The sequence below is a fragment of the Homo sapiens genome, chromosome 10, assembly GCF_000001405.40.
Source record: "Homo sapiens chromosome 10, GRCh38.p14 Primary Assembly".
NCBI classification, from domain to species: Eukaryota; Metazoa; Chordata; class Mammalia; order Primates; family Hominidae; genus Homo; species Homo sapiens.
In genome coordinates this window covers 55,636,732-55,708,820 of record NC_000010.11, presented here as the reverse complement: position 1 = coordinate 55,708,820, position 72,089 = coordinate 55,636,732, and the positions used below count along the sequence as shown (strand labels likewise).

General features: G+C 34.3%; 1 pseudogene; it reads left to right on the top strand.

Annotated features, from left to right (window-relative positions):
* On the top strand, positions 40,401-41,683 carry GAPDHP21 (glyceraldehyde 3 phosphate dehydrogenase pseudogene 21; annotated as a pseudogene).

The following is a 72,089-nucleotide window of genomic DNA, read 5'->3' as shown; positions in this document are numbered from 1 at the left end:
TTTTTTTTCCACCAATGTAAATATAACCATACAAGATGTTCACCTGCCAGAGTCTCAATTATAGCTATCCATAGTCCTGGATTCCATCCAGTTCAGCATCTCGTAGGTTTCCATTTTTCAACAATGCATCATGGTTAGGTAAATGTTATTATTACAAAATGTATGAAAGTAACTGAGATTTGTTCCACAAGCCTTCACTTTTTACCTAAACTTCTGCTATTTTCTAAGCAAGCATGCTCAGTGAAGATGGTTGTCATTTACTACCGTTGTAGACACAGCATTGATAACTCCTTCCTTGCAAAGTACATCTTGCAAAATGAGTTCAGAAGCACAACTGGAGAGGCATCCAGTGCTTCTCTGACTGTGCTGGGCATTTGCTGAAAAATTGGCAGTACTCTCATAGGTAATCCTGCAGTGTTCAAAATGTCCTAATATTTTAGGTCTCTTGTAGGTCAGGTCAAGGATAAATGTGGGGAATTGTACATTAGGTGTACATGAAATGTGCTCAGAAATAGGCTGCACAGCTCAGAAAAGTGAACAGAAATAGGCTGTCATAGAGCTTATAGAAAACAGTTGAACATTCTTGCTGCGGTGTTTTGGCTTTAGTTTTTAGAAACAAATTTTTATTCTATAGTACATCCTTTTGAAATAATAAGTTTAAAATGAAACTTTAGGTACTGCAATTTAAATACTAAAAAATGTGGTGATTAAAGTATAATTTGAATAAAATTTTCATTGACATTTAAATCCTCATTGGGGCTTTTGTGATTATAGTGCACAGAAACCAAGAAAATCCAGAGGATAAATCCACTGAAGAAGCACCAATATCCACATCAAAGGTCAAATATTTAGAACACTGTGCTTGTAAGCAGTGGAAACACATTGAGCTACAAAACATTAGTTTACCTATTACTGTAAGAAGTCTAACTTTCCATTGACATAAAAATAAAAATTGACCATTCTTGTGCTGAAATGTAAGTGAAATGATATCTTTAATGTTTTAGCACCATTAGCAGAAGAACAATGCCAATGTTGAAATTATATTTATCATCAGTAGCAATAGATGTTTCTAGTAAAAAATCAGGTTATCTATCATTCCTCGCGCTGGACAAACAGACTCAGATAAATCCAACTGTAGAGTCAACAGGAAACAAGATTTCTCCATGGAATATTCTGCAGCTGTAAAGTGTCCCAACAACTCTTTTCTTTGAGTGATTACCATTTTATTACTCAAGAATGATTTCATATTCTAAAATAGGCCATAAAATTTTTTTTGAAATTATATTAGTAAATAAAACATCTTACTCTCTTCTAGAAGATTTAAGTCACCTTGACATAGCAAAGCAGTCTAATTTCCAACACAGATACAGAACATCAAACAAGTGGCTTCCTGATGTAATATTCCACATTTAGCTTAACTTTGTAATTCCCGAGGAAGAAAGACCCTGTGTCAGCTTGGTTATTTGGAACTGATATTGACTCCTTTATATACAGCCCTGCTTTGCTTTGTGTCTGTTAAAAATTTTCTTGGCATAAATTTTACCTAAACTCAATCCTTGTCCATGACTCTATTAAAATGTCATATACCTTTTTTGGTTCTAATGTTTGTTGACTAATTTTTGTCTTCTGCCAGGTCAAACCCATTATTGAGCCTAGTAAATTGTTTATTCAATTCAGTTGTACTTTTCAACTCCAGAATTTCTATTTGGTTCTTATTATGATTTCTATATATTTATTTATATTGTTTATTTATTGAGACATTGCCATCATGACTTCCTTTATGTTCTTAAGGATGTGATTTAGTTCTTTGAAAATATTTATGATTACTACTTTGAAAGTTTTTTGTCTGCTAAATCCAACATCTGGTCCCTCTCACAGTTTCTATTGCCTGCTTTGTTTATTTCCTTTCTTTCATATGGTTTCTACTTTCTTGTCTCTTGCATAAATCATCATTTTTTGTTGTTGAAATTTAGATATTTTCCGTAATATATTGTAGCAACACTCTATACTCTTTTCACCCTTCCCCACAGCTTGTTACTGTTGTTCACTTGTGTATTTGTTTAGTGACTGACAGAACTATTTTAATGATGGTACAACCTTGGGTGTGTACACTGTCACCTTGAGATAACAGTGGTTTGACAGGGTTCTCTTTGTCTCTTTCCTAATTACATAGAGCTATTAAGCTCCATTAATTACATGCTGATTGCTCTATTGTTTTCAACAATGATCTGGCACATAAATAACTTCACAGATTGATCCATTTTTATTCTGGCTCCTGTAACTAGAGAGTGTTTGCAATTTTCCTTTATAATTAAGTGATTTCTCTGGAAGTATATTTTGTTTCTTCCTTTTGGTTTTTAGGGTATTTGTTACAGATTTTGCTTCATGATTACCATGATGCTCACAGAAAACATAGTAATATGAAGTTTTTTAAGTGCTTAACAACCTAACTTTCATAGAAAAAAAAAAAAAACTCTGTTTTCACTTGGCCCTCAATTTTGACGTCACAATTTACTCCTTTTAATATTGCATAGCGTTTAACAAATTATTGTACTTATTATTATCTTTAATAGATTTGTCTTTTAACCTTCATCCTAAAATTGTAAGTGATTTACACACCACCATTACAGTATTAGAGAATTCTGAATTTGAATGTGTCCTTACCTTTTCCAGTGACTTTTATATTTTTACATGTTTTTGTGTTGTAAAAACAACATGAAACTCATTAGCCTTCTTTTAGGCTAACTCATTAGGCTAAACTCATTAGCCTTCTTTTCTTTTAGCTTGAAGTACTACCTTTAGCATATTTTATAAGACAGTTCTGATGGTGATGAAAATCTCCATCTTTTGTTTCTCCTGGAAAGTCTTTATTTTTCCTTCACTTCTGCAGGACAGCTTTGCTCAGTACCATATTCTTCACTGGCATAGATTTTATTTTTTTTCCTTCAGCACCATGAATAAATCATCCTACTATCTTATCTCCTGGCATGTAAAGTTTCTACTGAGAAGTCTGCTACAGGCACATTTGAACTCCATTTATTTGCGTATTTTATCTTGTCGCTTTGAAGATTCACTCTTTTTCTTTCAGCTTTGACAATTCGATTATAATATGTCTTGGAGTAGTCTTATTTGGATTGTATCTCATTGGAAACCTTTGACCTTCCTGTACCTGGATATTTATATCTTGTTCCTAGTTTGATTTTTTTGTGCTATTATTCTTTGAAATAAGTTTTCTATCCCTTTATCTTTCTCCATTCACTCTTGCACACCAATCACTCATACATTTTCTCCTTTAATACTATCTCATAAATCCCATAAGCTTTCTTCATTTTTTCATTTTATTATCCCCTGGCTGTATGTTTTCAAATAACCTGTCTTTGAGCTTATAGAATTTTTTCCTCTTGATCAATTCTGCTGTTAATACTATTACATTTTTCACTTTGTTCATTTATTTTTTCAACTCCAGGATTTCTATTCGATTTCTTTTAATTATTATTTTAGTCTCTCTTAAATTTCTTATTCTCATCACTTGTTTTACCTATGTTTTCTAATTGTTTATATGTTCTCACAGATTTTTTAGCTTTCTTAAGACAGATACTTTGAATACTTTGTCACACAGTTTATAAATTTCCATATCTTTAAGGTTGGTGACTGGTACCTTATTTTGTCCATTTGATGATGTCATGTCTTCTTGATTGTTCTAAATCCTTGTCACGTGTTTATCCTTGCACATTGAAGAAGTAGGTACTTGCTCCATTCTTTGCACTCTAGGTTTGTTGAGGAACATCCTTCAATAGTAAGCCCATTCTGAGATTCTGAGTAGGTCATCTAGTGTTGTCCCTAAGCCCTGACCACTGCATTTCTTGTAGTGCTAGCTAGTGGAAGCCCTAAACCCAAGACCATCATAACTGGAACAATGCTGGACTGAACAATATTTTGGCTGCTAAGACAGGCACAGCACTGGCGTATACTCAAAACTCATGGCTGCTGAGGCCAGCCTGTTGCTGTGAGTTATTTGAAGCCCAAGGCCACTATAGTCAGCCAGTAGTGATGCAAGCTATAACTAACGTTTTTCTCACAGGAGTTATATATTCTTGTCTGGTGTCAGAATGGGTTTAGATGCTCAGTCTGTGGTTAATACCTTGGAGTCAAGAGTCATGGGGTAATGCCTAGTGCTAGGTTTTACTATCAAGGGCCCAATATGGGATTTTTCAGATAAAATTCTATGCCTACTTTGCTCTTTCTCTCTCAAGTGGATGGTATCTCTTTCTGCACTGTGCTGTCTGGGGTTGGGAGAGGGTCTGTGTGGTAATGTAAAACTGTCCTTCCTGCCCTCTTCAATGTGTCTTTTATCATTGTGCTATAATCAGGTGCTGTGATCTCTCACCTGGTTCTCTTAGCTATTGTGAAGATATTTGGGGACACGGAGAGTTTCTCAAATTACATTTCTGTGGAGGGACAATCACTGGAGGGGGCCTGTTCTGTCATCCTGCTTTGGCCTCTTTTCTCCCACAGACTGGTTCAAATTCAGGAGAGCTTTAGAGTTCTCTGTTTATATGGCCTGCATCTCCACTTAGACAAAGTCTCTGAGCTATGGACCTGGAACTGATGCCAGGAATAGTGACCTGTTTCTTTGAGTCCACTGCTACTTTGGAAGAGCTCTGGTTAGGAATGGCAACCTCTGGGCATTTTTATTTGCCTTTATCTTTATGTAAAGAAGAATGGAAGCTCTACTCTATGAATGAGCTAGGTGGGAGCAGTTGGGCACAAATATTATCAGCACGCTTCTGTGGCAAAGACCTCATTTATGAGTGAGATCTAGTGGAAGAAGGGAGCCTCCAACCTCTTGGCCAAACTCTCCTGGAATTGCCTCTGTATCAGGTAGCTGGGGTAGGAAGGGAATGAGAATACTGATGTCCCACCCTTACCAGGAATATACCATAGCCTTCAGATGTAAGGTGAGAGAAGAAATCCCATATTCTGGATGTACTTATTAAGAGTTAAAATCCATTATACTGGGGTTGAGGGGCTATAGGAGAAAAGGAGTAGGTTCCAGTTCAAATGCCACAGATTCTCAGTGCACCTAGTGAATATTAGTAGATTTTCTTGAATAATTTTTTTTTATTTGTAATTTGCCCTTAAGACCATTTCAAGAGACTTCAAATATTCTTTTATTTTTATTTTTCACAATTTATGTCTGTTTCACTAGGGAGCATGTCTGTCTGCAGAACTCCTCCCATTGCCATTCTTGAAGTGACAATCAGAACTCTTATTTTTAATCAGATAGGTTATATTCTATTCTTTAATAGAAAACAGAAGACCAGTGATTTCATCCCATAATAATTTTGCTAAAATTCACTAAATGAGAAATGAAATTACTAATTTTATTAGTTTTTTTTCTTTTGTTAAAAAAATTCTCAATTCAGTCTAAGGAATAGTGTCTATTTAAATATTTCAGATAAAATATTTATGCATTCTATTTGTAAAATTGATAATGCCTATTTGTTAGCAGATTTGATCTAATCTTCCTAGTTACCTTGGCTCCTAAAGAAGGAGTATTTGCTCAAAAAATATATTATGATCAATTGAGAAGTGTTGATTAGAAAGACAACAATTTCAAATATGTTGACCACAAAATGCAAATTTAAAGAAGTGTTTTAATTGTGTGAAAAAATTAAAACTGATAACAATATACTAGAAAAATTACTTATTCAGATAAACATCAACAGTTCACTTTTGAGAGACAATATGGGACTATATACAAAGAATGACTATTGGCTTTTTGATGTTTAGATATTCAAAATGACAATATTATATTTTTTGTAAAGTATAGATATATTATTTAAATATTTATATTTATAAAAATAATTTTTGAATATTATTTAATTATTCTAACAATATAATAAATCTGTATTAAAATTATATAAGTATTTTAAAGCAATAGTTATTTTAATTATTTTTAGGGCACTACTACTTTATATTTGAGTTGACTTTGCTTGGGTAAAAAGTTACTTTATCTCCCTAATGAAAGGCATCCATGTTAAGACATAAATCAAAAATTTAGACTTAAAAAAAATTAAGCAATAGCAACTACTACAAATGTGATTTATCTTAACCAGTGGTATCCAGAAATTCAAACAAATTACAGGAAAAATTTACGAAATTTTTCATTGTACTATTACTTTTTGTGAATTATAAAAAGTAGACTGTGGATTAGAATTGGTTGGTTAAACCCATAGCAGTGTAGAGCAAAGATGAAATCTGAATTATAGATAAACATTTTGCCTTTATAATTTAGGTAGTCAAAAGGAGGCCAAATTTAACCAAAATGTAGTAATTAAAAGATCACTGAATATGCCTTAAAATGTCTTTTAAATTAAATTTTCCTAAAGGTTTAAAATATATGTATATATAAAAGAGACTATTTTAATGAATCTTAATACCCACATCATCAAGATTGAATGATGTTTAACATGCACCATGTTTAATTTGTTTATTTTTGATTTACCAAAGTATTTGAATCAAGAACTGTCATCATGGATCGTCAGTATGCAGCTTTTTAAAGAAAGAATTTTTTTTCAATAATGGAAATTTGAAAGTTTCTTAATTTTATCTAATGCTCAACTCACTTTCACATTGACAGGTAAAACAAAATAGTATTTTTATCATTTGTTTAATTGAAACAATAAGACAAGTTCCGGGGTACATGTGCAGAATGTGCAGGTTTGTTACATAGGTATACACCTGCCATGGTGGTTTGCTGCATCCATCAACCCGTGATCTACATTAGGTATTTCTCCTAATGCTATTCCTCTCCTAGCCCCCCAACCCTGATAGATAAGATTTTTTAAGAATAGATTTACCGGTTATAAATCTTTTCTAATCCAACTTCATTGCCTTATCAGAGGAATAAGATCAGGTTTCCTTCATAATGTTCAGAACTCTACAAATACTATTGCTTCCTTATGGATATGTTAATCTTTTTTTTTTTAAATATTTATTCTGTTTCCTGTGAACTGAAAACTAGAGGCAAAGGCCTCAGTATTTTTTTTCAGCCTTATTGCAAGACCATAGTATGATGCTTCTATTTCATTTTACATTATATCATGAAGCACTAAAAGTCCACTCTTAGTGATGGGTCACCAGGTTCAAGTTGTGACAGCTTGAACCCACAAGTGCACATTTTTTGTTTTCCCTTTATAATGAACAAATAATTACCATGGTAATGCATTAATGTCTTGTGAATATCCAGTCACCAAACAAGTTTTCAAGTAATGGTTTTAATATCTGTTTGATAATTGTTGACTGCATCAATTATATCTTGAGGGGTATTTAAAAAGCAATTTTATGATATATTTTCCTACTTTTACAAAACTCAGAATTTTTACAGAAAACTGAATCAGAAAAATTCCTGTTCTTTAATTTATCAATTTTCAAAGTAGGTATTTGGTACACTAGCTATTTTAAATAGTGTCAAATTATTATTTTTTAAACTTATTTTGAACTATTGGACTTTTAGATAATTTATGTGTCTCAATCAACTGCAGTAGTCATTAGGAGATTAAACAATTTTTGTTTTTATTTTTGTTACTCTAATGATCATGTATTTGCCCTATAAGATTCTCGTCAGACCTGCCACCCTATCATTTTGGTTATGACTCATCAGTCTTTGATATGGTGCTTTTTGGTCAAAAATTTACGTTCTAGTTCCAATTTTGTGTGTTTCTTTCCTGCCTCAGACTTAAATTTAACATTTTTTCCCAAAGAATATTAATTTCTTATATTTGAGAATGGAATTGAGAGACAAAAATATATCTGGTAATAATGCACATCATTACTGGAAGTTGCTTCCTGGTAATCATTTTAGTATCCAAAATTATGAAATACATATCTAAAAACTAAAGTAACTATAAAGATTTCCTACCACTATTCCTAATTTCCATTTAACATAACAGAGTTGTACTCATTTCTTTATAAAAATTTTACTTCTATATTTTTTCTTTCAACAAAGAATTTATTCTAAATATCATTTCACAGTATTTATTTTAACACTTTTCTTACAAAATAAATACAATTGATAGTTATTTTTTAATCTGAAACTTTAAAATGTCTGTACACCAGAAAAAAGTGAAAATTCTACAGGGTGAAGAACTCAAGGTAGGGACTATTTCTAGGGTTCAAAATTGAAGTTTAGTGGGTAAAAATCATGGCACCAACAATCCCAACACAGAAATAAGTTTAATTAAAATCACAATTTTGTTTTTCTTATGAGCAGTTGTTATCAATTTTATGAGTAATATAGACGGTGAGTAACTTGTATAGAATAAACATTTTGTTGCCCTGCACACAATTTCTTTATTAGTAGTTCTGCAATGCTTTCCAGGAAATCAAAATTATAAGATGCTTCCCTGGTAATTTTAAGGTACACCATATACCAGTCCATGACTTGACTGATGGTTCTCTGAAAGCCTTTCGACGCTTCTTCCTACAAAAAATGTAGTTATTCAATGGAACTAGTGACAGGTGATTCTTATATTAGCCCCAAATCACAGGAGTTTGGAGAGTTGCAGGTATACTTGAGTCAAGACTAGAAGTATTAGGGCTGGGTGCAGTGGCTCACCCCTGTAATTCCAGCACTTTGGGAGGCCGAGGCGGGCAGATCACGTGAGGTTAGGAGTTCGAGACCAGCCTGGCCAACATTGAGAAACCCCGTCTCTACTAAAAGTACAAAAATTAGCCAGGTATGGTGGTGGGTGCCTGTAATCCCAGCCACTCGAGAGGCTTAGGCAGGAGAATTGCTTTCGCTTGAACGCAGGAGGCAGAGGTGTCAGTGAGCCAAGACTGCACCATTGCACTCCAGCCTGGGCAACAGAGCAAGACTCCATCTCAAAAAAAAAAAAAAAAAAAAAATTTAGAATAGCAGCAGTAAAAAGAAAGTCAGAAACAGAGAAAGGTTCTTATACTGAACTCTTCAATGAAACATAGCATTCTAGTTCTACAGAACATTACACATTTTCACTAGGCTGCATTTTTTTTCACTTTCGTTAAGTAATTCAGCCTTTGTTGTAGCACACTAACCTGCTCTTGAGAACACTGCCAACATTAAAGTATAACTTACGTTCCTTGAAAAATAGTTTGTACACCTCTGTGTTAGTTTTTTGAATTCTTATAGAGGAATACTTAAATCTGGGTAATTTATAAAGAAAATCGGTTTATTTTGGCTCACAGTTCCGCAGGTGGTATGAGAAGCATGCTGCTAGCATCTGCTTCTGGTGAGGGCCTCAGGAGGTTTATAATCATGGCAGAAGGTAAAGGGGGGCCAGTGTGTCACATGGCAAGAGGGGGAGCAAGAAAAAGCTGAGGAGGTTCCAGGCTCTTTTAAACAACCAGCTGTTTTGTGAACTAAGTGTGACAATTCACTCATTACTGCAAGGATAGCACAAAGCCATTCATGAGAGGTCTTCCTCCATGACCCAAACACCTTCCACTAGGCCCTTCTCCAACATTGGAGGTCACATTTCAACATCCAAAACAGATGACTCTCCAAATGAGTAAAGTAAAACTCTATCACCTTGTGGCAGTGGAAATCAAAATTCATTTGCAGAAGATTTGCGGTTGTTTAATTACAAGGATAACGAAATGATAGAGAGTGACAGCTAGTATCCTAGAGTTTGGGAATCCAGTTGCAAATTCAAATCCGTCCAGAATCATTGCTGTTTGGGCCTACCTGCTAGCGTATGTACACTCCCCTAAAATATCATTAGAGACAATTCTAAGTTTTAAGCCTGGCTGGGACTTCTAAGACAATCATAAAGATTCTAAGAATCTCCAAATTGGTTGGTTCCCACTTTATACACCTGCTCCAAAGAGACTGGGCCTTAAGAATAATATAATTTGAAGGTTTAATTTCATTTCTGTCTTCATTGCCCCCTCCAACACACCCTGCCCCACCTAATAGAATAAACCTTTATTTGACAACACCAGCTGGGCAGAGGCTGTGAGCTAATCACAACTTCTGTATGGGCATAAAAGATATGAAAGTTATATTATTGTAATGTCTGACCTGTTGAAAATAACAGGATTAGGAAACTGGAAAGATCTTAGTTTTAATACCAGTCATATTTTAAAACTAATTCCTCAAAATTAAACAATTTTGCTGAGCTATAAAAAACTTTGGAACTCATTCACTCCAACCTCTTACTTACAGATTAAATGTGTATATTGTGTCAATTCCTAAAGCGACTGAGTTGCCCCAAGCTAATTAATAACAGGTAGACCTGGAACCCAAATATTTTTACTTGTAATTTAGTGCAAACACCAGGGAACTGCAGTTTACTACAGCTGCTTTCTAATGCCAGTCAATAGGTCAGCTCATTTTGTAAGAATAAATTACTGTCTCCCTAACATTGACTATGTTCTTTCTTACTGGTTTAGGTAGGCTTTTCTCATTCTAGGTTTTGCATTGCTACTTTGGCTTATTAAAAGTTAAAAACAAAAAACAACAATAAATACTATGATAAATCACATAACAGAATTTCATATATTTCAGATATAATGAATACTATTTTTCTCCCTTCCTCTGCAAAGACCTTATCTTCTCTAAGCAGCAAGGGTGAAAAGGAGAGAAATGATGAGGAAGTAACTGTGATCAAATGTTACTTTCTTAGTTTAGTGCAGACTCCTTTTATTAATTTTAATTTCATTCTTGTTTTATGATACTGCAAAGTGATTAATTTCTTTTCATCTTATGTTATTTTCACTTTTTACTTAAAATTTTAAACTCAATTTCTTACATAAAATTTCCAGGTGGATCAAGACACCAAACAGAGGTAATGGCACTTTACTGACAATCAAGCAATCTAGTGGGGCACCGAACACATTAAAGGGAGTGAAGACTAGAACAATCAAAAGAATTGGTACCAAGAAGCCAGATTCACAGGGTATTGTGCATCATGCTAGCAACACACTTAAGGTCTAAGGTTAAAAATAAGATTATCTGGTAGCAAGTAAGGAAGGCAAGAGGGATGTCTGCAGGAGACAGGGCATGTATAAATGCTTATATTTAAAGCCCCTAGTTTTGAAGACAATATAATACAAAGATGGTTTCCTGAAATGAGGCAATTCACTGGAAATGCAACACAAAATGGCTTTAGGTCTCCTATACTTTCTTAGTGTTGAAAAATTTTTTTAATGTTATTTTGTCTAATTTTCCTTTCACCTCATCTTAATTAAAACTAATCTTTAAATAATCTCCAGAATAATAAATATATAAACTCTTATCATCCTCTTCAGTCAAGCAGAAAATTTTATTTTTGCTTGACTCTTATTTTCTGTTTGCTGAGTGACTTACTTTATATTTAAAATCATGCAAAAGTATGCAGACTTGCCATCAACAAGCCCACTGTCTCTAAATGTCAAACTGACCTCAGTTATTGAAATCTGAAAGCTGGTTTTATATTGCCCTTTTTGAGCAATTTATGATTGCCATATATTATACTACCAAAAATGTAGAGGCTTCAAACCAGTCTGTCCATTACTGTCCAAATCACTGCACAGTAAAAGGAAGCAGTGACTACAGCCATCATCCATGCAGTGTCGACAAATTTCTTACAGATAAAATTTCTGAAATGTGGACAGCCTTAAATTACTCAGTTGACAGAATTTTGTCAAGAATTGTTTCGTAGTTTTTGGCAACCTTGTAGCCTAAACAGATGCCTATCAACATGCCTGTATCCATTTTATGCCTGATCTGTGAGAGGAGAGAGAAGGAAAAATATACTCTCCTATGCACATTTATCATGGCTTGAAAAGAGAGCCTCAGTCTATTTCACACTTATTGCCACAAGTAATTTAAGTTTGAAATCTTGAATCTTTCTTTCAGTTTTGGCCAGTAACTTACAAGCCAAGTAATGCCCTGTCCTTACCAATACTCAAACATCAGTATTGGAAAGATGGATTCGTTTCTTAAAGCATCAAAATTAAATTAATTAATTAAATGATAATTCCTCACAGTGTATATAGTTCATAGTTTTTAAAATGCTTTCACATATTCTATTCCTTTAAATTTTATGATAACCCTCTATGGTAGAACGCATGAGCACAATTGTTTGCAGCATGTGAATATGAGTGTAACCTGTTTTTACATCAGAATGTCAGTATGTCTGGATGTGTCTGGTACACTGATGAAACAGACACTAGAAGTCTATTTATATTAAGGGACAAAGAAGCTCCTGGGGAAAAAATATTTAGAAGGAAAATAAGCAAAAGCTGCCAAGGTTATTTTAAGGACAATGGATCAGGATTAAAGGAGTAGAATATTTAAATGCATAGTATTGCACTTATATCTGAAATTGATTACAGTACGAATTTATAAAAATATGTCCAGGTCAGAGGGAAAAAAAGTTACAATTAAACTTAGTCTTTATTGTAAGTCTCTGTGAGATGCAGAGATCACAGAATATTAGAAGCATTGTCAGTTTCACTGACAAAGTCAGCTATCTGAATTGAAATTATTATGAGAAAATTAATCCTCTCCACTTACAGCATTACCTAAATATATTTCTGAAATTATTCCAAATCTTACAGTGTATTAATAACTTAACAGAAGCTCCATTTTAATTGTTTCTTCACATTTTATTCTACCATTCCTTTATCTCAGTGTACTCTTAGGTTGATTCCTGTCATTTAAAAGCTATCATAGCACCATTGTCAGTAAGAGGAGTATATTTAACAACAGCGTCTACTTTGCTGAACAGCCATTTTATTCACAGGCCTAACTGAAAGATAATCATCATTAGTGTGTTAATTTTAATTCAGAAGCCCCAAAACTCCTGTCGACGACTTATACTGTATTAGCAATCACAAATTGTTTACAAGTTGTGGCAAAAAGACTAGGCTTATTATGAACTAGCTCTTAAAGAAATCTTTAAAAATCACTAGAGAGGCCGGGCGCGGTGGCTCACGCCTGTAATCCCAGCACTTTGGGAGGCCGAGGCGGGTGGATCATGAGGTCAGGAGATCGAGACCATCCTGGCTAACAAGGTGAAACCCCGTCTCTACTAAAAATACAAAAAATTAGCCGGGCGCGGTGGCGGGCGCCTGTAGTCCCAGCTACTCGGGAGGCTGAGGCAGGAGAATGGCGTGAACCCGGGAAGCGGAGCTTGCAGTGAGCCGAGATTGCACCACTGCAGTCCGCAGTCCGGCCTGGGCGACAGAGCGAGACTCCGTCTCAAAAAAAAAAAAAAAAAAAAAAAAAAAAAAAAAAAAAAAAAAAAAAAATCACTAGAGAACCACCGAGCATGGTGGCTCACACCTGTAATCCCAGCACTTTGGGAAGCCGAGGTGGGCAGATCACTTGAGGTCAGGAGTTCGAGAACAGCCTGGCCAACATGGTGAAACCCCATCTCTACTAAAACTACAAAATTTAGCTGGGTGTTCTGATGGGCGCCTATAATCCCTGCTACTCAGAAGGCTGAGGCAGGAGAATCCCTTGAACCTGGAAGGCAGAGGTTGTAGTGAGTGGAGATAGCACCACTGTACTCCAGCCTGGGCAACGGAGCAAGACTCCGCCTCAAAAAAAAAAAGTCACTAGAAAACATCCTTCAGTAAAAGTAGACACAAAAACTCTTAATAGAAGGAATAGGATAATAGGATAAATAACGACACACACGTGACCAGGAAAAGAAAATTATTATTTAGCAATAACAATTTGTTTTAAAAGGTTTGCTTTTAAATCATCCTTTCTTTTTCTAAATCTTACATATTTGTGTGTTTTTTTTCCTTTACTCACTGCAATAACTTATTTAACATGATGTGAACATAGTCACACCACTAAATGGCAGAACCTGGACTCATCATAGGTAGCATGGTTTCAAACACTGTGCTCCTAACCGCTAGAGTAATCTCAGACACAATTTTAACATTCATTGATATATTTTTTAGACAGCATGCCTCTTCTAAATTTAGTTAATTTTGGTTGCTTTACAACCGTTGATTATTAAAACATGTGTACACATTTTTGAAAACATAATACTCTAATATCAAATACAAAAAGCCTTATAGTAAAAAGTACCAATCCTTTGCCCACTCTACCTGATTCCCAGTTCCACTCCCCAGAATACTGCATTTAGTTCTTTAAGTGTATATTCTTGTTTATGCTTCTGTAATTTTTTGGGTTTTTTTTTTGGTTGTTATTTGAATGTTACATACTATGCAGTGGACAAATTATTTCGATGTAGATTTAGTTAAGTGACATATATTTTCCTTGACTTCCCTTCCTTTCCTCCTAAAATATTATTTTTAGTTCCTCCCATTGATAAGTAATATTCCTGAAACATTTATTTTATTCTAATAATTATAAAATAAGTGTCTTTATCATTTTCATTAATAATTATTTTAGCTCTCATGCAATACTTCTTCCCCAAATCTAACATAGTTATATTTTCTAATTTTGTATATAATTGAGCTGTCAAAATTGAAAATCAATAACTTTTTATATTATTGTGATCAGAGTTTTATTGTAATGTGAAATGATACCTGATAATATATACTACTCTTGTTTAATTTTGTTGATCCTTAAATTTGAACATACATTTCTCTTTTTGTGCTATTTTCCTTTGACATATCCTTAAATTTAACAAATCTGTGTCACACGATATTCTCTGCACAGATCCTTCTCTCCACCACCTCTCACGTTCATTTCTGGTCTAGATTTGTTACTTTCTGAGGCTTTCCACAGGTTTATCCATTCATGATTCATCATTTTTTCCACAACTCTCTTCAGTTGTATTCATTGTACCTTATGTCTTCTTTCTAAATGTAATCCTTTGTGTTTCTTGAATTCATCACCAAGTAATTTGCTTAGAGTTTGTGGATAAAACATTTCTTCTATAAATACCTTAAAAAATCTTTATTTTGCCTTCACATTTGATTGATAGTTTGGCTGTTTACAAAAATATAGTTTCAAAATAATTTTCCTTTAGAAATGTAAAAGCAGAGCAACATTTCTGCGAGGAGCTTGGCAAAATCTTTCTCCAAACTGCAATGATAAAACTTTATAAACATGACAAAAATGATAAATTTCTGGAAATTGACTCAATGCATATGTTTATTTTTAAAAAAATGCATTAGTGGATCATTGGAAGGGATAGTCAATAAACCCACTTCTACTTCTTCATTTTCTCATCTATGCATTCTACCGTTTTGAGTCACGACAGGTCATGATAGTCATTTATATCGGTTTTATAATCTTTACAAGGCATTGCCTCCAAGTCATTATGTCAACTGCATCTTAGAAGGACATAACTATCAACCTGGAATGAACATTCTGTTGAATCCCCAGATACACGTATTAGCTGAAGCCTTGTATGAAGGAAAGACAAAACCATACCCTGAATTTGTGCAGATTTTGGGGCAACATGAATTGCTGCTCCTTTCAGTGTGAAACAGGTTCAATGTAATCAATTTGCCTCTAAGTAACTGATTGATTTTCTAAAGTAATGGACATCAGCAGCAGTTTTTTCCATCCCTTGGTTAAGGGAAACCCATAATGTTGGGCCCATACATAGCCTTGATGTGTACTGCCACAATTACTACTTATGCATTCAGTACTGCAGTAAGGTATGACAGTTTAAACTTACGAGACAACTCATTCTGATCATTTAGTACCTCTTCCTGGTGATTGCTTTCTGGAAAGTGTCAATAAGCAAAGATCTTTACGTTTTCTTCCCCACTTAATATGTCTATCCATGCCATGTGCTATTTTCCCATTCCTCCTCCTCCTAATTTTTCTCTCTCTCCCATTTCAGAACTCTAGCCAAACAAACAAGTCAGTCACCATTACCCTGTGTTCATATATTGTTCTAATCACTGACAATTTCCCTTTCCAAACAAGGTGGATATTCAACAAGGGCATTGCCTGCAACTCTGCCTTTTGGTAACATTTCCCTTCCACCCTTCTTCAGAGCCACCTAATAGTACAATTATCATGTAGCAGCAGGATCCTTTGGCACTAGTGGATGCTGCAGTGTGCCACTCAGGCTTCTCTTCATGTGTGAAGTACTCCTTTCTCTGCCACAAGTGTTCACTACTGTTCATTGCCCAGAACAGCCTGGTACATTCACCCTCAACGGACAAGCCATGCCTGATCAAATAACCAAACAGCCCCTACCCACATTTGACCTGTGAATCAGCCCAGCATGGAGGCTGTGTCTAAGAAACTACAAGCTGCTGCAGCTTAGGCAATTGAGGCACTCACAAGCATGATGACTATAGCTGAATAAACTGCATGGATACTACAACACTGTGCCCACCTGGAACCTAGGCAATCCACCCTGCCTAAATGACACCCTAAGACACATCTGCAAGTGAAAATTTTTCCCTGTGAAAGATACTCTAAAATATAAGAAAAGGTGACTGTTCCACTAGATGTACAGACATCAACAGAGACACAAGAAAAATTAAAAACAGGGATGCAGAATAGCACCAAATAAATATAATAAATTTGCAGTAACTAACCCCAGAGAACAGAAAAATTTTTAACTGCCTGAAAAGGAATTCATTATAACATTTTTTTTAATTCAGCAAGATAAAGGAAGCACAGATATAAAATTTGAAAAAAATGAGAAATACAATTCTGTATGACAAATTCCAAAGAGTGAAATATCATTAAAAAAATTTGGAGTTAAAAGCCCCAGTGAGTGAAATGAAAAGTGCAACTGAGACTTTCAACAGCAGACTATATCAAGGAGAAGAAAGAAGTTTCAGAACTTGATGACAAATATTTTGGAATAATTCTGTCAAGAAAAAAGAAGAAGAAAAAATAATCAAAGAAAACCTACAAGATATATGGGACACCATTCTGTGAGCATGTTTTTTGCATTATGGAAGTTATAAAGAGAGAACAGGTGGAAGAAGGCACAGAAATCTTATTTAAAAAAATAATAGATGAAAACTTCCCAAGCCTTGAGAAACATATGGACATCAAAATCCATGAAACTCAAAAGAATCCCAAACAAAAGAGGTTCTTTCTAAAGCACATTATAATCATACTACCAAACTGAAAGACAAAGAGAATCCTAAGAGCAGCAAGATAAAAGCATCAAGTCTAATATGAGGAAATCCCATTAGATTATCAGCAGATTTCTTAACAGAAAACTTGCAGGCCAAAAGAATGGGATTATACATTCAAAGTGCTGAAAGAAAAAAAAATCCTGCCATTCAGCACAGTTATTTTTCAGAAATGAAGAAATAAAGTCTTTTCTAAACAAATGAAGGCTGAGGAAATTTTTCACTAAACCAGACTTTGCAACAAAATGCTTAAAAGACTGCTCCAACTAGAAGCAAAATGGAGTTATTACTATGAAATCACATGAAAGTATAACCCTTACTTTTAGAGAGAAACTCATAATCAAATTCATAATACACTATTACTATCCTTGTAGTATAGTATATAATCTTTCAAATCTCTAGTAGAAAAGCTAAATTTCAAAATAGTAAGCTATAATCCTAGTTACAATAAGTTGTCAAGAAGATATGAAAAATGTAAATTATGGCAATAAAATTATAAATTTTATGGTGGGGTAGATGTCTGAATTATATGCATGCAATCAAAATTAATTTTTATCAGTTTAAAATATACTTACATAACTACAAGAATTTTTCATGAAAGTGCCAGATTAGTCACAAAGGAAAAAATTACAATATATACACAAATGAGAAAGAGAAAAGAATCAAATCTTACTACTACAGGAAACCACTTAATCACAAAGTTATACAACAGAAGAAGAAGAAAAAAACATTTTTTTCTACAAAATATTTAGAAAACAACAGAATGGCAGGAGTAAGCTCTTAGCTATCAGTAATAACCTTGAATGTAAATGGCTTAAATTCTTCAATTAAAAGACACGCAGTGGCTGAGTTGATTAAAATAACAAGACTCAACTATATGTTGCCTACAAGAGACTCACTTCAACAATAAGAGTACATATAAACTGAAAGTAAAGGGAAGGAAAATGATATATCATGCAAATTAAAACCAAAAGAAAGGAGGATAGCTATACTTATCAGAGAAAATACAATTCAATCAAAAACTGTAAAAACAGATAAAGGTAACCATTGTATAATGATAAAGGGGCCAATTTAGTAAGAGGTTATAAAAACTGTAAACATATTGGCACCCAGCACAAGAGCACCAAAATATATGAAGCAAATATAACTAAAATATTTGCTAACTAAAGAGAGAGATAGACTTCAATTCAGTAATAGTAGGGAAGTTCAACAACCACATTCAGTAATGGACAGATCATCCAGACATAGAATCAACAACAAAAAAAATGGATTTAAACTGTATCCTAACTCAAATGAACCTTATAGACACAGAAGTTCTATGATGAAAGTTTATAGCAATAAATGTCTACATCAAAAAAATTAGAAAGATCTTCAATAAACAACCTAACATTGCACATCCAAGAACTAGAAAGGCCAGAGCAAAGTTAATCCAAAATAACTATAGTAAAAGAAATAATAAAGATCACAGCAGAAATACACAAAATAGAAGTTAATAAAGGAAAGCAAATAAAACAGTTTTTTCCAAAAAAAGATAAAATTGACTCTTTTAACTAAACTAAAAATATGGATAATTTTCAAATAAATGCAATCAGAGATGAAAAAGAAGGTATTAAAACTGATAGCACAGGAACACAAAGAAACTATTATAAAAATCTATATGCCAACAAATTGAGAAACCTAGAAGAAATGTATACATTCCTGAACATATACAACCTACCAAAATAGAGTCAGCAAGAAATAGAAAATCTAAACAGAATAATAACAACTAATAAGAATAAATCAGTAATAAAAAGTTTATCAGCAAAGAAAAACCCAAGACTTGATAATTTCACTGCTGAATTTTAACAAACATTTAAAAAACCAATACCATTTTTATATAACCACTTCTAGATTTCTCAATTTTTTTGGCATATAGTTGTTTCAAAGTCTTTCAAATTCATTTCATGAGGCCAGCATCACCCTACTATCAGAACCAGACAAGGATACAGTAAAGAAAGAAAAGTACAGGCCAATTCCCTTGATCAACGTAATGGTAAAAATTCTTAACAGAATACTAGCAAATGAAAATCAAAAGAACATTAAAGTCATTATTCACCATAATGAATTGGGGTTTATTCCAGGGATGCAAGGATGATTCACATGTGCAAATCAATAAATATGATACATCACATCAACAGAGTCAAGAACCAGCAATACATAATCGTTTCAATAAATGCACAAAAATCATTTGATAAAATTCAACACCCTCTCATGATTGAAAACTCTCAACCAATTAAGTATAGTAAAGATCTATCTCTATGTAATACAGGCCCTACGTGGCAAACCTACAGCTAATATCCTGAAAGGGTAAAAGTTGAAAGCTTTTCTTTGAAGTTCAGGAACAAGAAACGACTTTCAGTCAACATAGTTCTAGAAGTCCTAGCCAGGGTAATTAAGCAAGGAAAAAGAAATAAAGTGCATCCAAATTGGAAAGGAGAAAATTAAATTATCCCTGTTGGTAGAATACATGATTTTATATATACAAAACACTAAATATTCCACAAAAAAAATTAAAACTAATAAATGTATTCAGTAAATTTCAGTGTACAAAATTAACACACAAAATTCAGTAGCATTTCTCTATGCTAATAGTAAAGTACCTAAAAAAAAATCAAGAAAGCAGGGGAGGAGCCAAGATGGCCAAATAGGAACAGCTCTGGTCTACAGCTCCCAGCGTGAGCGACGCAGAAGATGGGTGATTTCTGCATTTCCATCTGAGGTACCGGGTTCATCTCACTAGGGAGTGCCAGACACTGGGCGCAGGTCAGTGGGTGCGCGCACTGTGTGCGAGCCGAAGCAGGGTGAGGCATTGCCTCACTTGGGAAGCACAAGGGGTCAGGGAGTTCCCTTTCCGAGTCAAAGAAAGGGGTGACGGACACACCTGGAAAATCGGGTCACTCCCACCCAAATATTGCGCTTTTCAGACCTGCTTAAAAAACGGCGCACCACGAGATTATATCCCGCACCTGGCTCGGAGGGTCCTACGCCCACGGAGTCTCGCTGATTGCTAGCACAGCAGTCTGAGATCAAACTGCAAGGCGGCAGCGAGGCTGGGGAGGGGCGCCCGCCATTGCCCAGGCTTGCTTAGGTAAACAAAGCAGCCTGGAAGCTCGAACTGGGTGGAGCCCACCACAGCTCAAGGAGGCCTGCCTGCCTCTGTAGGCTCCACCTCTGGGGGCAGGGCACAGACAAACAAAAAGACAGCAGTAACCTCTGCAGACTTAAATGTCCCTGTCTGACAGCTTTGAAGAGAGCAGTGGTTCTCCCAGCACGCAGCTGGAGATCTGAGAACAGGCAGACTGCCTCCTCAAGTGGGTCCCTGACCCCTGACCCCCGAGCAGCCTAACTGGGAGGCACCCCCAAGAAGGGGCACACTGACACGTCACACTGCAGGGTATTCCAACAGACCTGCAGCTGAGGGTCCTGTCTGTTAGAAGGAAAACTAACAAACAGAAAGGACACCCACACCAAAAACCCATCTGTACATCACCATCATCAAAGACCAAAAGTAGATAAAACCACAAAGATGGGGAAAAAACAGAACAGAAAAACTGGAAACTCTAAAACGCAGAGCACCTCTCCTCCCCCAAAGGAACACAGTTCCTCACCAGCAATGGAACAAAGCTGGATGGAGAATGACTTTAACGAGCTGAGAGAAGAAGGCTTCAGACAATCAAATTACTCTGAGCTACGGGAGGACATTCAAACCAAAGGCAAAGAAGTTGAAAACTTTGAAAAAAATTTAGAAGAATGTATAACTAGAATAACCAATACAGAGAAGTGCTTAAAGGAGCTGATGGAGCTGAAAACCAAGGCTCGAGAACTACGTGAAGAATGCAGAAGCCTCAGGAGCCGATGCGATCAACTGGAAGAAAGGGTATCAGCAATGGAAGATGAAATGAATGAAATGAAGTGAGAAGGGAAGTTTAGAGAAAAAAGAATAAAAAGAAATGAGCAAAGCCTCCAAGAAATATGGGACTATGTGAAAAGACCAAATCTACGTCTGATTGGTGTACCTGAAAGTGATGGGGAGAATGGAACCAAGTTGGAAAACACTCTGCAGGATATTATCCAGGAGAACTTCCCCAATCTAGCAAGGCAGGCCAACGTTCAGATTCAGGAAATACAGAGAACGCCACAAAGATACTCCTGGAGAAGAGCAACTCCAAGACACATAATTGTCAGATTCACCAAAGTTGAAATGAAGGAAAAAATGTTAAGGGAAGCCAGAGAGAAAGGTCGGGTTACCCTCAAAGGGAAGCCCATCAGACTAAGAGCAGATCTCTCGGCAGAAACCCTACAAGCCAGAAGAGAGTGGGGGCCAATATTCAACATTCTTAAAGAAAAGAATTTTCAACCCAGAATTTCATATCCAGCCAAACTAAGCTTCATAAGTGAAGGAGAAATAAAATACTTTACAGACAAGCAAATGCTGAGAGATTTTGTCACCACCAGGCCTGCCCTAAAAGAGCTCCTGAAGGAAGCACTAAACATGGAAAGGAACAAGTGGTACCAGCCGCTGCAAAATCATGCCAAAATGTAAAGACCATCGAGACTAGGAAGAAACTGCATCAACTAACGAGCAAAATCACCAGCTAACATCATAATGACAGGATCAAATTCACACATAACAATATTAACTTTAAATGTAAATGGACTAAATGCTCCAATTAAAAGACACAGACTGGCAAATTGGATAAAGAGTCAAGACCCATCAGTGTGCTGTATTCAGGAAACCCATCTCACGTGCAGAGACACACATAGGCTCAAAATAAAAGGATGGAGGAAGATCTACCAAGCAAATGGAAAACAAAAAAAGGCAGGGCTTGCAATCCTAGTCTCTGATAAAACAGACTTTAAACCAACAAAGATCAAAAGAGACAAGGCCATTACATAATGGTCAAGGGATCAATTCAACAAGAAGAGCTAAGCTAAATATGTATGCACCCAATACAGGAGCACCCAGATTCATAAAGCAAGTCCTCAGTGACCTACAAAGAGACTTAGACTCCCACACATTAATAATGGGAGACTTTAACACCCCACTGTCAACATTAGACAGATCAACGAGACAGAAAGTCAACAAGGATACCCAGGAATTGAACTCAGCTCTGCACCAAGCAGACCTAATAGACATCTACAGAACTCTCCACCCCAAATCAACAGAATATACATTTTTTTCAGCACCACACCACACCTATTCCAAAATTAACCACATACTGGGAAGTAAAGCTCTCCTCAGCAAATGTAAAAGAACAGAAATTATAACAAACTATCTCTCAGACCACAGTGCAATCAAACTAGAACTCAGGATTAAGAATCTCACTCAAAACCGCTCAACTACATGGAAACTGAACAACCTGCTCCTGAATGACTACTGGGTACATATCGAAATGAAGGCAGAAATAAAGATGTTCTTTGAAACCAACGAGAACAAAGACACCACACACCAGAATCTCTGGACACATTCAAAGCAGTGTGTAGAGGGAAATTTATAGCACTACATGCCCACAAGAGAAAGCAGGAAAGATCCAAAATTGACACCCTAACATCACAATTAAAAGAACTAGAAAAGCAAGAGCAAACACATTCAAAAGCTAGCAGAAGGCAAGAAATAACTAAAATCAGAGCAGAACTGAAGGAAATAGAGACACAAAAAACCCTTCAAAAAATTAATGAATCCAGGAGCTGGTTTTTTGAAAGGATCAACAAAATTGATAGACCGCTAGCAAGACTAATAAAGAAGAAAAGAGAGAAGAATCAAATAGACACAATAAAAAATGATAAAGGGGATATCACCACCGATCCCACAGAAATACAAACTATCATCAGAGAATACTGCAAACACCTCTACACAAATAAACTAGAAAATCTAGAAGAAATGGATAAATTCCTCGACACATACACTCTCCCAAGACTAAACCAGGAAGAAGTTGAATCTCTGAATAGACCAATAACAGGATCTGAAATTGTGGCAATAATCAATAGTTTACCAACCAAAAAGAGTCCAGGACCAGATGGATTCACAGCCGAATTCTATCAGAGGTACAAGGAGGAACTGGTATCATTCTTTCTGAAACTATTCCAATCAATAGAAAAAGAGGGAATCCTCCCTAACTCATTTTATGAGGCCAGCATCATCCTGATACCAAAGCGGGGCAGAGACACAACCAAAAAAGAGAATTTTAGACCAATATCCTTGATGAACATTGATGCAAAAATCCTCAATAAAATACTGGCAAAACGAATCCAGCAGCACATCAAAAAGCTTATCCACCATGATCAAGTGGGCTTCATCCCTGGGATGCAAGGCTGGTTCAATATATGCAAATCAATAAATGTAATCCAGCATATAAATAGAGCCAAAGACAAAAACCACATGATTATCTCAATAGATGCAGAAAAAGCCTTTGACAAAATTCAACAACCCTTCATGGTAAAAACTCTCAATAAATTAGGTATTGATGGGACGTATTTCAAAATAATAAGAGCTATCTATGACAAACCCACAGCCAATATCATACTGAATGGGCAAAAACTGGAAGCATTCCCTTTAAAAACTGGCACAAGACAGGGATGCCCTCTCTCACCACTCCTATTCAACATAGTGTTGGAAGTTCTGTCCAGGGCAATTAGGCAGGAGAAGGAAATAAAGGGTATTCAATTAGGAAAAGAGGAAGTCAAATTGTCCCTGTTTGCAGACGACATGATTGTATATCTAGAAAACCCCATTGTCTCAGCCCAAAATCTCCTTAAGCTGATAAGCAACTTCAGCAAAGTCTCAGGATACAAAATCAATGTACAAAAATCACAAGCATTCTTATACACCAATAACAGACAAACAGAGAGCCAAATCATGAGGGAACTCCCATTCACAATTGCTTCAAGGAGAATAAAATACCTAGGAATCCAACTTACAAGGGATGTGAAGGACCTCTTCAAGGAGAACTACAAACCACTGCTCAAGGAAATAAAAGAGGATACAAACAAATGGAAGAACATTCCATGCTCATGGGTAGGAAGAATCAATATCGTGAAAATGGCCATACTGCCCAAGGTAATTTACAGATTCAATGCCATCCCCATCAAGCTACCAATTACTTTCTTCACAGAATTGGAAAAAACTACTTTAAAGTTCATATGGAACCAAAAAAGAGCCCGCATCGCAAGGCAATCCTAAGCCAAAAGAACAAAGCTGGAGGCCTCACACTACCTGACTTCAAACTGTACTACAAGGCTACAGTAACCAAAACAGCATGGTACTGGTACCAAAACAGAGATTTAGATCAATGGAACAGAACAGAGCCCTCAGAAATAATGCTGCATATCTACAAGTATCTGATCTTTGACAAACCTGAGAAAAACAAGCAATGGGGAAAGGATTCCCTGTTTAATAAATGGTGCTGGGAAAACTGGCTAGCCATAGGTAGAAAGCTGAAACTGGATCCCTTCCTTACACCTTATACAAAAATCAATTCAAGATGGATTAAAGACTTAAACATTAGACCTAAAACCATAAAAACCCTAGAAGAAAACCTAGGCATTACCATTCAGGACATAGGCATGGGCAAGGACTTCATGTCTAAAACACCAAAAGCAATGGCAACAAAAGACAAAATTGACAAGTGGGATCTAATTAAACTAAAGAGCTTCTGCACAGCAAAAGAAACTACCATCAGAGTGAACAGGCAACCTACAGAATGGGAGAAAATTTTTGCAATCTACTCTTCTGACAAAGGGCTAATATCCAGAATCTACAATGAACTCAAACAAATTTACAAGAAAAAAACAAACAACCCCATCAAAAAGTGGGCAAAGGACATGAACAGACACTTCTCAAAAGAAGACATTTATGCAGCCAAAAAACACATGAAAAAATGCTCACCATCACTGGCCATCAGAGAAATGCAAATCAAAACCACAATGAGATACCATCTCACACCAGTTAGAATGGCAATCATTAAAAAGTCAGGAAACAACAGGTGCTGGAGAGGATGTGTAGAAACAGGAACACTTTTACACTGTTGGTGGGACTGTAAACTAGTTCAACCATTGTGGAAGTCAGTGTGGTGATTCCTCAGGGATCTAGAACTAGAAATACCATTTGACCCAGCCATCCCATTACTGGGTATATACCCAAAGGACTATAAATCATGCTGCTATAAAGACACATGCACACGTATGTTTACTGTGGCATTATTCACAATAGCAAAGACTTGGAACCAACCCAAATGTCCAACAATGATAGACTGGATTAAGAAAATGTGGCACATGTACACCATGGAATACTATGCAGCCATAAAAATTGATGAGTTCATGTCCTTTGTAGGGACATGGATGAAATTGGAAATCATCATTCTCAGTGAACTACTGCAAGAACAAAAAACCGAACACCGCATATTCTCACTCATAGGTGGGAATTGAACAATGAGAACACATGGACACAGGAAGGGGAACATCACACTCTGGGGACTGTGGTGGGGTGGGGAGAGGGGGGAGGGATAGCATTGGGAGATATACCTAATGCTAGATGACGAGTTAGTGGGTGCAGCGCACCAGCATGGCACATGTATACATATGTAACTAACCTGCACAATGTGCACATGTACCCTAAAACTTAAAGTATAATAAAAAAAAATTTAAAAAAAAAATCAAGAAAGCAATTTCATTTACAATTACTACAAAAAATTACCTGTGAATAAATTTAACCAAGGTAGTAAATGATATATACAATGAAAGCTGAGTATTGATGAAAGAAAATGAAGACTATATAAATAAGTGAGAAGATATGATTTCTTCATGATTTGGAAGAAGGAATATTGTTAAAATCTCCACACTAGTCAAAGCCAACTACAGATTCAGTTAAATCCCTATCAATATACCAATGACATTTTTTGCAGAAATAGAAAAAAAATTCTAAAGTTTCTGTGGAACCACAGAAGACCCCAGATAACCAAAGCTATATTGAGCAAAAAGAACAAAACTTGTGGTGTCACACTATCTGACTTCAAAACATATTACAAAGCCATAGTAACCAAAACAGCATGGCATCAGCAAAATAGTCACATAGACCAATGGAACAGAATGGGGAACCCAGAAATCAATCCATACTCATACAACCAATTGATTTTTGAAAAAGGCAACAAAAATACACATTGGAGTAAAAACAGTCTCTTCAATAAATGGTGCTATGAAAACTGGATATTCTCATGCAGAAGAATGAAACAAGCCCCTATCTCTCAAGATATACTTAAGTCAACTCAAAATGAATTAAATACTTAAATATAAGATGCAAAAACTATAAAACTATTGGAAGAAAACATGTGAAAAGTGCTTCACATAATTTGTCTGGCCAAGAATATTTGTATAATAACTCAAAAGCACAGGCAAAGAAAGCAAAACTAAAGAAATAAGATTATATAAAACTAAACAGCTTGTACACAACAAAGAAAACATCAACAGAGTTAATGACAACCTATAAAATGGGAGAAAATATTTGCAAATTATGCATCTTACAGGAGGTTAATATCTAGAATATATAGGAATTCAAACAAATCAATTGCAAACAAACACTCTGATTTTAAAATAGGCAAAATAAATAGACATTTCTCAAAAGCAGACATGCAAATGAGCAGCAAGTTTATGAAAAAATGCTTAGCATCACTGTATTAGTTGATTCTCATGCTGCTATACCTAAGACTGGGTAATTTACAAGGGAAAGAGGGTTATAATTGACTTGCAGTTCCACCTGCCGGGCGAGGCCTCAGGAAACTTACAATAATGGTGGAAGGGGAATCAAATCGGTCCTTCTTCACAAGGCAGCAGAAGAGTGCGGTGCTGAGCAAAGGTGGAATCCCCTTGTAAAACCATCAGATCTTGTTGGAATTCACTCACTATCACGAAAACAGCATGGGGAGAGTGGGGTAACCATCCCCATAATTCAATCATCTCCACTTTGTCCTGCCCTTGACATGTGGGGATTATCACAATTCAAGATGAGATTTAGGTGGGGACAAAGACCCAAACCATATCAGTCGCTAATCATCAGGGAGATAAATTTCAAAACCACAACCAAATATCCCTTCACATCTATCCGAATGTATATTATTCAGATTAAAAAAGACAAAAAAATAACAAGTGCTGGTATGAACGTGGAGATATAATAACTCATATACTATTGGTAGGAATGTAAATTATTACTTCCATTATGAGAAACAGTATGGTGATTTTCAAAAAATTAAAAGTAGAACTACCATATGGATCCTGAAATCCTATTACTGTGTGTTTATCCAAAAGAGATGAAATCATTATGTCAAAGAGATATCTGGACTTCCATGTTTATTGCAGCACATTCACAATAGCCAAGCTATGGAGCAACCTAATTGTCCATCAATGAATGAATGCATAGAAATATATATATATATACACACACATACATATGTATATGTATATACACACACAATGAAACACTGTTCAGCCACAAAAAGGAATAAAATCTTGTCATTTGCAGCAACCTGGATAAACTCAGAGGACATTAACCTAAGTGAAATAAGGCAGCACAGAGAGACAAACACCACATAATCTCACACAGCTGCAAAACTTAAAAATCTGGTTCCAATGAAATAGAAAGTAGCATAAGTGGTCACCAGAATTGGTCAAGGGTGAAAAATTACGATAGATAGGAATAATAAGACCTGGTATTGTATTACATAGTAGGGTGATTATAGTTCAAATATTATATTGTACATTTCAAAATATGTAGAAGAGAAGATTTTGAATGGTCTTACCACAAAGAAATGATAAATGTTTGAGGTAATTGATAACCTAATTAACCTGACTCTATCATTATACAATGTATACATGTTAGAAATATCACGACATACTCTATAAGCTTTTACCATTATTATGTGTTAATTAACAATAAAATAAACCTTTAAAAGTTGAAATTATCCGTGGGCTCACCATGTAACTTTCTGTTTCGTCAATGGCTCCCATCATTCAATGTCTCTTGTATAATATCAGAAAGTGGTTTATCCAGTTTCTCACTTGTTTATAGCAGATCTAGCCTATTACCAGTTTCTCTGCTACACACAGCAGCAGAAAACTGATTTTATTTTAATGAAAATAGTACTCATTCAGTAAGCACTGTAAAAATTTTCAGAGAAATATTTTTTGTTTACTCACAGTAAATACAGAAATTTTAGATTTAATTGATTTGCATATTCTATGTTAGATTTCACATGATCAGAAATATGTTAGACAACAATAGAATGTAACAATACTACAAATGTTATTCAAAATTCTTTCAATTAATGCAAATTATTAGGAAAAATATGCTATTTGTAAAATTACCTGACTACTTGAAAGAAAATAAGCAAAATAAGCTATAGATAGCTATGCTTAAATTTTAATTCTTGAAATTGCTACTGAATTATTGTAGCTATATATATATATATATTTGCTATCTGAGAAATAAAAATTAGTATCTTGCTTTTATACAGCCTAAAAACATTTCCCTATATATTGAGTTGGGCATGTACAATCTTTCTATGAAGGAGCAATGTAGGGATTTTTAACCCCTTTTGCAGTGAAATAAATAAAAAACCAGTAAATTAGTGAAGACTAAATTGGTATCTCAGTTTAAACTTGGTAAAATAAAATTTTAATTAGTTCTTTTTACACAATAATTTTATCTTTCATACACAGCTTTTATGTGATATTGCATTATGGTCATAAATTATATGATACTTTCATCTTTATTTCTCACCTTTAACATCTAAAGCCTCGATTTTAATAAAAGTAATTGTTTACATAGCCTTCTTTATGACTATCAACCTTGGATTTATCCTGTTTATACATCCTCCCTGTTTTCCAAGAAAAAAATTCCAAATGTTGTTTTTTGGTCTGTGTATGTTATTATATCTATTATCTGAGTTTTGAAAATTATTCTGCTACAGCAATCCTTTGTTTTAGGGTTCTAGCAGCAGCTTCAATATTTATATTAAATGCTTATTATTTTGACAGCTCAAATGTCATTAAAATGACAGATTACTAGTTTGAGTTCAGAAACCATTGACATAAAAGGAGTAATGCGTATTTTGCAAAATTTACTGTGCAAAATAGAAGGACATATATTTTAAGTTGTCAATGTTAATTGTATCTTTTTCTGGATGAGCAATAAATAAGTGCTGTTCTGATAACAATGGTGACATGACATAGGATAAAGAGCAGGCATCAAAAAAGCGAGCATTTCGTTTAGGTCACTACGTCCAAATAGTAAACATTTTCTCTGAATCATACTAAGGTTTCCTTGAAAGTACTGTCCAATACTCATTAAATTTCTCTACATTTCTTTGATGTAACATGTACTGAATGTGTTTTCACCTTTATTTCTACAATTCAATTATATCAAGTGAATTTTAGAATGTAGACAAAAGTGATTGTGTTTTGTCATTTTAATATGTTGTCTGAAGTAGCTGAATACCTGTGAGATGTTAACATTTAGTGTATATTGGGTTCTGTAGCCAGAGAAGACTTAAATCTGATTACAGCAGGATTGATGGGTCAGGTAAGAGGCTAAAAGGTAAAAAGTAAAGTACTGAACTAATTGCAGAGAGAAGCAGACTTCTAAATTTCGTGTGATATTTTAAAAGAATAAAATGTTGATTTAAAAAAGTTAATGACAAGGCCAGGCGCCGTGGCTCATGCCTGTAATCCTAGCACTTTGGGAGGCCGAGGTAGGCAGATCACGAGGTCAGGAGATTGAGACCATCCTGGCGAACACGGTGAAACCCTGTCTCTACTAAAAATACAAAAAATTAGCCAGGCATGGTGGCAGGCAGCTGTAGTCCCAGCTGCTCAGGAGGCCAAGGCAGGAGAATGGTGTGAACCTGGGAGGCAAGGCTTGCAGTGAGCTGAGATCGTACCACTGCCCTCCAGCCTGGGTGACAGAGCGAGACTCCGTCTCAAAAAAAAAAAAAAAAGTTAACCACAATGCCACATAGTAAGAATATATAAAGAATAATACCATCTTACAAATATCAATGTTTCAGTTGGTTAATGCTTTCGTTGATTCATCAATCTTGTATTGAATATTCAAGGCCTTATATAGGGAGCTACATCATAAGTAATACAGGCAGTTGTTCAAGTCCTGAATGATTATGAAGATTATAGAATTAGTGGAGATGATGTTAAGGACTACAGTGTAACTAAAGGTATTAGAGATATTCAAATTCCATAGGTGTTTCAGAGGAAAGAGAAATTGCTTTACACAAAAACGTTTTTAGAAAAAGTGGAATCGGTGCTGCCTTCCTCCTTCTGAGGTGACCTCAGCATATTTCACCAGGATTTCCCCCAGCCACCCCTAAGAGGACTGGTGCCTACACTTGTCATTGGGACATTTATGGGAAAGCTCACTGGTATGACTCTGCCCAGCTTTGTCCTCCTGACCATGGACTGAACAGGGAACTCAGGTCACTGGGCATTCTACAGACCAACCCATCACCTGAAGCACCAGAGAGCACATCTTATTAAAGAAAGATCAAGCTCATACCCATCTGATTGTGCCACAGGCAGCTCTTGGCTATCAGAGCCAACTGTTAGCCTGGAGGTTGAGTTCAGACAAGCAAGTCAATATACAATAATGACAATTTCAATTCAACAAGATATTACTATCCTAAAAATATATATGCATGCAACACAGGAGCACCCATATTCTTAAAACAAATACTACTAGACCTAAGAAAAGAGATAAACAGCAATGCAATAATAGCAAAAGACTTCAACACACTAGTAACAGCACTAGACAGATCAACAAGGCAGAAAATCAACAAAGAAACTGGAATTATACTAGATTCTAGACAAAATGTACCTAACAGACATTTACCATTCATTCTACTCAAAAACTTTAGAATATACACTTTTCTCATCTGTGCATGGAACATTCTCCCAAATAGATACTATGTTTGGCCATAAGGCAAGTTTCAATAAATTTTAAAAATATGAAATTGTATTAAGTATCTCTTTGGACCATAGTGATATAAAGTTAGAAATCAATACCAAGAAAAACTCTCAAAACTCCACAAATGTGGCTGAGCATGGTGACTCATGCCTATAATCACAGTTCTTTGGGAGGCTGAGCTGAGAGGATCACTTGTGGCCAGGAGTTTTAGACTAGCAAGACCCCATCATTTTGTACTTTTTTGTACAAGAAAATTTAAAAACAGTTAGCTGGGCATGGTGGCACATGACTGTAGTCCCAACTACTTGCGAAGCTGAGGCCAGAGGATCACTTGAGCACAGAAGATTGAGGCTGCAGTGAGCTAAGATCATGCCACTGCATTACAGCCTGGATGACAGCGTGAGGATTTGTTTAAAAAAAAAAGCTATTCAAATTTATTTATTTATGAAAACTAAGCAACTTGCTGCTGAATGATCTTTGAGTAAATGACAATATTAAGGCAGAAATAAAAAAAAGTTAATGAGTTACACTACAGGCACAACATACCAAAACACCTGGGATACAGCAAAAGCAGCCACAACAAACATCACACTAAATGGGGAAAAGTTGAAGCATTTCCCAGAACTAGAACAAGACAAAATACCCATTTTCACTACTCCTATTCGATGTGGTATTGGAAGTCCTAGCCATTGCGAACAGTCAAGAGAAAGAAACAAAAGGCATCAAAGTTGGAAAAGATGACATAAGGTTATCTCTTTCTACAGATGACATAATCTTATACCTAGAAAACCCTAAGCACTCCTCCAAAAGACTCCTAAACTTGAAAATGATGACTTCAGGGTACAAAATCAACATATAAAAATCAGTAGCATTTTCATAAAACAAGATCATTAAAGCTGAGAACAAAATCAAGAACTCACCCCTAACTATGGAAATGCTGTTACACTGTTGGTGGGAGTGTAAATTAGTTCAACCATTGTGGAAACCAGTGTGGTGATTCCTTAGGGATCTAGAACCAGAAATACCATTTGACCCAGCAATCCCATTACTAGGTATATACCCAAAGGATTATAAATCATTCCACTATAAAGACACATGTACACGTATGTTTATTGCAGCACTGTTCACAATAGCAAATACTTGGAACCAACCCAAATGCCCATCAATGATAGACTGGATAAAGAAAATGTGGCATATATACACCAGGGAATACTGTGCAGCCATAAAAAAGGATGAGTTCATGACCTTTGCAGGGACATGGATGAAGCTAGAAACATCATTCTCAGCAAACTAACACAGCAACAGAAAACCAAACACCGCATGTTCTCACTCATAAGTGGGAGTTTAACAATGAGAACACATGGACACGAGGAAGGGAACATCACACACCAGAGCCTGTCAGGGGTGGGGGGACTAAGGGAGGGATAGCATTAGGAGAAATACCTAATGTAGATGGCTGGTTGATGGGTGTAGCAAACCACCACGGCATGTGTATGCTTATGTAACAAACCTGCACATTCTGCACATGTATCCTAGAACTAGAGTATAATAAAAAAACTCAATCCTATTTATAATAGCCACAAAATAAAATAAAATGCATAGGAATACATTTAACCAAGGAAATGAAAGAGCTCTTCAATGTGTACCACAAAACACTGCTGAAATTGTAGATGACACAAATGAAAAAAACATCCCACGCTCACTTTTTAAAAGGATATATTATTAAAATGACCATACTGCTTAAAGCAATTTACAGATTCAAGGCAATTCCTATCAAATTACCAATGCTATTGTTCATAGAATTAGAAAAAAAAATCCTAAAATTCATATGGAACCAAAAAAGAACGTAAAGAGCCAGAGAAATCATAAGCAAAAAGAACAAAGCTGGATGCATCACGTTAGCTAACTTTAAATTATATTACAAGGCTATTGTAACCAAAACAGCATTGTACTGATATGAGCATAGACACATAGATCAATGTAACAGAATAGAGAATCCAGAAATAAAGCCACATACCTACAACCAACTGACTTTCGTCAAAAAAAAAAAAAATGTACAGTGGGAAAGGATACCATATGTAGTAAACGGTGCTGGGAAAACTGAATAGCCATGTGTGGCAGAATTAAACTGGATCTCTAATTCTTACCATATGCAGAATTAACTCACAGTGGATTAAAGGCTTAAATGTAAGACCTGAAACTATAAAAATCCCCAAAGGAAACCTAGAAAACACTCTTCAGGACATTGGCCTAGGCAACAACTTTTTGACTAAGATCGCAAAAGCAAATGCAACAAAAATAAAAATAGACAAATTGGACTTAATGAAATCAAAAAGTTTCTGCACATCTAATTAAACTAGACAACATCTGCCCATCAAAAGAAATAATTAACATAGTAAATAGACAATCTCCAGAATGAAAGAGAATACTTGCAAACCATGCATCTGAGAAAGTACAAATATCCAGAATCTAGGATAAATTCAAACAACTCCAGAAAAGAAAATCAAATAAACCTATTAAAAAGTGGCCAAACGCCATAAATACACATTTCTCAAAATAAGACATACAAGTGACCAACAAACATATGAAAAAATGCTCCACATCACTCATCATCACAGAAATGCAAATGAAAACCACAGTGTGATACAGTATTACACCAGTCACAATGGCTATTCTATAAAAAGTTAGAAAATAGCAGATGCTAGTGAGGCTATGAGGAACAAGGAATGCCTATACACTGTTGGTGGGAATCTAAATTAGTATTGTCTGTATGGAAAACAGTATGGATATTTCTCAAAGAACTAAAAATAGTTGTACCATTTTACCCAGCAACCTATCTAGATACCTAGATACTACTCCTACTGAAAAAACTTCAGAAAATTGAAGAGGGAGGCTCCCCCCTGACTCTATGAAGCCAAAATCAGCCTGATACCAAAATCTGGCTACAACATAACAGAACACTAAAACTTCAGACCAATATCCCTTGTGAACACAGGATCAAAAATCCTCAACAAAATACTATCAAACTTAATCCAACACCACATCAAAAAGATAATAAACCACAATCAAGTGGGCTTTATTCATGAAATGCAAGGCAGGTTCAACATACACAAATCAATAAATGTGATTCACCACATAAACAATTGAAAACAAATATATGGTCATCTCAATGGATGCAGAAAAATCTTTCAATACAATTTAATATACATTTATGACAAAACCCTCAAGAAACTAGGCATCAAAGGGGCATACCTCAAAATAATAAGAGCTATCATAACCTCAAAATGATAAGAGCTGTCTGTGACAAACCCATAGCCAGTATCATACTGAATGAGTGAAAGCTGGAAGCATTCTCTTGAGAATCAGAACAAGGTAAGGATATCAATTCCAACCACTCCTATCAACATAGTCCTGGAAATCCAAGCCAGAGCAATCAGACAAGAGGAAGAAAGAAAAGGCATCCAAAAATGAAAAGAATATGTCAACCTATCTCTCTTCACTGACGATATGATTCTATACCTAGAAAACCCTAAAGACTCTACCAAAAGGCTTCTAGAACTGGTAGATGACTTCAGTAAATTTCCAGGATACAAAATGTATGTACAAAAATTAGTAATATTTCTATACCAGTAATGTTCAATCTGAGAGCCAAATCAAGTACACAATCCAATTTATAATAATCATAAATAAAAAAATAAATACCTAGGAATACAGATAGCCCAATAGGTGAAAGATTTCTACACAGAGAATTACAAATCAATGCTCAAAGAAGTCAGAGATGACAAAAATAAAGGGAAAAGCATTTCATACTCATGGATTAAAGAAATCAATGTTGTTAAAATGGCTATACTGCCTAAACTAATTTACAGATTCCATGCTATTCCTATCGAACTACCATGACATTTTTCACAGAATTAGAAAAATCTATTCCAAAATTCATATAAACCAAAAGAGAACCCAGATAGCTGAAGGAATCCTAACCCAAGAGAACAAAGCCAGAGAAGTATCACACTACCTGACTTCAAGCTATGCTATAAGGCTACACTAACCAATACAGCTTGGTACTGGTACAAAAACAGACACATAGACCAATAGAACATAATGGAGAACCTAGAAATAAAGCTACAAATCTGCAACCATCTGCTATTTAACAAAGCTGAGAAAAGCAAGAAATGGAGAAAGGACCCCCTATTCAATCAATGTTGCTGGAATACCTGGATAGCCACAAGCTGAAGAATGATACTGGACTCCTACCTTTCACCATATACAGAAATTAACTCAGGATGGATTAAAGATTTAAATGTAAGACCTCAAACAATAAGAATCCTAGAAGAAAACCTAGGCAATACCCTTCTTCACATCCTTGTACGCAAAAAATTGGGGGGCTGCATCCCCAAAAGCAATTCCAATAGAGACAAATATTAACAAGTGGAACTAATATTGTTGGGATGTTTGTCTCCTCAAAATTTCATGTTGAAATATAATCCCCAATGTTTAAGGTGGAGCCTAGTGGCAGGTATTGTCATGGGCGTGGATGCCTCCTGAGAGGCTTAGCACTATCCCCTTGATGATGAGTGAATTCTTGTTCTGTTAGTTCATGCATGATCTGGTTGTTTTAAAATGTATAACATCTCTTCCTTCTCTCTCTTCCTTTCACTCTCACGATGTGACAATCCTGCCCCTTCTTCACTTTTCACCATGACTGAAAGCTTCCTGAGCCCTCAGCAGAAGCTGAGCAGATTCTGGAACCATGCTTCTTCTTGTATAGCTTGTAAAATCATGAGCCAGTTAATCCTCTTTTCTTTATAAATTATCCACCCTTAAGTATTTCTTTATAGTGACACAAAGCCAACTAACACAGGGACCTTACTAAACTAAAGAACTTCTGCACAGCAAAATAAATTATCAATAAGCAGTCTACAGAATAAGAGAAACTCAACCCCTTTCCTTCAAAAACCCAATCCCTTTCCTTCAAACTTTAGCCCTAGTTAGATTAGGATCTCTGACATATTTAACTGAAAGAGTCCTAAATAATACGATACATTTAGATTCTTTGATAGCAAGGCAGAAAATATATAGCACTAATTATATGATTGCTTGAGTTTTTAAACACAACTGCATGTCCTGCTCATCTTGTGAGAATAGATGCTCATAAAAGCAAGTTATCCAGCTGGTGAGCCAATGGCTAAGTCTTGGATAGTTTTCTGAATGTCAGTACATGATGATACATCTTTTCAGTTAAATTTAATTTGCCTTCACAATAAAAATTGAAAACCATTGAAATTTTCTGCATTTGCTCAGTATGTTGTTTCTGATTAATTTTATTGATGGTTTAACTTGGCATTCAAATTTCTAATCAAATGGATTTTCAAAGTCCTGTTAATTAAAATAACAGCCTTTACAATGTAGCATGGAAATATAGATGCAAAAAAATACATTTGAGTGTCTTATTGTTAATAGAAGGCCACATATATATTTTAATATATCTACTGTAATCCTCATTAAGATTACTCTCAGCAAGCTACAGTTCATCATATCAAATGGTAATGTAATGCACAGTGATTACTGTTTCTAATTCTACACTGTTCTTTATGGCCTTATCATTTCTATTTTATTGCAGTTGTTAAGCAGGACAAGAATATGATATGCAAGCTAGTGTTTTGCTAAGCCATTTCACAGTACACGCTTAGTTGCAATAATAATTCATTTTATATGGTCTTAGTATATATTATGAAGCTATTTCCCAGAATGAAAATGTTGTTGATATATAAAACAAAATTATGCTTTAAATTGTTATGCAACAAGAAATAATGGATGAAGTCTGATTTGATTAGCAACCATATCATTTACATATGTATCTTAAGGGAAGTTAGTTTTAAAATTGCATATTTATAATGTGGTTTCCTAGGAAATGTGATAACAGATATAAAGAAGTTAAGATATGATACTCTTTTTGTTTCTAAAAATCTTTTTAGAATTTCAGGAGATAAATTATTTAGGGTTATAGTATTAAACTGATATATTTATAATAATAGCCACTTATATTTTTAGCTTATTAACTATTAGTAATTATTCAATATTTTATTAATTAAATGAATGGATTTCTACCTGCAAGAAATAAGTTTCAACTATTTGAGAATAAGTTTTTCAACTTCAGATAATATAACATGATTTAAAAAATACATATAGAATTAAGAATACATTCTTCAAAGGTTAACTTACACACAATTAATATAATTTCAAAATGCTTTGCCTTGGAGCAAAACGGAAGTCAATATATAAAAAGCCATACCGTTGATGCTAATATTTTAGACTCAGTTTTGTCATTCACCCTTTTTGAACCTCAGCATTCTATTCTACATGACAGCATTAGCTTAAATCTACTCTGATTCTTTTTTTCCTCTTAACCTTTTATAAAACCAATACATATACTCTCAGAAGAAGCAATTGAATCTACTAGAATGTTTTGGATTTGGAGAGCTTTGATAATTCAGATGGTGCAATAATATTTAATATTTGGAATAATCAGAGTTTGGAGTGAGAAACTACCTTCACATCTCTTCAGTCCAGTCTCTTTACCCCAGATGAAACATCGTTTCTCAGGAAGTTCACCAGAAGCTATCAAAAGGTTGTCTCCACACCTGGATTTAAAGCATTGGTAAGTTTGTATGCTTTTTTCTCACAATTAATTTTTGTCTTTATCCTATTTCTGTATCTTCAGTAAAATTTAGTGGGCTAATAAGAAAAAATTCAAGATTTAAAATATGTATGCTTATTAACAATATTTAATTACTTATTTTATCCACACATTTAAATTCATAGATTGTTCTCTAATTCGTTATCTAAGAGGAAGCATGTGGGAGAGCAAAATGAAGTTGCCTTCATGTCTTGCTGGCTTTTCCCAGCAAAATGTCTAAGTTCAAAAGGACCTCAAAATGTGTGCAGAGTGATAAAATGAAGGGGATATAAGAGCACAATATCTTGAAAACACATGAAGGGCAAAAAATGATCATGAAATTGAAAGGATATTAGTCTGACTGGTTAAGAAGAGAAAAATAAGAGGAAATATTCTAAAGGTCTTTAATATAAAGGTAGCGTATGTTGTGCTTAGCATCACTGTGAGAGATTGATGAGGTCAGAAGGGAAATTCCTATGTAACACAATTGAACATGGAGGATTATAGGTAGTGTCAGAGAAAACTCCTCCTGTGCCCTAATCATGACACAGAACTAGCAGGTTATTTTCAAACTATAAGTGGTTATGAGCACAGGAGTAAGATAGAACAGGGATAATGGGCATTCGAGCCACAACCTTTGTTGATCTGTGACTAAAGCTCAGATGTAGCCTTTCCTCATTAGTAATGTGCTGAATTATCTTAGGATAATGCAATAAAACAGGACAAGGAAGAATGAGAGCACTAATTTAGAACTTGAGTTAAATAAAATTTTACTTGTTAATGCTGCTGTTCTTGCTCAACTGAATCCGTAGACTAAGATTCATTCTCATTAAATTTGATTTAATGTTACACAAGAGAATGAAATGGATAATTGGGTAACTTTCCCTTATGTATCTGATAGAGAAGATTCAAGAATTTCCTGATGAGCTACAATTTAAAAAACACAAAATATATGCAACTATATGCATGAATCTCCAGAACATAATTCTCAACAAAAAATGCATTAGAAGTTTATGTTTATACCCTGTGATTTTATTTATATAAATGTAAACACAAGCTGTGGTCTTAAATGACAATATTGCAGCTACTTTGGGTGTAGAGTAGTGTCTGGGAAGGGGCATGTCAGAGGCTTTTGGTTGTCTCACTAATATTGCTTATTCATCTGAATATTGATTTTGTGTTTTTTGTAAAGAAAATTGTAATTAATTAATATAGTGGTGTAATAATCTGCATATATTTCTGCTTGCCGTCTATATTTTGATGAATATCTATGTAAAATGTATTCTGTGTATTTCCAAGTATTGTTTACTCTAAGAATTCAAATGTGTTATAATTTCAGAATATCTTTATATGTAAATCGGTACAGTAATAAATTAGAATAGAAACACCATAGAATTATAGTAGTTTAATCAAAACTCCAAATGAAAAATAGAAAAAAGCTATGTAAGATGGAAAACTTTACTAGAAACTAACATCAATATTTGTCCAAAATGTAACTTAATTTATTAAAAGGATAAATTTATATATATTGATTTATATAGATGTAAAATATAATATATACACAGTATATAAATATTATGCAAAATAATATATACACACATGCAGGTGAATTTCACTATTCATAGTAGTTATGTTCTATAAATTCACCAAAAACACTGACTTAGAGAATACTAAGCCCCTATGGAAAATACAGGGTTAGTGTCCTGTGCACTCTGGCTACACATTTTCATCAACCAATCAACACATAACATTGTTTTATGAGTGCTTCAGTCTAAAGACACCTTATTTAATAATTATTGTTGATTCATTAACATTGAACTCACAGCCAATACACTATCATTTGTGCTTGAACAGAGATCATCTAATACACCTGATTTCTCCATGTAGCAGATCACAGTCTTCTTGCACTCAGGAGTACTAGAAAGCAATTCAGCACTAGGCTGAGGGGGAGAAGCATTTGAAGGTGTAAAGTCACTAGTGAAAACCAAATAGTGCAAAGAACACTGCACAAAGAGAGCTCAGAAATGTCACTGATTAGGATATGAGAATTGAAACAAGAAGACAGAAAGTTACCTTGTTCTACCTTAGGTGTTGTATATCAGGCAAATCAAATTTTTTGCTGCTCTGTGAATGTTCGCAAATGATGGCAAAAGCACCTCAAGTATTAATTTCAGGATTACAAATAAGCTTTAGCTCATAGGGGAATTTACAAATATGGACTCTGTGAATAATGAGAATCAACTGCAGTTAGTTTAAGCAGTTGTGAAAAATTGAAGGCCAACACCACATCAGGTGTAAAAAATATCAAATTACCAAATTTTAAATGTTTAATTTTCTTCTAATATTTTAATGAATGTCAACATATAATCAACCAATTTGGAATTGCTGTTGGTGAGTTGCTAGAGAAACATGAATATTTGGAAATTTATTCAACTCAAAATTTTTTTCCAAGACAGACAATTTAGGAGAGCAATTAAAATTATTTGCAAGAGTGAGAGTGGCAACCTGCACTTCAGTATACTGTACCAATGTGGTCATTTTTTTCCCCAGCTCATCACTGCCCCCTAGGTGAAATGAACTGTTAATAATTCAAGAAAGCTTTTAAAATCATTTAAGGCATTTCGGTTTGTACTTGTAATCATTAAGAACAATTTCAGTCTCTCTGCTCTTCTGGTTCGACAGACAGCTGCATCTTCTCATGCACCACCAGCCTCTTCCCTGAGACACCATGGTGAAGGTGAAGGCCAGAGCCAACGGATTGGACTATATTGGGCACCCGGTCACTAGGGCTGCTTTTAATTCTGGTAAAGTGGATATTGTCACCATCAATGACCCCTTCATTGACCTCAACAACATAGTCTACATGATCTAGTATGATTCCACCCATGGCAAATTCCATGGTACAGTCAAGGCTGAGAATGGAAAGCTCGTCTTCAATGGAAATCCCATCATCATCTTCCAGGACCAAGATCCTACCAAAATCCAATGGGGTGATGTTGGCACTAAATGTGTTGTGGAGTCCGCCAGTGTCTTCACCGCCATGGAGAAGGCTGGGGCTCATTTGCAGGGGGAGCCAAAAAGGTCATCATCTCTGCCGCCTCTAGTGATGACCCCGTGTTTGTGATGGGCGTGAACTATGAGAAGTATGACAACAGCCTCAAGATTGTCAGCAATACCTCCTGCACCACCAACTGCTTAGCACCCCTGGCCAAGGTCATCCATGACAACTGTCATTGTGGAGGGACTCATGACCACATTTCATGTAGTCACTGCCACCCAAAAGACTGTGGATGGCCTTTCCAGGAAACTGTGGCATGAAGGCCGTGGAGCTCTAAAGAACATCATCCCTGCATCTACTGGCACTGTCAAGAACAGGGGCAAGGTCACCCTGAGCTGAATGGGAAGCTCACTGGCATGGCCTTCTGTGTCTCTACCGCCAAACTGTCAGTCGTGGACCTGACCTGCTGTTTGGGAAAAACTGCCAAATATGATGGCATCGAGAAGGTGGTGGGGCAGGCATCGGAGGGCCCGCTCAAGGGCATCCTGGGCTACACTGAGCACCAGGTTGTCTCCTCCGAATTCAACAGCAACACCCACTCTTCTGCTTTCAATGTCAATGAGGGCAATGACATTGCCCTCAACAACCACTTTGTCAAGCTTATTTCCTGGTATGACAATGAATTTGGCAACAGCAACAGGGTGATAGACCTCATGGTCCACTTGACCTCCAAAGAGTAAGACCCCCAGACCACCAGCCCCAGGGAGAGCACAAGATACAAAAAGAGGCCCTCAGCTGCTGGGGAGTCCCTGCCACATTCAGTCCCCCACCACACTGAGAATCTCCCCTCCTCACAGTTTCCATGCAGACCCTTTGAAGAGGGAGGGGCCTAGGGAGCCTCACCTTGTCATGTACCATCAATAAAGTCCCCTGTGCTCAGCCAAACAAACAAAGAGAACAATTTCAGCTGCAAATAAAAGAAAATAGAGAACAAAATTTCCTCATATTATTTAGATGTTGGGAGGTAGGTCCTTACCATTATAAGTTATTTCTGATTTTAAAATATCATCAAAACCTCAGGTGTATGTTTTGTATGTTGTCATTTTCTGTATGCCAGAGTTACCATAATAGTTCTAGGAGTTTCAGACACATCGAGGCATCAATTCAATTTTTTAAAAATCTCCAAAGGAAGAAGAAATGTTGTGTTTATATAGTCTTATCTGAACCCTGTAAACAACTTCTTCTAACGTGTGTTTGTTCATAACTGTGCCACATGCTCATGGCAAAACAGGCACAGGCAAAGAGAATAGCATACTTATGGGGTTGTGGGCTTCTTCTGTGAAACACACAACAGAGTGAAGAAGAATGCAAATCTGAATGAATTTTGAAATTCTGTAAGGACATAGGATGGGAAAGTGGATGCTTAGTAAGCAATAAATAACGTACACTACAGAATCATAACTAACACTTCATTAAATGACACTATTGGCTTAGAAAGATGAAATGTTACGATTTAAAATACAATGTTTTTTAAGTATTTCAGTTATTTTTACCAGCTGTGTTTATTTTTCAGTGTTTTTCTTTTATTTTATTCAAGTGAAAGTTTTTGTTATATTCACATGAAAGTTGTATTTGAAAAAGTTTTCTGTACTACTCTTTTAACATCAACTTTATTTAGAACTCAGTGCCTTAGGGGACATTTATTTTTAAAGAGGAGAAGCCCATTCAACTGAGCTTAGGTTAAAAATGGACTTCTGTTTGATTTTTATATTCATATAAAGGATTTTTATTAGGCAATATAGTCTCAAAGATGCTGCATGTATTATTTGGAAGGGGAACAGGTTGAGGAATTAGTTCTGAAAATCATTTTATGATTAAATACGTCACTCTAAAGAAAATAACAAAATGCAAGGTACCATCATAAAATAAAGAATGCCCAAAAATTGTAATAATAAAATTATCAGAATATGAACAGGGCTAGAAAAAAAAGACTTAATAGAACAAAATAGAAAGCAGAACCAACCTATACATATATGTAGAAATTTCATCATTTGTATGGTGGTATTTCAAATTTGTGGAATCTAGATCAGTCAATTTGAATAAAAAATACTGGCTGAATTCCAGATGGAAATCCTGGACTGTCCACTTAATATTTTCATTCTAATAGGCATCTTAACATCACAAGTTCAAAACAGAGTTCACGATTTCTTTCAATCTATCCTTTCCCATTTTAATATATAACAAAACTCTCTACTTGATTACTCAAAATACAAATCTAAGGGTCTTCCTAGATTCTTATCTTTTCCGCATTTCAAACATTAGGTAAACGAATTACATTGAAAGAGATAACTGTTGTCATTTAAAAATGAAGTATATCAATAAAATTGTTTATGGTAGCCCCTGCTTAGCCATGGGGGACACATTTCAAGACCCCCCAGTGGCTGCCTGAAACCAAAAATAATACCAAATTTAATGTATACTACATATACTATGTTTCTTCATATAATGCATATCTGAAAAAGTTTAATTTGTAAATTAGGCACAGTAAGAAATTAACCATAACTAATGATAAGATAGAATAATTATAACAATATACAGCAATGAGAGCTACATGAATCTAGTCTCTTTCTCTCTCAAAATATTTTATTGTACTGTCTTCACCATTCTTCTCTTAATCTGTCAATCTGATCACCAAGAGGACTGCTGAGTGACTCGTGGGCAGGTAGCATGGACAGCGTGGATATGCTGGGCAAAAGAATGATTCACTAAGTGACTAAGGGGCGGGAGCCAGACAGTGAGCTTTCTGATGAACAGCGGGCAATTTAAAACTTATGAACTGTTGGCTGGGCACAGTGGGTCACGCCTGTAATCCCAGTATGTTGGGAGGCCGAGGCGGGTGGATCACTTGAGGTCAGGAGTTCGAGACCAGCCTGGCCAATATGGTGAAGCCCCGTCTCTATTAAAAATACAAAAATTATCCTGGCATGGTGGCTCACACCTGTAATCCCAACTACTCTGGAAGCAAAGAATCGCTTGAACCCGGGAAGCGGAAGTTGCAGTGAGCCGAGATTGCGCCACTGCACTCCAGCCTGAGTGTCACAGTGAGACTCTGTCTCAAAATAAACAAATAAATAAATGAATAAATCATGAGTTGTTTACTTCTGGGATTTTCCATTTAATATTACTAACCGTGGTTGACCAGGGGCAACAGAAGCCGTGGATAATGGGGGCTATTGTACACAAAAATTACCATGATAGAGTTTTACGCAGTACAAATGAAAAACAAAATAACACAATTCCATTTACACGTAGTTTTATGTAGAAAGTCTTTAAATAATTGTGACTAGAATTAAATACAGTAGATTACTATTAGTAATTATTTGTGATGTGACAGATGTGTTACTATATACTTAGTTTATCACTTTCTCTTCCTAGACCCACAAGAAGTTATTTCTCAGCCTTTCTTGCAGTTTCCATGTACTTGGGCCCTACACAAGATGTGGGATGAAAGCAGTGAAAGACATTTCCACTACTGGTCCTCTTAAAAATTCTAATACAAACTTCCAGTAATGACCTTGGAGACCCTATGTTCCAGATTGAGAAGTTAAAAGATAGACAAGGACTACATAGCCTACATCAAGTTTTGGGTGAGTGAGAAATAAATATTGATTATGTTAAGACATTGATTAATATATCTTAGAAGTAGGATAATGAGAGTATTTATTTCCTGTGTTATATATTATTAAATTCCATGTTGTAACAAACAAACCCACAAACCACAGTGACTGTATTGTTCCACCATACAGTGTATTTTTTATTATGGTTAACAAAACATATAACGTGAGATCTACCCATTTAGCAAAATTTTAAGGTTACAGTACCATACTGTTAGCTATAAGCACAGTTTTACAACATATCCCTAGAACTATTTTATCTTGCGTGACTGAAATTTTATACCCATTGAAGAGCAAATCCCTATTTCCCTCTCCTCCCAGTCCCTGGCAACCACTGTCCTCCTTTCTGCTTCTGTGAGCTTGATTACTTTAGATATCTCATAGAAAATTTAGTATATGCATATAACAGTATACTAGTCAGTCATAAAAGAAGAAAACCTGTCACATGCAACAACACGCATGAATCTTGAGGATGCTATGCTAAGTGAAATAAGCCAGTGCATTTTTTAAAAAAAACTTTCTGTTGGATCTCTGTAGATGAAAGCCCCAAAAAATACACCTAAAAGTTATTTGTTTCCATTTATATGTATATTCATCCTATATTTGTTATTTTATTTATCTATTCTTTGAAATACTTATATTTTATTTTTCACTAAATTGTACAGATTCTGCCTCTAACATTACTTATCACTGTTGAATCTTTCTCTCCTCTGCATTTCAATCTCTACCATTTTTGTTGAGCTTCTAATCTTCTATTGTCTGAACTTATGCAAAAGCCTTGTTCCCAGTTTCTGTCTGTGCACATGCATCACCTATAACTGAGACCAGATTGATTACTATGGAAAGCAAATCAGCTTATGTCACCTATTCGTTTAAAGAGTTTATTTGACTCCCAAGTTTTCATAGTATATTTTAAAAATCTTCATAATTTATTCTCAGTCTACTTTTGTGCCTTCATCTCAATACCAAGTTTAAATGTCACTGTTTCTTTCAAGTCTTTTCTCATTAACAAAAATAATTATTTTCGTTCTTTCTAACTGCATATAAACTATAGCTTTACCATAGAGTTTGTAATATTGTTATAATTATTTTTCTTTCTGCCGGTTTATTGAATGGAAACAATGAAAGTGTCTTATTTATCAGTTTACTAGTTACAGTGTAGGCACTTAGGTATTAAAAAGTGTGTGCTGTTTACCTATGTAACAAACCTGCACATCCTGCACATGTACCCTGGAACTTAAAATAAAAGTTGATGAAAAATAAAATAAAATATTCTTATGGCAAGTAAAAAAAAAGTGTGTGTTAGACAAGTCGTTGAATTCTTCATTCACTCTAGAAGTTCCCTTTTTATTTTGAAATAAATTCAAGGATGTTCTAGTGTTTTACCACCAGCCCCATTATTAATAAATTTTGTAATGCAGTGTGTCATATTAGTTATTTGCTTTGACTAAGTGAATATGTTACAGAATTCTTATTCATTGAGTTAAATTTAATTTATAGTTTAACTGTGCCTATGACAATGTCTTATTAAAACTTACATAATGTAAAAGAAAAAACCTAGGTTTGTACTTTCTTGACCAAGAAAACTAAAACGTGCATTTATAAGCATAATGTTGAACTATTTTTATTGGAAAAAATAAAATCGTATATATCTTACAAGTAGTGAAACAAGGTTAATTCATTCTTATCTGCCATACTGTCCCCCTCACAATTTATTACTCATAAGGCATTTATATCATTTGCTTCCCTGTAATTTCTCTACTTGACAACATATAATAATAACAACTATAATAAAATTATCTGTTTCCATACTAAGGTATATTAACTTCTACCTTCCATGTTCTGTGGAATCTCATGCCAAAGGCTTTTTTGAGCAATTGGGTCTTGACTGCTGCAGCTTGATGATAGATTCAACACGATCTAATGAAGAATGACAGCTGGAAATCAGAGACAGTGTGCAATATAGAAACCATCTTTTTCTCAATGTCACCATGAATTATTTATGTAACTCAAAATATTTTATTTCACGTTCAAAATAAATAAATCTGCTTTAAAAACAAGTTTAATAAGCTTATTGTATATTGTAGTTATCTGACACATTTGGGTATTTATTTACGTGTGTAATTATCATGAAAATCTGAGAGACGATTTATTTTCTAGAAATTAAGCCCACTGCAATGAAATCTCCTTTTAGGTGTTCTAATAGTTTTCCTTATAAACATCTTATTACCTTGCATTGATATGTTATATCAAATTTTGAAATGGGCATCATCTTCTAATTTTATTGGAGCACTAAATACTCTAGCCACTGAAAACAATTTATGAGAGGATTTCTTTTAAAATTCTGTAAGGCTGATGCATCTAATTATCTCAGCTTCTTTCTTTTAAAAATGTATTTGACACAAAGAGAAAAAATGAATAAAAATGTATATGAAAGACAAAGACAGGTGTCATATTTTCTTTACTCAGAAAAAATAACTTAAAATGCAAGGCAATATCAGTTAATTTAGAGAAAAGGAAGGATGAATTTAGTCAATAATTAGCTATTTTGCCTAATGTCTTTCTTATCATTGTTTAAGGCAATATTTACCTCTGCCTTTAGCAATCTTAGTTTCAGGAAAAAAGAGAGATACCTTTACATTTATGAAAAATATAAATTCCAATCCATTTCAAGAAGCTAAATATATGATTATCCCTCACAGGTATACATTAAAAATTTGAAATTCTGACAATTAAAAATAAATATTAGCTACATGTCTTACGTTTTGTCGGTCTGAATATTTATGATATGATTTTTTTAATCCAATATGCTTGTAATAAAATTGTCCATTATGTGTAATTCGGGGAACCTAAGACTTCCACTGTATTTTTCATTCTTGTTCTTTTTGGAAATGACTGGATAAAGCCTTCACATTACCCAAAGCTCTCTGGTTACACATAGCCCTGACAGTGAGATATCGACTTCGTCTCTCCTGTAATTCATCTGTTGTAGTCTCAGGCACAGTTTCCATCATGTTTTTGCTGCCTTCTTTGGGAGGCTTAATGCTGTTCCTGGAGTCAGTGGCTGATTGTTCCACCATGGCCTTAGGAATGGAACATTGACTTTTCTTTGCTATTTTCTACAAGTTTGGGGTGGGATAAATTGCAGTTACTAAAAGTAGTCATTGTTGGCCAGGCTCAGTGGCTCACGCCTGTAATCCTAGCACTTTGGGATGGCGAGGTGGGCGGATCACTTGAGGTCAGAAGTTCCAGAACAGTCTGGCCAACTTGGTGAAACCCCATCTCTGCTAAAAATACAAAAAAAAAGAAAAAGAAAAAGAAAAATACTCAAGCATGGTGGTGCATGCCTGTAATCCCAGCTACTTGGAAGGCTGAGGCAGGAGAATCGCTGGAACTTGGGAGACCGAGGTTGCAGTGAGCTAGGATTGCGCCATTGCACTCTAGTCTGGGCAACAGAACGAGACCCCATCCGAAAAAAAAAAAAGAAAAGAAAAGAAAAATGTAGTCATTCTTGCAAACTATACACCAAATAAAAACTAAAAGCCTTTTCTCAGTCTTCCTGTGCTTAATACCATACCTCCACGTGTCAGGGAGCAACTCACTGACCTCAATCCCATCCGACCATCAATGATCTCCAGGGAATTTCTTAATTCCCATCCCAGTATCAACTGGGTATTTGGTCTTAAAATAAAGAGTTTTCTTTTCCTTCCCCAAGATTAGTGGGCATAACAAGATTGACCCATTAAAGCAGACTCTTCCAGAAGTAATGAACAGAATTCGTAAAGAAAAGCCAATGTTTTCACTTTTAAAAGCTAATCTTTTTATTTACTAAAAATGAATTAGTTTTTTCTTTTGGCTTCAGAAGAATAATGCATATAACTCATGTTTACAAAATTGCTTATAGTAGTTTTACTTTGGTAATTATCACAATATAGAAGTAAACATAATGCTAAAGTTACAAAGGCTAGGCCTAGCGTGGTGGCTCACGCCTGTAATTCCAACACTTTGGGAGGCTGAGGCAGGCAGATCATTTGAGGTCAGGAGTTCAAGACCAGGCTGGCCTACATGGCGAAAATCCCATCTCTACTAAAAATACAAAAATTAGCCAGGCATGGTGGCAGGCACCTGTAGTCCCAGCTACTAGGGAGGCTGAGGCAGGAGAATTGCTTGAACCCGGGAGACGGAGGTTGCAGTGAGCTGAGATCATGCCCCTTCTACTCCAGCCTGGATGACTGAGCCAGACTTTGTCACAACAACAACAACAACAACAATGTAACAAAGGCTAATCACCAATTAAAATAACATTGTGATAAAAGACTCTTTAAGATTATTTTTGACTTGAACCATATTGAAAATGATGTTGACTCTGTCTGAAGACTTTTGAGGACAAAGCTCATTTTATAACACATATTTTAATTGCATTGCCTGGCATGATGCTGTGTGTCTGCTCAGTCCTGTTCTCAGCCCCCCTTCTGAAAAAAAAAATTCTTTTTGGACTACATAGAACTGGCTATGATTGTAAACCGTATCACTCAATCTGAATTTCTAGCTTCTCTTTCTTTTAATATCTGCTGTATAAAATGGTGACAAAATATTTCGTAGTCATTTATTATGTGTTGAATGGCATTCCTTCCGAAAAAAAGATATGCCTAACTCCTAACACCTGGTACCTGTGAATGTAATCTTATTTGAAAATAGGATCTTTGCAGATACTCTTCTTCAGATAAGATCATCTTGGATTGATGGCCTCTAAATTCAAAATGAGATCCTTATATGAGAACACAGTGGGATGTTTGAGACATATACATACAGAAGAGTGAGACAGAGTGGAAGATCATGTGAGGACAGTGGCAGAGATTAGTTACTCAGCTACAAGCCAAGGAACACCAAGGAATGCCAGCAGCAACCAGAAGCTAGGAAAGAGTCGAGGAACCTTGCCTTTTAGAGCCTGCAGAGGAACCAACCTGCCAATGCCTTGATGTTAGACTTCCAGCTTCCAGAAGTGTGAGAGAATAAATTTTTGTTGTTAGAAGCTACCATGTTTTGGCAATTTGTTACAACAGTCCTGGGAAACGACAGGTAATAAAACCTCATTCTCTGTTAAGTCTACACCATCACTCTTGGTATTTAATTTTGCTCTTACAACCTAAACTTTCATCTCCATATAGCTAAATGCCACTTGTGTATCTATATCTGAATCCATTTGAGTAGTACTACAATCCTACCAAACTCAACTTGCCCAGCACTCCCTTTAACTCTCTCTCATCATTTTACATTTATTTCCATTATAATGTTTTTGTTAAAATAGTATAATATGTATCTTATTTGAAGGGAGAGGAGGGTCAGGGGAAGAAAGAAGGAGCTATAGTATGTACTTTTAGCAAATTGTTTAAAACCCAGAATTACTTTTCTCTAATCCTGTTATCAAATTGTTCATCAATTCTGGTCAGTTCTGTCTCCTGAGGGTTTCAAATTGCCAATCCTGTCTATCACCACAAACGGAATGAATGTTTGGATTTCCAATATATCTTGAAAGGGCGTTTATAACTGCTTGAATTTAAATTAACTTTCAGATTTTAAAATTATCTTAAAGGCTTCTGTAAGTAGTTACAGAACTTTGATTTAGTTTTTCTTTTTTTTTTCTTTTAGGTTTCCTTTTCCTTTGAAATTTATTGTGATATTTGGTGTACAGACAGTTCTAACTTGTTTTTTCCATATTGTACGCCATTTGCCCCAGCACTGGTTTTAAATAGAGTTGTTTTCCTAAAAAATTTGGAATGCCACATTTAATATATGCTGTATTTTTATGCACTTATTCTAGTTATTACTAATTATCATTATGAATTTTGTTGAGACATTGCTTTAACCTACTCATATCAATATGTAATGTCATTCTCAAATAATGGTTATTTTCTAAAAGTCATAAAATATTTTTATTTCTCCTTTGACTAAAATGTAACTAATAGTTGGATTTTTTGTTTGGTTTTGCTTTGCTTTGTTTCAAACTTGTATTTTTCTTTGACGTTCCAGGTATAATAATTTTTGTATTCCAAGTACAAGCATTTAGATATTTTAATCAAAATAGTTTATTGCCATATAGTCAGAGAATTCTATTTTCATAAATACAGTATTTGCAAAAAAGATTTTCTTTATAATTGAATATTTGTTAAATTTTTGAGAATATTTCCTATGCATTTGAGAACAGGTCTATTTTCTATTGTTAGATCTGGAGTTTGATATATAAGAACAGTTTCATTAACTTTTCTTTGTAAGTTCTATATACATACTGACTAAATATTATGATTGTATATGACTTGGACTGAGAGAGATAGGAAGCTTTATATAATTTAACATTTGTCTGTCTTCTTGAATCTACTCAAATTTTTGCTTTATGAAAATCGGTGAGTTATTTAGTGCATAATTATTAATAACTGTTAAATGTTTCTTATGAAAGTCACCTTTTGCCTTATAAAATAGTCTTCATTTTCATAGGTTCTTTGGCTTGATTATACCTTGTTTGGTATATGAAAATATTGACCCCATTTGCATTCTCCTGTTGTAACCTTGTACGTCGTTTTTGTAACCTTTCTAGTTGTAGTTTCAGATGTACCACTATTATACAGAATAGATTTCACTTCATTGATCAACCTAAAATATTATAAGCTAGTAAGTTAAGCTTTTAAATTTATTTATATGAAAGTTATATTTGGAATCAATGAGGTGATATGGTTTTATGCTTATGTGTATGTATATGAGGTATATGTGTATATATATAGAGAGAGAGAGAGCACATATATATGTATTCAAGTGATCAAGGTATTATTTCGTTAGTTTTCTTCTTCTTTGTTATATTTAGGAAAGTAGTTTCCTCTTTTGTGATACCATTTTTTTCTTTCTATAAAGATAACCTGAAACATCTGCTACCCATCCTCGTTTCCCACATATTAAAGAGTGATATCTGTGTTTATTTCTCTTTACATGCAGGAAGCTGTTAGCAAACTTATTATAATTTTATATAACCTTATTTTTCTTTCCTCGTTTTTAAATCCTTCTAATTTTTATTTTAGACTACACATCATCTGTATACTATATTGACTTTTTTATTCCCATCATTAACATTTCTATTTAAATGTATCCTTATCCACCCCTAGACATTATGTCAAAGCTTCTCCTATCATTTCCTGTGCACATGAGCTCATTACTTAGACTTCCCAGAAGTGCTCATGGAAATAGTACACCCTTAATTGCTGCATGTTTAAAATTATTTGTCTGTGAACTTTATTCCTGTAATTCTGTTTGACTAGATATTAATCTGTGTCTCCCTGTATTTTCTTTAGTATGTTTGCTTCATTGTCTGCAGATATCAATTGTCTATATGTCTGATGTTAATCTGCTTTTTGCTTTTTATTTTCTTTTAAATACTACATTTTTGCCTGAATGCCTCCTCTTTTTTCTTCCTTTTTTGTTTAAATTTTGAGTAATTTTACTGGATTATATATCAGTGACTTCTATTCTTGATTAGTTTTTCTAATTCACCACTGTGCAATTTCAGTATTTATGTTTGTGTTCTTTAAGGAAGTTTTCTAGAACTGTATATTTCAGAGTTCATTCTGCTTTATTTGGTTTTCTTTATTTAAATTCCGATTAAACATACATTTTTATATCTTGCTCATATTCTATGTAAGTTTTGGATCTTTTTTATTTTATTAAACTTTGATTTGATTGTTTGTTTTCATTTTCCCTCTTTATATTCTCTCTTTAGTCTCGATTTTTCTTATTATTCATTTCACGATGATATTAGTTCGTTTTTTGTAAGTTGGTTGTCAGTTCTGAAACAAGTTTTTTCCATTAATTTCAAAATATTATCTAAGCTCTAACAATTCAGTTTCCAAATCCTCCTCCTTTTTGGTTTTCTCATATCTAATGTTTGCTGTCTTTCATTCATGCTTTTATGTGTATGTCTAGTATTCCATTCAGAATGCAGAACCTCAGTTGTGTAGGTGAGTGTTTTTAGTGACTTGTTAGGTTATTATAATATAATCATCTTAGCTCTCTTCACTTCTCTCTTATTTTCAACAGAGAAGATGAAGTCAATGTGAACCTACTTTGGTGACTACATAGCTAAAACCACTCATATTCTAAACTTTGTAAGATTATCTTTTACAGTGTATTTTTTAAAAATTTTGAGGGTGGTCTGTATTCTATTGTTTTGTTGTTGCTGCTTGCCTATTTTCAATATATGTTTACGTGGGAGCATTTGAAGAGATTTGAATAACACATCCTTATTATAATTTTATTCCGGTTAGAAGTCTCCCTCCCTAAGTATAAAAATTAAATTTAAAAATTGATGTTACTAGGTTCAGTTTCTTATTTGAATATCTTAAGTTAATTTTAAGAATGTTCAATTTACACAATATCAGAAAGTCTATATTCTGTTATTTATGTATTTATTTTCTTTAAATTATTAAAAATGATGACCATCATAAGATAATTATCATGGCCCATGATTATGTTATTAACTTAATAACTTCTGAAGTGATGTTTTGTACATACATTTATAAAAGAGGAAATCTGTATTCCTGAACCACAGGCATTGATATTATAACAATCATTTATACCCATAACAAAAATTTATTTTTTGTAAGAAACATGCTCAGCCCATATATACAAGTTGAACTGTACCTTTTAATATTAATACATATTGGAAGCTGACAATTTCAAATAATTAAACAGTAAATCATAAACACACACACAGGTAATACACAAAGAATGGGTCATTGGCTATTTTTATAAGAACTCTCACGAGATCATTACCCAGTCTTAAAAGACATTTAGTTTACAACATTATGCCAATGATAACAATTGAACTTATTTATTTATATTTTAAAGTATATTATTACACTGCTAAAATTAGTTATTTAAATGATTTCTATTTAAAGTCCGGATTTATATTCATTTTGACATTTACTTTTTGGGGACATTTTTATTTCTTTTTTATGATTTGGTTTTAAAGTGGTAGTCTTTTTCTTCCATATTGTTTTATCTAGTCTTACTCTGGAAACTGTATAACATTAATAATACTGCTTTCACTGTTCCTCAGAATGTATTTTCTGTTTATACAGTTCTTATCTTTTTCCTCTGACTTCTTTTCTGCATTCTTGACCATTCCTATACATTAGCTTGTGATAAAATCCCACCTAGACCTTTTGCCTAAATTCACACCTGATTCTCCAGGAACCTATCAGATAGCTGTAGTAGTTTATCTAATTAAATATTCCCCCTCAAACTACCATACTGAAAATTGAACTCAATACCTTATTCAACAGGCTGCCCTCTTTCTTATGAACTCATTTTTACTCATTCAAGCGATTTAAGTCAGAAGCTTGCAATTCATTTTTATCACTCTCATATGTATTCATTCCTATAATTATGGTAATTTTAATACCCACATATGGAAATCTTTGAAAGTCATCTTCACTCATTTCCTACATTTTGCAAAAACCATAATTCAGTCCCTCATAATTGCTTTCTTGGATTATCACAACAGTGCTCTTACCTGATCTTCTACCTGTCTGCAGTATTAATCTTCTCTAATCAATTCTTCACATTGCCAACAGTGCGCACTTTTAAAACTTCAGATTATATTGCTCCTCAACTTAAAACTGTCTTATTGTCTCTCACTGCTCTCTTTACAGTATCCACAATTCTGCATATGACTGACCTGACTCTTTAGAATGTTATGGCTGCTTCCAGCCTCATTTCTGTCAATCTTCCCTTTCCATGCCCTATGCAAAATAAAATCACAATGAAAAACATTCACTTTCAGAAAGAGTATCATGTTTATTGTTGCCTCTAGGTCATTTTTTTTCTGCTGAATCTTCTTCAAATACCCCAAATGTGAATAATTCTTAGGTTTCTTTATGTGTTAGCTTTAACAACATCTTCCATGAGAATACTACTTTAACCACAAGTCTGTGTTATCTGCCCTCTGTATTTACAGTATACTAATACTCAGCACACAACTTTTTCATTTTTTTCTTTTCTTGTATCCCTTAATTGTTCATAAAGTTATTTATGTACCTGCACATTTTTATATCCCCAGTGACTAGCACAATGCCTGGACTAGCACAATAGGCACTTGACAAATAATATTTTCAATAAATTAACAACACCCTTGGAGATAATAATTTCACACTAACAATGGAATTCACTTCCTCCCACTTATCATCATTCAGTAAGTGAGAGAAATATGATTATCCAAAATAACACATAAATAGAATTAGAAAATACTAGAACTGGTAAGAGTGAAATGCTAAACCAATAAGAGTGATTATATCTCTGAAGAAAGTTGGATAAAAGAATATGAAAGTAAAATAGATTTTAAGTTTTTACTGTATTTAAAGAAGTTATTATTAGAAAATATTTTATGTAATATTTAAAATACAAAAGTGGAAGAAACTCTAAATGTGATACACTGAGTCACCTGACTAGATGCAAAACTATTTAATGCTGGGTTCCTATTTAATATGCTCATTTTTCCAGTCTGAAGGCCAAAGAAAACAGGCAAAAGCTTATTTTTCAGGGTTCTTAAAAAAACTCATGTGGTCTCCATGGTCAGGCATGTGTTATTGCTGAAGCTAAATGTATCTGGAAACACAGATGTTGAACTGAATTTATACTCTGCTGTAGCTTCCTGTTTTGTGGTAGTCTTGTGTCCTTTGGTTGATTTGAGCATCCACTTACTCAAAAAAGGCTTGTCCTGGCACAGAAATAACATTTCAATTTAAAGGAGGAAATGGACTAGATAGTCTCAATTTCATTCCTTTGGACAAGTCATGTTTCTTCAATTACTCTCTGTATCCTGGTCTCCTTTTTTCATTTAAACTCTATGAATATGAGTAAAAGAAAAAAAAAATTGACAAGATAAAAAAATAGTAACGTGGAAAAAGAGAATGAATGAACAAGAAAGAGTAGAAAAAGAGATACAAAATGTTTTAAAGAAAGAAAAAACGCAAGTCAATAAAAGAAACAGATTATCCAAACACATGCAAAACACACGCACAACCAGACTACTACCATGACTACTGTCTCCCCAAATTCCCAATTAACCTATATTAGTGACAGCCATAAAACATCAGATCTTGATATACAGAATTGAAGTACTGTGATTTTTATTTTTCATTTTACATGTGCATGGAACATATATTGAAGTAGACCGTATCTCACACTCTGAGCCATAAAACAAACCTCAAAAAATTCATAGTAAGTCATATCATACACAGTGTATTCTGTGACCTGTGATCACAGTGGAACAATACTAGAAATCAGTAACAGTAAAATAATTCAAAAATTTCCAAAGACTATGCTGAGACCAGCTCAGTCGGGGAGACCCTAAACCAGCGGCACTAGAGGAATTAAAGACACACACACAGAAACATAGAGGTGTGGAGTGGGAAAATCAGGGGTCTCACAGCCTTCAGAGCTGAGAGCCTCGAACAGAGATTTATCCACGTGTTTATTAACAGCAAGCCAGTGATAAGCATTGTTTCTACAGATGATAGATTAACTAAAAGTATTCCTTAAGGGAAACAAAAAGATGGGCCAAAATAAAGGGATGGGTTTGGCTAGTTACCTGCAGCAGGAGGATGTCCTTAAGGCACAGATCACTCATGCTATGGTTTGCAGTTTAAGAATGCCTTTAAGCGGTTTTCTGCCCTGGGTGGGCCAGGTGTTCCTTGCTCTCATTCCGGTAAACCCAAAACCTTCTAGCGTGGGTGTCATGGTCACATGAACAGGTCACAGTGCTGCAGAGATTTTGTTTATGGCCAGTTTAGGGGCCAATTTATGGCCAGATTTTGGGTATCCTGTTCCCAACAGACTAAATACATAGTTCTACATAATCTAAGGGTCAAAGAGAAAGTCCTAAGTAAAATTCAAAAATACAATGAACTAAATCAAAATGAATATATCAAAATTGATGGAACATATCTAAATAATTTCTACAAGGGAATACTATAAAAATAAATGCTTTCATTAAGAAAGGGAAAGTCTCAAATCAGTAACCTAAGATCAGAAATCATGGACATTTAAAGCAGAAAATCAAGAAAAGTAAATGTTAATGGCTGGCTATTTGAAAAAAATCACCACAGTTTTCACACTTCTGGCAAAACTAACAAAGAAAAAGAGAGAAGGCACAATTTACTTGTATCAGGAAAGAAAAAGTAGATGTCACTATAGACCCTGCAAATACCAAAAGGACAACTCTACACACATAAATTTGATAATGTAGATAACATGGACAAATTCTTCAAATGACACTAATTACTAAATTTATCAAATATGCAATAGATAATTTGAGTAGCCTTAAAACTCTAAAGGAAATTGAATTCCTGTTAAAAATCTGTTGAAAAGAAATCTTTAGGTCCTGATTGTTTCACTGGTGAATTCTGCTAAATATTTAAATAAGAATTAACATCAATTCTACAAAATTTCTTCCACAAAATATGAGAAGGAAGCATTTCCCAATTTGCTATTTGAAATTGGTATTACCCCAATATAAAAACCAACAAGCACAAAATAAAAACAAAGAAAAAAACTACGGGCCAATTACCAATATAGACAAAAAAAATCATTAAAAAATATTTTCTATTTAAATATAATTATATTAGTCTAATTAGGGTTAATTGCACTAACGCAAGGTTTGTTCGATATTCCAAAATTAATCAATGTAATCCACAATATAAATAGGCTTAGGAAGGCAAATGATATAATCATATCAATTGAGAACAAAACTGTCAAAGTCTATACCATTTTAGATAAAGACTATCAGAAACATAAACAGAATAACTTTCTCAAGTTACTAAAATTACCTACAAGTACCTACAGCCAATATTATACTTAGTGATGAAAGACACAGTGCTTTACCCTTAAGATTTGGAATAAGATAAGGATGTCTGCAACGTGTGGCATATTTGGGGTGATGGAATTTTCCTGAAACTTGACTATAGCAATATCATTGTCCCAACAATATTATTGGAGAACACTTGGCAAAGGATACACATGATTTGAATGAATTATTTTTACATGTGTATGTGAATCTGCAATTAAAACAAAAAGCTTAATTAAATATTGACATGAATCAAATTTCTAATTTTGGATTAATCTACCATTTCCAATTATAATTTCAATAACTAAAACTCAAGCAAATCAAGATCAAAATGTCAATAAATCTAAAATTGAAATAAACTTACATATTTTCTAAATTATGGGACAGAAGAAGAAAAAACAAAATTATTTTCTAAGCCAAAGTTCAGACGAATATTTATTTTGTTGAATCTCTGTATTGGAATGTATTTTTATATTTACACAATAAATAAATTTTTAAAATACACAACTGATCAACTTCCTCTAAGCTGTACTCCAGCGTAAAGACAAACACATGTTATAACTTTCCAGTATTTTGTAATTGAACACTTGATTGTGAATTACAAAGTTACTCATGAACCTGTGAATGCGTAAAGTGTTGAAAAGCCTTTTTTCTACCATAATTTAATAAAATATAGACATGTTTTTCTTATATTTTCTCCTCTCATCATTTCAAATATTAAGCCAGACCCATTTGTCCTTCCCTTATTCAAAGTTTATTTTTCTGGGATAAAACATGAAAACATTAAAAGTAGCTGGTTCTTCTTTTCTTTTTAGAAAATCTGAGTCTTAATGGTTGGGTTTTTGTAGAAAAATTACTTTGAAACAATAATGTGCACAAATTATAAATATACGGCTCAACACTTTAAAAAATACAATGTATATTGAGAAAAAAATACCGATGATATTCTACAACCAAGCTGCTGCCTTCATAATTGCCTTCCATCTCTAGCTGCCTCCACACAAGGATAACCTCTATTATAATTTATTTTACTATTGAATAATTTTATCATTTTGAAATGTATACAAATGAGATCATGTTACTGAATTATTTCACTCAACAACATGTTTGTAAGATTCCTTCGTATTTTGTGTCCAATGGTGCATGATCAGTCCTCATTTCTCGAAAGTGTTCTGTGGTACAATATAAGACAATTTCTGTATGTTCTTGATGGAGATTTAAGTAATTTTCCATTTTAGGTCATTACAGGTAAGTCTGTTACAATTATTCCAGTTTCTTTTTTGTTGCTGCTGTTGTTGAACATATGTGTGCCTATCTGTTGAGTATATGCTTCGGGGGGAAGAAATGTCTGATTTATAGAAAGTATGTACATTGGCCTATAGTAGATATGACTCAACAATTTTCAGAAGTAGCTATACCAATTAATATTCTCACTATTAGTGTATGAGAGTTCTGGTTGCTCCATGTGGTCACCAACATTCTGTATTTTCCTTCTGTTTCATTTTAGGCATTCTCGTAGGTATGAAGAAGCACTCATTTTTTTCTTTCCTTAATTCTCATTTAAAAGAATGTAAACAAAACCCACGTTTAATCAGTTATTCAGTAATACATTTGAAACTTGTATTAGTGTGTATATATCTCCATATGTTCGTAAAAAGTAAAAAAAGTCATAAAATTATATTTCATCTCCTAAAATTACTCTGAAGACTATTAAAAGATATTATTGTTCTTTTTACCATCTTTCATTCTCTGATAAGTCACAAGAACAAAGATATTGAGATAAATAGTATTCAAACAGTTATTTCGGATTAATTTATGGGAGTCCTTGAGAAGGTAGTTAAGAAAATCATTGAACTATGTAAGAGAACTTTGGAAATTTTATCAAGGGTTATCAGTTTTGCTGACCTCAAATTTTGTTTGTTTTTAATTTATCTGTAGTACAGAAGCAATAGCTACCAGATTGCAAGTCTTCCTGTGTTTGAAAAAAGAAAGTATTTACTGAGTGGTGTTAACAATACCAATAATATAATCTTGCAAGGTACAACTGAACTTACAATTCATGAGCCAACACTTACTTCCACTGAATTTTCCTCTCTTTGTTCTCTTGTAATATTGATGTTTCACAGAGAAATAATAATAATTAAAGTTTCAAAATTTTTCAAAAAATATTGTTTGATCTTAAATCCACAATATTATTTCCACTTTAATCATGAATTCTATGTATGACTTTATAAAAATACATTGTAGTCATTATTTTTTCTGTGTTTATTTGTAATTAACATATTTTAAACATTACAAATTATGACATTTAAAACATCTAAATAGAGTAATCATACAATAGTTTTTCCTAAGGCCGTGGATATCATTTGGCTCTGTGTCCCCACTCAAATCTCATCTTGAATTGTAATCACCATGATCCCCACATGTCCAGGGAGGGACAAGGTGAAAAGTGATTGGATCCTGGGGATGGTTTCCCCCATGTTGTTTTCATGATAGTGAGTGAGTTCTCAGGAGATCTGATAGTCTTATAAGGCAGTTTTTCCTGCTCTTGCTAGCTCTCTCTTTTCTGCCGCCATGTGAAGAAGGTCTTCACTTCCCCCTTTGCCTTCCGCCATAATTGTAAATTTCCTGAGGCCTCCCCAGCCATGCTGAACTGTGAGTCAACTAAACCTCATTTCCTTATAAATTACCCACTCTTGGGTATTTCTTTATAGCAATGTGAAAATACTCACCCAAACTTATATAGAGGTTTTAATCATTTTTATGCATTTATTTTTGTAAGTAATATTTTGTGTTTTCCCAGAGGCGTTAGGAAAGAATTTTCCAAATGTACTAAGTTAGAACATTACATTTGGACCCAATAACGACCTTGAATTGGAAAGATATTAAACTTAGAACAATAGTAAATAGTATTGTTATATTGATATTGTGGCTGTATGTTACAGGTAACATGAGAAAACAGACTAGGTTTAACTGGCCAAGAGTCATAAATGCAGATAGCTATATAGATATACAAAACAAAGTCATAGACTGTATATATTGCTATATAGTTACATATTTATAGTTATAATATAATTTTTTCTGCAATAGGGTTAATTTTATGGCATATAAACAAAAATTGTCATTAATATTGTCTTTCCAAATTTCCATGTAATATGTATATAATCATGCCCTTTATAATTTTAAAATTATTTTGTACATATTCATTTCATCTTTCTAACAAGAACCCAGAAAATCCTCAAAAAGTGATAATTAATTAATTAATTTATTTATTTGGCATCCTCATCAGCAAGCACAATGTTGAATGTATAGTAATTGTGTGAAAAATGTTGCTTCTCTGTACAAGTTCATATTTCATCAGGACCATCAAGTTATAGTGCCAAGCACTTCCCAATTTTAAAATGTATGAATCAATTCTTCATCTGGCTGAAGGATCCATTTCCTCTTGTTGTTTATATATCAAATAACTCTTATTTTAATGAAAACAGCTCAGTATTCATTAAATAGTAGTTGTTTAAATGAATACCTAAAAGCAGAACTACATTTCTAACTCAGGTCATACAATTATGTAACTTCAAATCAGTGCTAAAAATATTTATAAGACAGTGATAAATGTATGCTGAAGCAATTAGGTAACCTTTCAAGAAGGTATAAATTGGGCACTTAATAGAGCAATTATTTTAAAATGGAAGCATTTGCACTACATCCTTATTTTTAGAAGAGAAATAGTGGCGCCTTATTGCTTGTGTGACTCAGGAGATTGTACTAAAAATCTTAGATGAAACAGGGAAGAGTGGCAGAGAACTCCCAGTATCTTAGACATTTTTTTTCTTTTTTTTTGAAACAGAGTCTCACTCTCTCACCCAGGCTGGAGTGCAGTGGGTGTGGCTTGTCTCCCGGCAACATTCACCTCCCCTGCTCAAGTGATCCTCCTGCCTCAGCCTCCAAAGCAGCTGAGACCACAGGCTTGTACCACTACGTCAGGCTGATTTTTTGTATTTTTGTTAGAGACGGGGGTTTTGCTGGTCTTGACCTCCGGAGCTCAAGTGATTCTTCTGCCTTGGCCTCCCAACGTGCTGGGATTATAGGGGTGAGCCACCATGCCTGACCTTCAATATCCTAGACTTTAATCCATGCCTGGCCATGTGGGAATGTTCTATTTATGGTTTCTTGGTCATTTTTTGTGCTTTGTCTTGCAATGCGTTCACATCTATAAAAAAGTAGATTGGGGGCCGGGTGCAGTGGCTCACACCTGTAATCCCAGCACTTTGGGAGGCTGAGGCAGGAAGGTCAGCTGAGATCAGGAGTTCGAGACCAGCGTGACCAGCATAGAGAAACCCTGTCTCTACTAAAAATAAAAAATTAGCCAAGTGTGGTGGCACATGCCTGTAATTCCAGCTACTAGGGAGGCTGAGGCAGGAGAATCACTTGAACCCAGGAGGCGCAGGTTGCGGTGAGCAGAGATCGTGCCATTGCACTCCAGCCTGGGTAACAAGAGCAAAACTAAGCCTCAAAAAAAAAATTGATAAGAAGTTGATAAAGTTCTCTTTCTTTATTATTCAATTCAATATTCCACAAGTGATTCCTGAAGGCAATGGACAATTCAGAGATAGTTATTTCCATAGCTTTCTAATAACAACTCTCAAACAACTTCGAAATGCCAATAAATAACCTCTATCTGGAGATGAGCCTGCTTATGTCGATCATATATTTTCAAAGGAGAGTCCAGTCTAGTTACGTGAAGACAGTAAAGCATTAAAGTCAGCCACAAAAAAGTTCAATTCGTAGAATGTTAGCAAAAGTAGTGATTAATAAAACTGGAAATGTTCAAGAAATACATGCAAATTAGAAAATAAAATGTCAATATATTTTAAAATGTAATGAATTGCAATTACATAATTGTCTAATAATTGTAGAGTTGATGAAAATAATAATTAAAATACTTTTTTCAAGAATATTCCTTGATTTTTTGTTTTATACAATGGTATTGCACAGATGTTCTATTATTTTTTAAAGTCATTCTTAAAGAAATTTTTATGCTACACATAATTGCATGAGAACATTGCTATCATCTGCACTTGTCATACATTTAATATTTGATCCTAGATTATTAGTTTTAAAAGTCTTACGTTTTCCTTTTTTTTCTTTTTAATTATTGGCACAAGAATAACATTTGTCATATCTCTTCCAGAAGATTAGCTCTTTATATATTCAGGATGGATGCACTAGTCCTCCTATACTCTACAAAACAAAGTTTTTCGGGAGATGCAATTTTTCCGAAGAGTTCAACTGCACCAATTAATAAAGAAACAAACACATACTTTCTAACATGTTAATTGTATCCTTTGTATTTGTTGCTTAAATTTAGCTAGGTTATATGTCTTATATTTGCCAATTCACAAAGTTTCAGAAATTGTCTTCTAGTTAATTTTAAGTATTACTCAGTGCTACCTATTTTCTTTTTCATTTATAAAATCTTACTATTATAGCAAAGAACATAATAATCATCATAATAGAAACATTGTAGAAAATAAGCACGATAGTTATTATGAACCATAAATGTAACATAGGAATGTTTTTTATTTAAGGTAAAGAAAAATAAGAGATGGAAGACACTAAAAGGAGGCCAGCTTTGCGAAGAATAGAGAGGAGTCAGCACAAACTCCTGCAACTACTTCGCAAAAGTAAGCCTCATTCACAAATGTATTATCTGTTCAACACCAGTTTATACTCAAGATCACATGCAATTAATACTTTAGAAAACGATGAACAAATATCAGCATACTCTCAAACAATAGAGGTCAATGATATTTTAGTTTTGCTCAGCTGGATTGCAGCACTCTTCATGCAGCAGACAGAAGTATTTTCAGCAGAGGTGGATGTTGTTTCAACATCCTGGAGGATGAAAGGGGAAAGCTCTAGTTACCATCTGCCCTAATAGTCAAAGGCACTAAAATTGACAAAGGGTTCAACCACTTTCATTCATTTAGAATTGCTCCATCCAATATGGTAGCCACTAGCCACACAGAGTTCTTTAAATATGAATTAGCTAAAATTTTGAAAAGTGAAATTTTAGTTCCTTAGCTGTTACACTGGTCACTCTCCAAGTGCCCAAAGGCCGCTTGTGAGCATACAAATGTTTCTATCATTGCAGAATGATGTATAGGCCAAAGCTAATCCTGGGAATAACACCATGCCTGACATTTTAATCTTTTTAAAATCTTTAAAAGCATGACCTATATTTTGTCTGAACTTAATTAGATAAATTTTTCATTTTATTTTCATCTAAGGGAGAAAAGTTTCATTTAGATTTAGGGTATTAACTGGCTCATTTGACAAGGTACAGCAAGAACTGGCATAATTCACTGAAATGAAAGTGCTAATGGTTTGTATGAACACATCACAACTGGAAATAAAAAGGTTATTCACTTTTCATGGCAAACCTTGTCTTTTTCTCTATGGTTCATGGTCTAAGGCCATTTTTTAAGACACCTTGCTATTTCTTCAATACTATTTGGAAAAACCTTTATTATTGATAAAATATTGAGAATAAGTCTGCTTGTTTCATATAATTGAGTAGATTTATTCTAGAGAGTTAAATCATATATTTTAGATTTAGGTTTAACTTTTATGTTTTAGACCTTAAACTCAACCATACATATTATTAATTTCCATATTTCAAGTAATATCACTGCTGGTTCTCTGCCACAGATGGATGGTTCTTTCTTCTATTTTTGGTATTATCCAGGCCCTTTCTCTATAATCTCTTTTCACAATAATTATAAAATTTGCCCCTTTGTCCTTCACTGTCACCGAAAATAGAGAATTTTAAATTGAAATACAGACTTACTATGATACCTTTCTAAATATAATGCGTTGATTAGTGGTAAGGTCTGGAAAGGCCTCTGAATTTGGACTGAGCCACGCTAACAACTTTCTTGGTTCTCCAGCTTGCACATGGCCTATTATGAGATTTCTTAGCCTCTGAAATCAGATAAGCCAATTCTCCTAATAAATGTCTTCTCTTCACTTCTTCTTCTCTCTCTCTCTCTCTTTCTATATATATGTATACATATGTGTGTTTGTGTGTATATACATATGTGTATATACATATGTGTGTGTATATATGTGTGTATATACACACACATATATATGTTCATACACATATGTATACACACACACACACACACACACGTTTCCTATCAGTTCTGTTTCTCTGGAGAACCCTGACTAAATCAGAGTTCTTAATGGTTTTATTTCCTCTGGAGGATAATATATGTACATCTTATATATGTAATTTAAATTGCTACACAAGCTACTTTTAATGTTATATTTATCAAAAAGCATGTAAAGTCTAAGATTATATGGGCCACCATTTAATGTTTTCCAAAAGGCAATTTTGAATAAAGTGAAATTGATTTTTTAAGAATAAGCTGAAAAATTAAGGACACTTACAAAACTCTAAAAACAAAATTAAAATGCTACAATTTGATTAGAAATGATTTTTAAAAAATTTAAATGATGTCTTATGTATATCTTTTTCTGTATTGAATTCGTAGACCAAGTAAAGAAGACTTCCCCAATGATGTGGATGGGTCCCATCCAATCAGTGGAAGTCTTGAATAGAATAAAAAGGCTGACTTTCCTAGGTGTAAGAAGGAACTTCCTCCTACCTGAATGCATTGAGATGGGACATAGGTCTCTTCCTGCCTTTGGACTCAAACTGAAACTTTGGCTTTTATTTAGTGTCAAACCTGCCTGCCAGCTTTCACACTGGAGCTATGCCACCATCTCTCCTGAGTCTCCAGATTGCTGATTGCAGATCTTGGGATGTCTTTTCCCCTACAATCATACTAAACAATTCCTTATTTCATCTCCCCATCTCTTTCTCTCTCCTATTGGTTCTGTTTCTCTGGAAAACACTGACTAATATGATCACCATAACTGAACTCCAGATTAAAATTATGAGAGAAGTATGTAAAATGTATTTACTTTTAGTAAAACAATAACATTTCTACTTAAATTCTTTTTTTTGGGAAGAAAGTAGCTAAGTCTTGTTTTCCTGTAAAAGCATGTAAATAGACATTTTGACTCATTGCTGTTTTTTTCTTGTCTCAACCTTATTACTTAGAAAATATTGTATTTGTTTTACTTCTGAAAACATAAATGTCTTGTTTTACTTCTGATAACAAATGGGCAAATAATGGTCTACCTTCTCTTACTAGCAAATACAATTATTTAAATTTTTTTCCAAAAGAAACTAAATTAAGTAAATTTAGTCAGGGGACATACTTCAGAGCATATTTTTGGTTAATGCTAATTTTTAATTTTATGTTTGCCTTTTTATATAGGGCTATTTAGATTCCTATATTATTTTGTTTTTACATACATTTATTGCACAATTTTAATTTTAAATTTTACCTAACTACAACTGCATGTTTTAAACTCCTTGGTACATAATATTTTTCAAACAATATTACTTCTTAGTGAAAAGCTAAAAATGAAATTATTAGGTCAAAAATATTTTACTAATTTCATATGTGAAGGCTCCATTTTGATATATTAGTTAGGAAATAAAGTATATTTTTAAAGCATTCTTTTTAGGTATATTCCTATATTAGACTTTTTAAATTACAGAGTTAATTATCACAGAATTATAATATGCTTTAACATTTAATATTTGGATTTTTTTCTATTACTTCTGGAACAAATTACCAAAAATGTAGTATACTGTTTTAGTACATTATACCAGTATATTAGTATTAGTAAATCAGTAAAATTAATATAGTACTATTTTCTGTTCCTTTATTGTCCTGCCTAAGTGCCTTATAAGAACTTTGAGCCCAGAATTTTTATCTCAGGATTCTTTGACAAACTACTGTAATCGGCAGATTAACATAGTTTTTAATGGTCTCCATCTCCTGGGATTCCAGCCCTTGTCTAATACCCTCCCCATGTGTGTGAGCTGGATCTATTGGCTTGCTGCTATTGCATAGAATACAGCAAACATGATGAGATGTTGATTCTGTGATTAGGTGACAAAAGATGTGACTTCTGTCTTTGACTCTTTTCAATGGCTTTTTTTTTTTTTTGGCTTTGCACATTTTGATGAAGAAAGCTTCCATGCTGGAGAGGCTCACATTATATGGAATTCTGGACAACACCTGTCAAAGTACTGAATCTACCAACAAGCATGTGAGTGAGATTGATTATAACTTGTGACAGTCTCTGAATAGAAGACCCAGATAAGCCATGCCCAGATTCCTGCCCCGCAGAGACTTTGAGATAATAAAGGCTGTTTTTTTTTTTTTTTTTTTTGGTCATGAAGAATATGTTTCTTATCTTTTTTTTAAATTTTATTATTATACTTTATTTTGGGATAATTTGTTATGCAGGAATTGACGAATAATATAAATACTTTTGAAATGTAACTTTTTTATCTTAATAAGCATTTAACAAATAATTTGAAGATGGATAATCACAGATACCTCAATTTTTACCAACATAACCAGGACCCTTCTTGTAACTTTGACTAATAAATGATCTTTTGAACATTACCATTTTGTAACTGCATTTTAGACTATGATTTAGTTGAATCACCCAAAGTGTGTAATGTCTTTTAATGTGCACTGTCAATTCTGTTCTGCCATAATGACCTCACTTTCAGTTCTTAACTATATTCATCTCAGTCTTGTGGGGTGACTGTCTCAAGAAGAATGACTGGTAATACCAAGAACTTCTGTTGTTTCCATAAATAACAGCCAGATTACAGCCAGAACCTCAAGGCTGAGCACAACCGCTCATGTTTGGAATCCCAGCCCTTTGGGAGGCCTAGACCAGAGGATCACTTTGAGGACAGGAGTTTGAGACCAGATTGGGAAACAATGCAAGATTTTGTCTCTGAAAAAAAATAAAATAAAATAAGCTGGGCATGGTGTCACATGCCTTTAATCTTAGCTACTCAGAAGCTGAGCCTGGAGGATTGCTTGAGCCCAGCAGTTCAAGGTTACAGTAAGCTACCATAACACCACCACATCCCAGCCTGGGTGACAGAATGAGACACTGCCAAAAAAAAAAAAAGAAAAAAAAAAGCCAGACCTCAGGATTTCCATACATTTTGCAAAATTCCATGCAAACTGCATGCAAATTTTGGGCTTATACAAATTTTAAAATTTAAAATTCATGGATCCTGCCAGACATTCTCAAATATTAAGGACCAGAGCTTAAGAAGACTAAGAAATCAAAGCAAGGGGCTGGACACGGTGACTCACGCCTGCAATCCCAGCACTTTGAGAGGCCGAGGCAGGCGGATCACGAGGCCAGGAGTTTGAGACCAGCCTGGCCAACGTGGTGAAATCCCATCTCTACTAAAAATATAAAAATTAGTTGGTGTGGTGGCATGTGCCTGTAATGCCAGCTACTTGGGAGGCTGAGGCAGGAGAATTGCTTGAACCCAGAAGATGGAGGTTGCAGTGAGCCGAGATTGCGCCATTGCACTCCAGCCTGGGTGACAGAGAGGGACTCTTTCTCAAAATAAATAAATAAAAATAAATAAGAAATCAGAGCAATGTATATTTCATAAAGTCAGTGAGAACTTTCATATATTTTAGAGAAGCTTTTTATAAGATACAAACCAAAGGTCCATGTTTTAAAAGTTATTATTGATTTATTTATAGATATATTCAATAAATATATACTTGGTGACTAGTATGTATGCTATGCTAGCAAATCAAGATACAACTAGTATTGTAACCCAAACCCTAACTTTACCCACTTTAGTCTTTTTACCCTAACTGTCCCCTAACTGTTTTTACTGTATAATAGGTTAGCTATGTTAGTAAGCGTGGCAACACATCGCAGTGTAGGAAGTGCTATAAGAGGAACTCAAGGCCCAATGGGAATATCTAGGAAGTGCAGCCAATGTAGATTTCCACAAGAAAGCTAAACCTTAGATGATCCAAGAAAGATAAAAAGATGCTAAACCATAAAGTGGAAGAAAGAAGGCAAGTTATATGAACAGAGAAAATTTCAACTGCAAAGATGATAGAGTGTGTTAAAATAAAAGCACAGAAGGCAAAGATTTAGTGTAATTTCAACATATTTTGTATGGAGGGAGAAATTAGAAGTGACATGGAATCAGTAGGCAGAGAATACATTATGAAGGGTCTGTCATGTTTTTGAATTTAAATTTATTTTGTTTTACATTTCTAATAGAATCAAGGGAAAAGCTGAAAATCCCTAGTTTCTAATTGAATGTTTTAAGAATCCTCTTATTTCTTTTAATTAAAAAACGGTCATTCAATTGAAAATATACACATTCTACCTTTTATGCATTTTGCTTTTAAGATATTTGAATGATTTATTATAATTTTACAGGCATTTCTCTTTTTATTCACACATAATTATGATATGCCTTGTATTTGTCATTATAATAGTTTTAAAATTATCAGTTAATATTTTGTCCACTTTTATTTCATATAAAAAATAAACATAATTGTTCCTGAAAATACAATATCATACAATTTAAATGTTGAATAAATGAAAAATGTTCTCAAACTGGAAAGTTATAATAATTCAGACTGAAGCCCTGAGAGATTCAAGGCTTGAAATGGCTCTTTGAGAATGGTAAGCGAGGCTTCAATCTTAAAAATATAACTTTACTTACAAATCATAAAACATTAATTGCTGTTTACTATATTTGTTTTCCATTTTTTTCCTGACATAGAAAAATAAATTACCAGCTACCACAGTTTTACCATAGACCAGTCTAATCACCACATAAGATTTACACTCTCTCTTTGCTTTGTTAATTACAGGCAAAACCTATATTTGAATGTTTTTGAGAATTTAATTTGCACTTAAATCACAACACTTCAATTTATCTTATTCATTTTGAGTTGCAGCTCTTTAAATATTGAATCTGTTATAATATTGCAGAATAGCTCACCACACTAAGAAAATTGCATTCCCAGTTTCTTCCCCTTTCAAAACACTCGTATCTGCACAAGTTGTCAAGAATGGGCCAACTCCCTTGTTTCACCATATGCTTTTCTCTGTTGCAACAAGACTGAGATATGTATGAGGATAGGGACACAGAAGATGTCAATACATATTTTCAAAGAGTACATAAATGAGTGAGTAAATAAATTAGGATCATTTGATGAGGATAGCCATCAAATATGTTGAACACTGATACTCAGAATTATAAAAATAACAATCATCAAAGTAAAACCTTAAGCCTTTAGGTCATAGATCTCATGTTAATTAGTTTACCACACATCAGGATCTGACCTTCCTTTTGGAAGATACCAATGCTGCTTTTGTCAAATTTTGAGGGGCTGACTCATGCTTAAAACACACATAAAATGCAGTCTTATAGTATCATAAATAAATAAAATATATCATAGAGAATAGTAATTGGTTGAAATCGGTAGATTGTCTCCCTCTGATTACTCTATATGAGAAGTCAAATTATAATCAGAAACAGGTTGAAAGTATAAAGGGAGAAGGTCAAGCTACTAAAGACAAGGAGCCAGGGTTCCCTGATGGAAGCTAGAACCATTTAGAGGACAGGTAATGGTGTAGATGCTACCCATAGCCGAGGCAAAGTAGGAGGAACAACCTAGCTGTTACTCTTTGGGCACCGGCCAATCTCCTACACACTAGCTTTCATTGACTGAATCTGATCTGAAGTCAGTTGGCAAACGAACTTGAAGAAATATAATTTGCAGTAGTCAGCCCCTGAAAAACAGGGAATAACTAGGGGAAAGATGGGAAACATTCAGAGATAAAACAGGCAAAGGACCAAGAGTGGAATCTGAGGGTAGAGAACTTAACTGTATCTGCAAAAGAGACCAGAAAAAGAATAAAAACTTTGGAAAAATCATTAAAGTTCTCTTTAATCATTTTTTGGGCAGACTCTCACATATGTTTTCATTCAATACATCATGTTTTCAGTATTACCTTGTTTAAAAAATATACTGTGTGTATATTTATGTGTGTATACATATGTATATATATACATACATAAATATATATGTGCATATATATGTGTAAAATACACATTTTCCTTGCAATTAGTTCTTTGATCTATACAGTTTTAGAAGAGTGTCACATAATTTTTAAATATCTTCATGGTAGTTTCATGCTTCTTGAAGTTTTAGATATCTTATTAAAATTATTTATAATTTAATTGCTTGTGGTTAAAAATTTACTCTATGTCATGTTTATTTATTTAAAATTTTGAGACATTTTATGTCTCTGCAGATAACCTACTACGGGTAATGTTTCATAAATAAATAAATTCAAACTATGTAGTTGTTGGTAATATTATTCTATAAATGTCAATTAGCTAAAATTGATTGATCATGTTGAAATCTTCTATACTCTACTTATATTTTGTTTCCTTTTGTCAATTACTAACAGAGAAAGGTGTTAAAATTCCAGCTACATTTCAGTATATTATTTTATTTCTATCAAATTTTGCTTTATGTATTTTCAATTTCTGCCACTGGGTTCATAAAAATATTGATCTTTTATTTTTATTGGTGTTCCTCTTCATCCCACGAAATACTCTTTTTTCTTGATATCTACCTTATCTGACATTAATATAGTCACATGGACTTGGGTTTACTGTTTGCACGGTATAATCTTTCCAATCTTCTGCATTCTTCTTGGCTGTATCCTTATACTTAAGCTATTTTTCTTATATATGGAATATATAAAGCTTTTTTTTAAAAATCCAGTTTGAAAATATCTGATTTTTTTTTTTTTGAGAAGGAGTCTTGTCCTGTCTCCCAAACTGGAGTACGGTAGTGCGATCTCTGCTCACTCCATCTCCTCCTCCCAGGTTCAAGCGATTCTCCTGCCTCAGCCTCCTGAGTAGCTGGGATTACAGATGTCTGCCACCATGACCGGCTAATTTTTGTATTTTTAGTAGAGATGGGGTTTCACCATGTTAGCCAGGCTGGTCTCAAACTCCTGTCCTCGTGATCCACCCGCCTTGGTCTCCCAAAGTGCTAGGATTACTGGCATGAGCCACCATGCCTGGCTCAAAATCTCTACTTTGAATTGAATTGTTTAGTTATTTAATATTTACTGTGGCCAAGAAAATGGTTATTGTCATCTTATTTGTTTTTCAATGTGTTGTGCCTCTATTTTTGTGCCTTTTTAGTTTGTTTCTTTATTCCTACCTTCGTTTGGGTTAAATACTTTAAGCATTTAAATTTATATTCTCTGTAGACTTTTTTAAATATCAATTTGGCTTAACTTCTAAAGGTTACAAAACAATATGATATGCATACTTAACTGACCCCAGTCCTTGTTCAAAAATGTTTACCACTATAAGAAAGTAAAAACCTTTCAATGGTAAAATTCTACCCTACTTACTCCTGTATTTTTAGTTATCCTCTATTTTATATCTCCATGCTTTATAAATTCATGATGCATTTTGTTAAGTTTTCTTTAAATACTCCATAAATGTTAAGAAATTAGCAAATTTATAGTAAAATGCCCTTTTGTAGTCACCTATACGTTTACCTTTTCCCTTTCCAGCAGTCTTCATTTTCCCCTGTGTTTTGGGTTTCTTTTGGTATCATTTACCATCAATGCTTTTAATATTTTTTTCTAGTGCAAATCTGCTGAACATATAATTTTTCTCATTTTGTCTCTTTCTGGAAAGATTTTATATTCATTGTAAAATGATATATTTTTTAAAAATACAGAATTCTATTTGACTATTTTTCTAACAGCACTTTAAAGATAACAGGGAAACGGAATTACTAGGGGAA